We start from the raw sequence: 60,948 nt of genomic DNA on the forward strand, positions 1-60,948 counted from the left end.
GATTTAAAAATGGACAAGAATCAAAACTTGGCATATGCTCCATACATTATGGCTCTCATCAAATCCAAGACAAGATTTGAGGGCCCATGCGAGATTGTTCACACTCCATTCAGGCCTTTTAAGAATGAGATAGGGTTTCTCACCAGGCCACTCACTCCATTCCCAGATGATGAGGAAGACCCTGGCTATGAGGGTGGAGCAGCTCCTAATGTTGAGGGACAGCAGATGCCTCCTCCTCCACCTCCTCCTCAGCCTCAGCACTATTGGGAGCCTGCTCCAGGATACTTTGATCCTTATTTTCACAATATGCAGCAAGGGCTGGAGACTCATATTGATGCTCGCTTTGATGGCCTGATGTCACATGTGGATCACCGCCTCGATGACATGCAGTCTCGCTTTGACAGTAACTGGGATGCACTCAACTCTGAATTCTCTGAGTTTCGTGATCAAATTCACACTAATGTCACTGATCCCATTATGTCCAGGCTGAATAATATGCAACAGAGTTTTCAAGATAACATGGGTGCTCTCTCCAGTCAGTTTGACAATCTTTCTACAACTGACACCATGCATGATATAAGTCAGAGGCAGCAGCAGCTCCAGCAGGATTTTGGCCAGTTCTCCTCCCTGTTTGACACCTTCAGCACTCATTACTACAACATGCATCCTCCGCCGAGTGATCAGTGAGGCCTCTCCTTTGTGGCAATTGATGCCAAAGGGGGAGAGAAGTGATGAGAAGTTGTCTGGCGTCTCCTTCAGGGGGAGTTGGTGTTTCTATGTGGACATTAAGACCATGCATATGCATTTTACCTTTTCATGCCGCTTGCATTAGTTTATGTCTTATGCATTTGGAACTTGGTTTGATCTATTAACTCTATGTCGTATGTCTGTGGACCATTATCTGTAATATTCTGTGGGGTGAACTATGTTTTAGTTCAAATTACTCTGTGTGTGGTTAATCGAGATGTGATTATAATTGCTGCGCTCACTCTACGGATCATCTCTTGTATGCCTCGATAACCATGATTGTAGGAAAGTCTCCATCAAGCTCCAATATATTATGTGTGTTATATCTTCAACTACAAATAATCCTGCACACACTTAGGGGGAGCCTTTCTTGCATACTGAGTCTTTATTGGGATTTATCTATCTCTTGGACAGAACTTCAAATCAAGATAAGTCCTATGAAACTCATCTCCAAGATCTATCTTATACCTTAAGTATGAGAGAGATTTGGAGAAACTAAACTTCTCTTTAATATACTATGTGGTGTTGTCATCAATTACCAAAAAGGGGGAGATTGTGAATCATCTAGGCCCCTTTGGTAATGTTTTGGTAATTAATGACAACTACTTGTGGACTAACGATTCTTGGAGAAATAAGAATGCAGGGTTGGACCACATAGAACATGAAATGTTGAAGAGTCATACGCATTGGTTGTGGATCAGATGAAGGCAAAGGTATAATATAGGTTTTACTTTTGCCGGTCTTGAGGAGTTTAGAGAAGATACTTTGACCGGATTAGTAGGCTAGATAGCCGTACTATTAAGAGGGGTCAATGACTTAGATCTGTGTAAAACTTAGTGCCTCATAGAGCATCAAGTAGTTGCATTTGCATGAGGACTAACAGCGCTTCTCATTTCATGAGTTAAGAGTTCATTCAAAAGCATGGTTGAAATCTGAGAAGTCTTGGTCGCGCGGACTGTCCGGCCCTTGGGGGCGGACCGTCCGCGATCCTCCAGAGGGTCCGAAGTCTGACCGTTTGTGTTGACTCTGTGTTCTATTGCACTGCGGACCGTCCGGGCCTTAGGGCCGGACCGTCCGCAGTCCTGACCAGAGGAAGGTGGCTTCGGGTCAGTCCCTGAATTATAGGCGGACGGTCCGCCTGTGAGGCGCGGACGGTCCGCATGTGTCTAACTCGGTTTTGGACAGGGACTGTGTGTTTTTATAGATTTGTACTACGGACGGTCCGGGGGACCAGTCCGGACAGTACTGTCTCAGGTCGCGGACGGTCCGGGATTTATAGCCGGACGGTCCGCGTGTGTTAACTCCGTTTGATCCGAGGCTCGGGTGTTTGAAATTGCCAGGTCGCGGACGGTCCGGCCTTGAAGGGCGGACTGTCTGAACCCACCTTTTGAGTCAGCTCTGACATGTTTCAACGGTCATTATAGCCGTTATGATGTACGGCGGACCGTCCGGCCCTAGGGCGCGGACGGTCCGCGTGTGCGCAGAACTGCCCCCTTTTGCACATAACGGTTGGTTTTAGATGGGGGACTATAAATAGAAGGGTAGCTCGTGTGAGAGACCTCTCTTGGCTATTCCTTGCACACATTGAGCTCATTTGTGATCCTCCAACTCACTCTCTCACACTCTTTGCTTGAGATTGCATTCTAGTGAGAGATTAAGGGTTCCTAGTGCATTTGCATCATTTGGTGATTCTTGAGGCACTAGGTGGTACACCGAGCAAGCGTCGTTGGCTTGTTACTCTTGGAGGTTGCCGCCTCCTAGACGGCTCGGGTGATTGTCTCCGTCGAGCTCTCCAAGAAGATTGTGGAGAAGCCGCGGTGTTGATTGTGAGGGGTTCGCGCCTACCTCGCCGGAGCGGCAAAGGTGACATTAGTGGAATCGAGGTATTGAGTGATTTCTTGTCCACTTGGCTCAAAGATCAAGTCGTGTCTTGATAGAGGAGCAAGTGAGAGCTTGAAGTCCACCTCAACGTGGATTAGGGGTGATCGGCAAATCACCGATACCACGGGATAAATTTCGATGTCTATTCCTTCTAGCATTACTTATTGTCTTGCAATTGATTAGTGTTTTGCTTATTGTTCTTCAAGTATTCAATCTCCGTAGTTGTCTTTCATACATTGTTTACTTATTGACACTAGTAAATTTATTCCTCTTGTTGTATTGATTAAATTTACTTAGTATTATTGTTTTTAGTTAAAACCGTCTATTCACCCCCCTCTAGCCGGTGTCCTAGATCCTACAACCATTCGCCTTACATTCCAGAATATGTAGGCAACCACCCTGCAACTTCTGTTGTTTCGGCAAGCCAACCCCAAGCATCTTGGCAACAGCCTCCACCGCCACCACCAACGCAACGAGGCCAGCAGCCAGAAGGGAGTCAGCACACTCACCTCCAACGGGACTTCAGAGAAGAGTCCGAAGCTCGCACAGTCAATAGCACTGTGCCAGAGTCGAAGCATATTTACTGACAAATATCCTACCCCGACAGCAGCTTTTCGCATTCAATATTATTTTCTTTTTAATAAGGAACAATTATGGGAGGTTTAAGTGCTTTTTATCATTTTCAATCTCTTGTAACAGTTTCGTTTTTTACCATAATGAAAATATATCTTCTCCATAGGCTTAAGTTGCCGAAGCATAAGAATTTATGGTGGCAAGGAGGACCTTCGAATTATCAAAAATTTGTTCTAAGGAATGCAGTGTAATTTCTTCAAAGTAGCAAAAAGTCGTTCCTAAGGGAGCACAATGTAAGTTTTCTGCTCAAAAGTCGTTCCGAAGGGAATGCAGAGCTTACAGCGAAAAATAAACGTTGATCCGCTGAAAGTAAAGGCGAAGAAGCTCCTAAGGGAGGCTTACAGCGAAAAATAAACGCTGATTCCGCTGAAAGTAAAAGCGAAGAAGCTCCTAAGGGAGACTTACAGCGAAAAATAAACGCTGATTCCGCTGAAGTAAAAGGCGAAGAAGCTCCTAATGGAGGCTTGCAGTGGAAAAATGTCGATCTTCGGCAAATATCATTTTGCATAACATCACATCATTATATCATTTGCACAGCATAACATCATACATCATATTGCATCAACAACGCAAAAAGGGGGTCTCAGTATTGATATTCGAAGATTGTTTCGAGGAAATAGTGACAGAGCACAAAAATAGCTATCAAGGAATTATACCTTCGTCAAATTCTGAAATGAAAAGATCTATTGATTATTGATTTTACGAGGATTGGTTACTGATTTTATGAGAACACGGATATTATTTACGAAGCATGAAAAGAAGGGAAGGTGTTTTTTCGCCGAAGGCTCAAAAACGGTATGTATATGAAGTTCCATGCATCGTAAAAAATAGAACCATAGATAGCCAATATATTATATTCAAAGTTACAAAATATTACACATGTTTCTCAACAAAGCATTATATTCTAAATGTTTTTACAACAGCATTTAATCTTCCCTTAGAACTACTTCTGTAGCTTTGTTTAGTAGCTGATCAACAACTTTATCCATGATGGCTTTAGCCATTTTTCTAATTTCATCGTCCCCCTTCACGTGGGGTCCGCAGATGGCTCGGTAGGTTCTGAGGGAGGAGAAGATACGGCCATATTACTATTACAAACCATAAACAAGTCCGAAATAAAAAATTACAACAAAGAGCCGAAAACCACTAGTCAATACCTAATTGCTCTTCGGGATCCGTACTTTTTTCAGTGGCCTCTGCTACTTTCCTAGCGTCATGAATGCCTTTCTCGCTTTTTCGTATAATTTCCTGGGCCATTTCTCGACCACCATTGTCCCAGATGTCGGTGAAAAATTTTCCACCAACCAGGCTCGCTTCGGGCAAAGGGTCTTTTACATCTTCAGAGGATAAGGCGGCTTCGGATTGTGCTAAGAATTTTACATGGTCACAGCCTTTCCTCTCCAAAATGGTAGCAATCCCCCTGGCACCCGAAAAGGCGCATATGTCTCCTCGACTATTTAAAATTTCTTCAAAAGCCTCAGCTTCGTGGCTGATCCATCCAATTGGGCCTTCAGGGTCACCCCTTATGAAGTTCTCCTCACTTGAGAATGCGCCAACGCTGGCGAAGCTGGTTTTTATTGTCTTAACACATTCCATAGATTTTTCATAGCATCTTTTCTTAGATGCACGAAGCTCTTCAACATTTTTCTCCAAATGGTTTGCCCATTGTTCACTGATTTCTCGTTTTGTTTCTTCAAGTGTGCGCTCCTCTTTAGTTCTGGCTAGCTGTTTTCGAAGATCTTCAATTTCACGCTTCTGAGCCTCGGCTTGAGTTTTAAAAGCGTCTTCGTCTTCTTTTATTCTATTTATCAATGAATATAATATTTTATCTTTTTCGAGACCTTCGTTCCTTAGTTCAATTACTTCGGAACGAAGGTTGCTCAGGGCCATAACACACCCTTCGTCTTCAGCATCTTTTTGAGCCCTGAGGGCATTGCTAAGTATAAGGCCCTGCAAAAAGTTTGGTTTCAATAAGTTTAAACAAATGAAAAATTTTGATTTCAAGAAATAATACAAAGACCTCATTTTTGCCCCTTTAAGCTATTGTACGCCAAGCTGTTAGCTAGCTCGTCTTTTGATAACACCGAGAGCCCATTTTCTAATGTTGGGAATCTGAAGCTCTTGCTCATCTCCCGACAGACAGAAATCTCCTTGCTGTCAGGGAGACAATACAAGAAGTCTTCTTCTCCGCTACCGTTGAATATCAATGCCCCCTTTGGATATTTCAATTTTTGGGCATAAAACTGGGCCTCTTGCTTTTCTTTTTCAGTCAACTTTTTCCCCGAAGCATGTCGAAAAATATAATCGAAGGCTTCGAAAGATGCTTCGGGGGCGGCAGTACCAGTTTCTTCAGCCAAAATTTGTTCTGCTATTTCTGTTTCTTCGGCTTCCAAGGATTTCACCTCGGTGGGCTCTGAAGACCCAGCTTCAGTCTCAGATTGGTGCTTTGAAGCTTCGGCACCAAAGGCTTTAGTATGCACTTCGGAAGTTTCAACAATTTTCTTCGGAGTCGTGCTTGAAGACTTTATTGTCTCCAAAACATCCAGCACATTAACCATCCTTTTTCTTTTGGGGGTCATTGCTGGACCCTTTTGGCTCTTTGGTGCTTCAATTTTTGTTGAAGGACTTAAAATTTCATATGTCCTTGTTTTTGTAGCCTTTGGTTCTTCTATCTTCTTCATTTCCGACATTATGATTGGATCTTCAACATTCGGCAGGGGAGTTGGCTCTTTAGCTTCGGTGGCCGAAGAGGTCTCACCGACAAACTCAGGCACTGTGGCCGGTTCAATATAGTGTGGCCGGTGTGTGAGAACCTTTATCCTTTTCCTCTTCGGCGCCGGCTCGCTAGGAGCGGCTGAAGCAACTTCCTTCGCAGAAGATGTACTCTTTCTTTTTTGACCCCGCGTTGGATAACGGTAGTCGGGGTACACAAACCCAATTGCATCAAATACTCGGTTGAGTCTTTTCTTCTTTCAGCCTCCGAAGGCCGCTGACAGTGCAGTGTCTTCGGCCTTCGAGTATGGTCCAAGCAGTTCATCGCTTATGGCCTCAATACTTTTCAACCAGTCATCATCTGGCTCAACGAACTTATCTTCGTATTTGAATGTGTATTTTAGCCTGACTAGCCCACCTTCGTCAGGTTCCCTGACGGTTTCCTTCGGCATTTCCCATTTATCTGCAAGTGGCCATACTCTGAAGGCAATGTGTTCTTGCACCAAATCCCTTGTCCCAATAAAAGAGCAAACTGCACCGAAGGCTCTCTGGCATTCTTCGGCTGTTTCATCCATTTCCACCTTCGGCCTCCGGAGGCCGAAGCGTTGCCAGATAGGGCGCATAATGATATCTTTAATATCTTCCCGTGTTTTCAAGTCATTCTTCACATAAAACCATTCTGTCATCCAGTCGCCGGGCCACCTCTTTCGAAAGGTTGGCACGGGACAGTTTGACCCAGACCGGGCGCCGAAGCTGTAGCAGCCAAAATTGTTGTGATACTGCTCTTTACCCTAGGGTTTTGTCTCATACAATAGTTCATGTATGTTGCAGAAACTTTTTGCATTTGGTTCTAAACCTTGGCTCTTCACGACCCAGACGAAGATGCCCATCCTTATGATTGCTTCGGGGGTAATTTGATGAAGGCAGATTTCAAATACCTTCAGTATTTCCACGACAAAACTGCTCAAAGGAAACCGCAATCCAGCCTTTAAGAAGCTTCGAAATATCACGACTTCATTCTCCTCGGGAGTCGGACAAGTTTTCTCTCCTTCGTCAGCCCTCACAATAGACAAGTTCCGAAAATATCTACCCCTCATATTGGCAAGATGGCTTTGTTTAATACTTGATTTCCCAAAAACCGCATGGCTTGGTCGCCAAGGTCGATCTTCGGAATCTTCACCACCACTATCCACATCATAGTTGTCACTGTCGCCAGTGTCTTTAGATAAACCCTCTAAAATCTCCCTGGTAATCTTCTTTGTATTTGTCTTTGCCATTGATTGAAGAAAGCCGAGATGCATCTCCTCAGAAAGGCTCAGCTTTGATTCAGCAACAGCTTTCTTATCTTCAGACATCTTCGAAAACACTGAGAAAGTGCCCTCGAAGCCGAAGCTTAAAAATTTAAAAAGCCAAGCAAGTGTTGTTGCGCACATGCTAAAAGTCGAGTGAGCAAGAGCAGATGGCAAGAAAGCGTGCCAAATAAACTCGTGGTGAGCTCTTATTTATACACCTAGTGCGTTGAAAACTGGACGGTCCCGCTTGTCAATGACTGTTGCTATTCTAGCAAAGGGAAGGTGTTTTTTCGGACCTTCGGCTTAAGGCCTTCGTCCATGTCGCAATAAGAATTTATCATTCTAGCAAATTAATATTGCAAGGGGCTACTGTTGGGGGCCTTCGGCTTCCGAAGGTCCTCAAAAACATGATTTGACAATGTTTTCCAAGTGAAGCATGTGAGCGGGTGTCTTCGGAATCGGATTATGAGTATACAAGAGCACAGTCAGGACGAAGCCTGAACGAGACGAAAGATGATTATGACGAAGGTCTAGATGATCACGAAGCTGTGCGAAGGAAAGCTTCGGCATGATAGCAGAAAAGGGGAACTGACTTAAAGATGAAAAGGCAAATTAGACCTCGAAGAATTACTATAGAGTTATTAGCAAATGTAAAGGGCATGGATGTAATTGTACATGGGCTGTGTCCCTTGCCTATAAATAGATGAACAGTATTTCCCGTACTGTTCACGCTGACTTGACATTCGCTTTGTGCATCACGCTTGTATCTTTACTTTCCTTCGAACCGAAGGTATATTTATAATTTGTTATTCTGAATATGGTAATGCAAATAAAAATAAGTTGATAATAATGTTTATATTATTCTTCGTATTTTGTATATGAATTCTTTCTTATCACTTATGGACGAAGGTTTTTTCCTTCACAACCTTCGCCCGAAATTCATTATATCCGAAGGGACATAATGTCTTGAAGGACGAAGGACTATAATATTTAACACTTTTTATGTTGCCTTGTTCTTAACTCTTAGCATTTGAGAACAAGTCCCCAACACCGTTTGCGAGGAATCTCCACAACTTGAAGTCTCTCGCCTTTACAAAAGATGATCACAAATGAACACGGAAGTAAGGATGGGATGAGCAACACACACAAGTCCACAACAATACGCACACACACGGCCAAGACTTGAGCTAAAATGAATATCACAAAGTTCTCACTAGAACGGAGCTCAAATCACTAAGAATGTCAAACGAGTGCGCAAAGACGAAGTGTGAATGATCAAGAATGCTCAAAGTATGCTCGGTGTGCTCCTTCATGCGCCTAGGGGTCCTTTTTATAGCCCCAAGGCAGCTAGGAGCCGTTGAGAGCAATCCAGGAAGGCAAATCTTGCCTTCTGTCGACTGGTGCACCGGACAGTTCGGTGCACCACCAGACACTGTCCGGTGCAGATCTCTTTCCTATTCTGGCGCAGCCGACCGTTGACGATTTGGAGCCATTGGCGCACCGGACACTGTCCGGTGCACCCAAACTGAGCAGAGTCTTGGCTGCTTGAGCCAAGTCTTTTCCATTTGTCTTTTCTCTCATTCTAGCACTTAGACAAATATGTTAGTACACAAAAACCAATGTACTAAGTCTAGAATCATACCTTTGTATTGATTTGCACTTTGTCCACCATTTGGCATAGTTTTAACACATAAACATTTGTGTTGGACACTTAATCACCAAAATAATTAGAAATGGCCCAAGGGCACATTTCCCTTTAAGTTAGCTGCCTAGTTAACTTCCTACGACCTCCTCTAGGAAGTTAGGTTTCAGCTGTTGACCAGTCAAACGAAAATCTAACTTCTTACGGCCTCCTCTAGGAAGTTAGGTTTCAGCTATTGACCAGTCAAACGGAAATCTAACTTCCTACGGCTGGCTCTAGGAAGTTAGCTGGGCAGCTAACTTCCTACGGCCTCCTCTGGGAAGTTAGGTTTTAGCTGTTGACCGGTCAAACGAAAATCTAACTTCCTACGGCCGGCTGTAGGAAGTTACTTAACTTTCTAGAGGCAAAGTACAAACTCTAGGAAGTTACGTAACTTCCTACGGCTTTACTCTAGGAAGTTAAGTTTTTTAACCTCCCTCAACCTTATCTCTTCTCTCACCTTTCTCAACATCTCTCTGTCTCACGCCCAACCGGTCGCCTCTCCCGCCCCCTTCTCTCCCACCCCGGCCGGCTCCGCCCCCGGCCGCGCCCGACCCCACCGCGCCCGCCTCTCCCTCCCCCGACCGCGCCCGCCCCCGGCACCCCCTGCCCCCAACGAGCTCGCCCCGGCCGCCACCACCGCGCCCGGCGTTCGTGCGCACGGTCGCCCCCGCTCGCCCCACCCCGATCGCTGCTGCGGACGTCCCTGCCGCGCCCCGCCCCGGACCCGCCCGTCGACGCCCGCTGCGCAGCCACCGACCTCGCCGTGGACGTCCCCGACCCAAGCCACCGACCCGCACCCGCTGCGACCGTCAGGTACCGTGTTTATATTTTTTTATTTTTTATTCAATGTGCTAACTTCCAAGAGTTTACTCAAATAATGTCGTAGGTAGTTAGGTTAATTAACTTGATTGGCTAACCGCTACATATAGTTTAACTATGCTAAACTCTTGTATGTTATGGCTAAAATTAAGTTTATGTTTGATTAATAATATGGTGGGTGAGGACCTTCGATGAGAATTAATCTTGTATGTTATGGCTAAAATTAATCTTGTATGTTATGGCTAAAATTAAGTTCATGTTTGATTAATAATATGGTGGCTAACCGCTGCATATAGTTAGGTTAATTAAGCTTATCGTGAAAATTTATAAATCACGTGTTATTTTATTTTAGCATCAAATATGGTGGGTGAGGACTGTCGATGGATGTATGAAGGTTGGCTTATGAATCATCCCTCGATGGAGTGGATAAGAAAGACAGAGAATTTTATTGATCGTGCTTTTGCTTTGTCAAGAGGCACGGATGTGCGATGTCCATGTAATATGTGTCGGGTTTGTAGATGCCAAGACAAGAGAACTCTATCGGGGCACCTTTGCAAATATGGCTACATGCCTAACTATGAAGTCTGGGTGTATCACGGCGAGGAGTTTCCCCGTGAAAATGTGTTTGAAGCCCACAACAATGATGGTGTGGAATATGATAGAATGGAAGAGATGCTTCAAGATTTAAGGGAAGATCCTGATTTTGTGTTTCCACCACATAGTAAGGAGCTACCTCCAGATGTTAAAAAGTTCTTCGACCTCCTTAAGACTGCAGAAGAACCATTGCATGAACACACAAAAGTTTCAATCCTCACTTTCGTGACTCGACTTATGGCTATTAAGTCTAAGTTCGTGTTCTCGAACAACTGTTACAACGAGCTCTTGATCTTAATCAGCGAAGTGTTTCCACCAAATCACAAGATGCCGAAAGACGTGTATCAATGCAGGAAACTGCTCTCTGGTCTAGGTATGGACTATCAAAAAATTGATGTTTGTCCAGATAATTGTATGCTTTTCTGGAAGGATCATGAGAATGATAAGAAGTGTTAGTGTGGCAAGTCGAGATATGTAGAGGTAAAAAATGATGATGGTGAAATGGTCACATCAACGATAGCTCAAAAGCAACTTCGTTACATGCCTCTTGCGCCTCGTCTTAAGCGTTTGTTTGTTTCGAGAAACACAGCTAGGCACATGAGATGGCACAAAGAACATGAACGAGACGACACTCATGTGATGACACACCCATCTGACAGTGTTGGGGGCCTTCGGCTTCCGAAGGTCCTCAAAAACGTGATGTGACAATGTTTTCTAAGTATGCGATCAGGTATCTTCGGAATCAGGAATCAAGTTGCGGGTACACGAAAGCATGGTCAAGACGAAGCTTCACTAGGACGGCGATCACGATGAAGGATAAGATGATCACGAAGCTATATGCAGAAGAGCTTCGGCATCATGGCGGGAAGGGGAAACCGACTTAAAGATGAAAAACCAAACTAGACCTTGAAGAATTACTGTAGAGTTATTGATAAATGTAAAGGGCATTAATGTAATTTTGCATGGGCTGCGACCTGTGCCTATAAATAGGTGAACAGTATTCCCGTACTGTTCATGCTGACTTGGCATTCGCTTTTGCCTCACACCTGTATTCTCATTCCTTCAAGCCGAAGGTACATTTGTAATTTATCATTGTTTACATAAGTAATATAAGTGGAAATAGATTAATAATAATGTTTACAGAAATTATGTTACTTTATATATTTTATATGAATGTTCTCCATCCTTTATCACGATCATGAAGGTATGTCCTTCATGACCTTCGTCCTAGATTCGTTATATCCGAAGGGAAATAATGATTTGAAGGACGAAGGGCTTCAATATTTAACATTTTATGTTGCCTTGTTCTTGATTCATAGCATTTGAGAACAAGTCCCCAACATTGGCGCCCACCTCCGGTGAACTCACTTCCATTTTTTGAGTCTTGAATACTTTCGGCAAGCATCACCTTCGTCATGCCGCCGAAAAAAGCTTCAGTGACAGGGGCTGGTACTTTACAGCCGCTGGACCCCAATCAGGACGTCCTTTCTCTTAGAGAGGCTCGAAGCCAGAAGAGGAAGGCTGTTAGTCCAACACCTCCGGAAGATGACTTAGATCAGGAGATCTAAAACCTGGAAATCCTTCAGCAATAGGTGCAGCGCAAGAAGGAGAAGATGGCTCGTCTAGCTGACCTTCAGAGACAGATAGACGAAGCTTCTGAAGAGGTTCGCCATCTTGTGCAAGATGATCAGAGCCGCAGGCCTCCACGCAGAGAGCTCCATCAGGAAGGCTTCCACAATGAGGACGACTGGTATGAAGATTTTCATCATGGAAACTTTGCTTTCGATGATGCTTCTCCTCTCTCAACAGAATTGCAGGTTACACCATGGCCCCAGTCTTACAAGCCACCCCAGCTCCCCATGTATGACGGTCACACAGACCCGAAGCAATTCTTGATGAGCTATGAGGCAACCATATCTTCGTATGGTGGCAATACTGCAATCATGGCAAAATCTTTTGTCATGGCCGTCAAGAGCGTTGCTCAGACCTGGTACTCTTCCCTTCGGCCAGGGACAATCACTTCTTGGCAGAAGTTGAAGGATATGCTGATAACTAGCTTCCAAGGGTTTCAGACGAAGCCAGTCACTGCTCAAACTTTGTTTCAGTGTACCCAGGACCACGAAGAATACCTCCAGGCGTACGTCCGAAGGTTTCTGCGTCTGAGGGCACAAGCGCCAACAGTGCCCAATGAAATTGTCATTGAGGCCATGATTAAGGGGCTTCGGCCGGGACCTTCAGCACAGTACTTTGCAAGGAAGCCACCACAAACGTTGGAGAAGCTGCTCCAGAAGATGGACGAATACATTCGAGCTGACAATGACTTCCGCCAAAGAAGGGAGGAAGCATTCAGGTTCTCTGAAATGACCAGGGGCTTCGGAGGAAGATTTCACCCGAGGCACGTTAGGTCAATTCATAACTCTACTCAAACTGATGATCGAGGGAGTCAGCAGCAAAGGCCACAATACTCTGCACAAGCTTCAGGCCAGCAGCAAAGTTCTTTTCGGCCGCCAGCGCCAAGGGGCAGAGGTGCCAGGGGCTTCGGGGGAAGGTTTGGAGATCAACCAAGAAAAATTTATTGCCTATTCTGTGGTGAAGACAAGGGCCATACCACCAGGATGTGTCATGTTACCATTCAGAAGCAGAAGGAGATAGCAGAAGCAGCTGCGCAACAAAGTCAGCCGAAGCAGGTCATGCATACTGCTTCGTATCATTCGCCTTATATCCCAGAATATGTAGGCAACCACCCCGCAGCTTCTGTTGCTTCGGCAAGCCAACCCCAAGCATCTTGGCAGCACCCTCTACCACCACCGCCGACGCAGCGAGGACAGCAGCCAGAAGGGAGTTAGAACAATCACCTTCAGAGAGACTTCATAGAGGAGTTCGAAGCTCGCACAGTCAATAGCACTGTGCCAGAGTCAAAGCACATTTATTGATAAATATCCTACCTCAACAGCAATTTTTTCGCATTTTTACATTCAGTATTACCTTTTTGTTAATAAGGAACAATTATGAGAAGTTTAAGTGTTTTTATCGTTTTTCAATTTCTTGTAGCACTTTCGTCTTTTACCATAATAAAAATATGTCTTTTCCATAGGCTTGAGTTGCCGAAGCATACGAGTTTATGGTGGCATGAAGGACCTTTGTATTATCAAAAAATTGTTTTAACAGACACAGTGCAAATTGTTCAAAACAGTGAAAAGTCGTTCCTAAGGGAGCGCAGCGTAAGTTTTCTGAACTTACAGCGAAAAATAAACGCTGATTCCGCTGAAAGTAAAAGGCGAAGAAGCTTCTAAGGGAGGCTTACAGCGAAAAATAAATGCTGATTCCGCTGAAAGTAAAAGGCGAAGAAGCTCCTAAGGGAGGCTTACAGCGAAAAATAAACGCTGATTCCGCTGAAAGTAAAAGATGAAGAAGCTCCTAAGCGAGGCTTACAGCGAAAAGTCAGCGCTGATATAAAAAGTATGTGTGCTTTATTACAGGGACATGTATCTGCAGCACAAATATCATTTTGCATAACATAACATCATCACATCATTTTTTGCATAACATAAGCATCATACAACATACTGCATGTGGAACAAGAAGGGAATACAGTGTTGATCTTCGGAGAATATTTTGAAAAAGAGAAAATCGTGCTAAGGCACAAGATAAATCGAGACGAAGTGTAGCTTCATTGGAGAGGCAACACAAAACTTTTTTATAGCTTCGGAGATTTTCTTCACGAAGCTTGGATAATCTTCATCAGAGAAGTATGCAAAACTTTGTGATATAGAAAAGATTTTCTTCACGAAACATGAAAAGAAGGGAAGGTGTTTTTTCGCCGAAGGCTCAAAAATTGGTATGTATGTACAATTTCATGCATCGTAAAGAATTAAATTATAAATAGATTATATATTACATTCAAAGATACAATATATTACACATGTTATGTTCCAAATATTTCTACAATAGTGTTTAATCCTCCTTGAGAACTATCTCTGCAGCTTCGTTCAGTAACTGCTCGACAACCTTGTCCATAATGGCTTCGGCCATTTTTCTAATTTCATCGTCCCCCTTCGGGTGGGGGCTCGGAGATGCCTCAGCAGGTTCTGAGGGAAGAGAAGATACGACTATATTACTATTACAAACTGCGAACAAAGTCTGGAATTAAAAATTACAACACAGTAAAAACCACTAATTAATACCTATTTGCCCTTCGGGCTCTGTACTTTTCTCGGCAGCTTCTGTCACCTTCCTGGCATCGTGGATGCCTTTTTCACTCTTTTGAATAATTTCTTGCGCCATTTCTCGGCCGTCGTTGTCCCAGATATCAGTGAAGAATTTTCCGCCAACCATGCTTGCTTCGGCGGAGGGGTCTTTGATGTCTTCGGAGGGCAAGGCAGCTTCGGACTGCGCTAAGGATTTCACATGTTCGCAGCCTTTCCTCTCCAAAACAGTAGCAATTCCTCTAGCACCCGAAAAAGCGCATATGTCACCACGGCTATTTAGGATTTCTTCGAAGGCCTCTGCTTCGTGACTGATCCATTCCATCGGACCTTCGGGATTGCCCCTTCAGAAATTCTCTTCGCTAGAGAATGCGCCAACGTTGGCGAAGCTGGATTTTATCTTCTTAATGCATTCTATGGACTTAACATAGCATCTTCTCTGGGATGCACGAAGCTCTTTAACATTTATTTCTAAATGATTGGCCCATTGATCACTAAGCTCTCGTTTTGTCTCTTCAAGTATATGTTCCTCTTTAGCTCTAGCTAGCTGCTTCTGAAGATCCTTTATCTCGCGTTTTTGGGCTTCAGCCTGGGCCTTTGAGGCAGCTTCGTCCTCTTTTATCTTGTCTACCAGTGTAAGCAGAATTTTATCCTTTTCCATAGCTTCGTTTCTCAGCTTAATGACCTCTGATCGTAGGTTGTTGAAAGCAATATCATAGCTCTCGTCTTCAGCATTCTTTTGCGCTCTTAACGCGTTGCTTAGTATTAAACCCTATATGTAGAAAGAGTTGGCATAAGAATAAAAGAATAATTTACAAATTATAAAATTTCCAAGCACGCAGTTCTCATACCTTCAGGCTATTGTATGCAAGGCTATCCGCAAGATCCTCCTTCGTCATAGCGCATAATCCAGCTTCAAGCTTCGGAAACCCCATACTCCTAGCCATCTCCCGACAGACGGATAATTCTTTGTTGTCAGGAAGACAGTATAGGAAGTCATCTTCGTCTGTTCCATTGAACACTAGTGCCCCCTTCGGGTATTTCAATTCTCTAGCATAGTGACTAGCTTCATAAATTTCTTCTTCAGATAGTTTTTTCCCCGAAGCATGACGCACAATGTAATCTTGTATATCGGAAGGTGCTTCGGGGGCAGCAGTATCAATTTCTTCAACCGAAATTGGCTCTGACATTTTTATTTTTTCGGTTTCCAATGTTGCCTTTGTAACCTTTGTTTCTTCGGTTTCCAAAGGTTGTTCTTTGGAGGGCTCTGAAGGCCCAGCTTCAGTTTCAAATTGCTGCTTCGAAGCTTCAACACCAATGGCTTCAATAGACACCTCAGAAGTTTCAACAGTTTTCTTTGGAGTTATGCTCGAAGATTTAATTGTTTCTAAAACATCTAATACATTAACCATTCTTTTTCTTTTTGGGGTCACGGTTGGACCTTTCTGGCTCTTTCCCGCCTCAATCTTTACTGAAGGACTTAAAACCTCTGATGTTTTTACTTTTTCAGTCCCTGGTTCTTCCATCTTCTCTTTTGCTGGCACTTCGGCCAGCCCTTTGATTTCTGGCAGCAGAGTCTTTGGTTCTTCCAATTTTCCTGTTGTTGGCACTTCGATCAACTCTTTGACTTCTGACAACAGGGTTGGTTCTTTGGCTTCGGTGACCGAAGAGGTCTCACCGGTGAACTCAGGCACTGTGGCCAGTTCAATGTAACGTGGCCAGTGTGTAAGAACCTTAACCCTTTTCCTCTTCGGCACTGGCTCACTAGGAGCGGCTGAAGCAGGTTCTTTCGCAGAAGAGGTGTTCTTCCTTTTTTGACCCCGCACTGGATAATGGTAGTCGGGGTACACGAACCCAATTGCATCAAAAACTCGGTTCAGTCTTTTCTTTTTTCGTCCTCCGAAGGCTGCTGACATTGCAGTGTCTTCGGCCTTTGAATATACTCCAAGCAGTTCATCACTTACAGTTTCAATGCTTTTTAGCCAGTCATCATCTAGCTCAACGAATTTATCTCCAAACTTAAAGGTGTACTTCAGCCTGACTAGTTCACCTTCGTCAGCCTCTTTAATGGTTTCATGTGGCATTTCCCACTTTTCCACAAGCGGCCATATTCTGAAGGCAATATGTTCCTGGACCAAGTCCCTTGTACCAATAAAAGAGCAAACAACTCCGAAGGCTCTCTGGCATTCTTCGGCTGCTTCAGTCATTTCCACCTTCGGCCTCCGCAGGCCGAAGCGTTGCCAGATGGGACGCATAATGATCTTCTTTATATCTTCTCGTGATATCAAGTCATTCTTCACGTAAAACCATTCTGTCATCCAGTTGCCAGGCCACCTCTTTCGAAAGGTCGGCACTGGGCAGCTTGACCTAGACCGGGAGCCGAAGCTGTAGCACCCAAAATTGTTGTGATACTGTTCCTTACCCCAGGGTTTTGTCTCGTATAACAATTCGTGTATGTTGTAGAAACTTTTCGCATCAGGTTCCAGGCCTTGACTTCTAACGGCCCACACGAAGATATTCATCCTTATGGTTGCTTCGGGGGTAAGTGGTGAAGGTAGATTTCAAATATCTTCAGCACCTCTACAACAAAGCTGCTTAGGGGAAATCGTAGTCCAGCTTTCAAGAAGCTTCGGAATACTACGACTTCATTCTCCTCGGGAGTTGGACAAGTCTTCTCTCCTTCGTCGGCCCTCACAATGGACAAGTCCCGAAAATATCTTCCCCTCATGTTGACAAGATGATTTTCTTTAATACTTGATTTACCGAAAACCGCATGGCTTGGTCGCCAGGGTCGATCTTCGGAGTCTTCGCCTCCACTATCTACATCATAGCTGTCACTATCGCCAGTATCTTCAGATAAACCCTCCAAGATTTCTTTAGTAATCTTCTCTGTATTAGTCTTCGACATTGATTGAAGAAAACCCAGATGCATCTCCTCAGAAAGACTTAGCTTCGAATCACCAACAACTTTTTTACCTTCAGACATCTTTGCAAACGCTGAAAAGTGCTCTCTGAACCGAAGCTTTAAAATCTAAAAGGCCAAGCAAGTGTTGTTGCGCGTAGGCTAAAGGTTGGGTGAGTAAAAACGGTTGGCAAGAGAGCGTACCAAATGACTCGGGATGAACTCTTATTTATACGCCCAGAGCGTTGAAAACTGGAGGGTCCCGCTTGTCAAAGGCTGGTTGCTATTCTAGCAAAGGGAAGGTGTTTTTCGGACCTTCAGCTTAAGGCCTTCGTCCATATCGCAATATGAATTCATCAGTACAGCAAATTAATATTGCGAGGGGCTACTGTTGGGGGCCTTCGGCTTCCGAAGGTCCTCAAAAACGTGATGTGACAATGTTTTCTAAGCATGCGATCAGGTATCTTCGGAATCAGGAATCAAGTTGCGGGTACACGAAAGCATGGTCAAGACGAAGTTTGACTAGGACGGCGATCACGACGAAGGATAAGATGATCACGAAGCTATATGCAGAAGAGCTTCGGCATCATGGCGGGAAGGGGAAACCGACTTAAAGATGAAAAACCAAACTAGACCTTGAAGAATTACTGTAGAGTTATTGATAAATGTAAAGGGTATTAATGTAATTTTGCATGGGCTGCGACCTGTGCCTATAAATAGGTGAACAGTATTCCCGTACTGTCCACGCTGACTTGGCATTCGCTTTTGCCTCACACCTGTATTCTCATTCCTTCAAGCCGAAGGTACATTTGTAATTTATCATTGTTTACATAAGTAATATAAGTGGAAATAGATTAATAATAATGTTTACAGAAATTATGTTACTTTATATACTTTATATGAATGTTCTCCATCCTTTATCATGATCATGAAGGTATGTCCTTCATGACCTTTGTCCTAGATTCGTTATATCCGAAGGGAAATAATGATTTGAAGGACGAAGGGCTTCAATATTTAACATTTTATGTTGCCTTGTTCTTGATTCATAGCATTTGAGAACAAGTCCCCAACAGACAGTGATGCGTGGAAGGCTCTAGATGACTTTGATCCAGAATTTGCTAGTGAAGCGAGAAATATTCGAATTAGGTTGGCGACAGATGGGTTTACACCTTTCAATACAAATGCGGCATCATATTCTTGTTGGCCTATATTTGTCATTTCATACAACCTTCCACCTCATCTGTGCATGAAATATGATTACATGTTTCTTTCCCTAATTATTCCTGGACCAGACCATCCTATGAAAGGGCTGATGTGATGATGCAACCCTTGATCGATGATCTCAAAAAGTTATGGGAAGGTGTTGAAGCATACGATTGCTACAAAAAGGAGAGATTCACACTCTGAGTTGCGTATTTGTGGTCCATTCATGATTTCATGGCATACAGTTTATTTGCTGGATGGAGCTGCCATGGAATTCTAACATGTCCAATATGTGGCAAGGATACAGATTGTTTCCGCCTTGAGTTTGGGGGGAAGATCTATTACTTTGATTGCCATAGATGCTTCTTACCCCAAACTCACTCGTATAGGTTCGAGGTTAACACCTTTAAGAAGGGAACTATCGTGACAAAGGGACTGTGGGGGATAGATATCCCCCGGGTCCACTAAAGGAGTAAAAGACCTCACGAAAGGCCCAAGGGCCCAACAAATCGTAAGGTCATTCTTTCGTGGGCCTGGGGAGAAACAACCAACAAAGCAGAGCGACGTGAAACCGGATTGGTGCAAACCCGGACGGCCCACAACGTCGAGCGAGTGAATCGCAACAGAGACCCGACTTTCCCGCGCTGAAGCCCCCATGCAACGGAGCCATGCGAGGATAAGTCGGCGAGGGTTACGTAGGGATAAACTCAAGAGGTTCACTACCTTTTAGCTACTTGTTGTTATCATATCCACGTGTACTGCCCCACGGTCGAGTATATAAGGCCTAGGGGCACCCCTTCAGAACGATCGACCCTATCTTACTTAGCCACCCATATCAACTCTCTGTGTCTTCGATCCGGAGAGCCCTCTTGTAACCACGCTCACCAAGCATACTCACCAGGACGTAGGGTGTTACGCATCTCTAAGCGGCCCGAACCTGTAAATCTTGTCCACTGTCCCTCGTGCGATCGGCACGAACCATTTTGCTACAGTTGTCGACACTGTCCTACTCCTAGAAACACCTTGAGGGGCAACCCCGGGTGTGCGGTCGGACCCAAAACACCGACAACTGGCGCGCCAGGTAGGGGGTGTGTCGACGATCCAAGCTAGCTCAATGGTCGTCACCTTCTACAGCAAGATCACCATGTGTCCCGGATCCGTATTCTGCTTCGGGACAATCTCATCTGTAGCGGATGAAGAGGGAATTCTACATCGTATCGCGGATCCGCCGGAAAGGAAGTCTCCTCCAACGAACTCCGAAAATGTCGGAGAGGCGCAACCTCCAGCTCTTCGGAAGAAGATCGTCTCCGGAAAGTCGGGGGCCGAGGGCTCGCTGACCCGGAAGACTCCGTTGTCTACTTCCCCGACAAAAGAATGGACACGGATCGCGAGGAAGAAGGAGACCAGGGAAAAGCAAGTCGTTCTTTCCATTCCTCCGGCCTCAAAGGAGAACGGAAAGAAATTCGCCAAGACAGCAACACCATTCTACCCCGACGTCCTCTTCATCGGGAGAGTGGAGTCGCCCACCGTCTCCGACGACGAACCGACCGCGCCCGGAGAGGAACCGCCTCAACGAGAATCCCGCCGACGGAGGAATCGGCGCAGGAACGTTCGACGACATCACGCGGCCGGAGAACGGGATCCGGAGCAGCCTGTCTCGCGAGACGAGGTCTCGGACATAGGAGAAACTCCGGAAGAACGCGTCTTCAGAGAACGAAGGAACTCCCGACAACGTGATCGCCGACGGGCTCAGGAACAAGCTGAGCAAGACGCAAGACAACGCCGGGAGAATCCGCTCTTCGGGCGCAACCTGAATCCTGACTTCGCCCGAGCTATGAACACGCCAAGCGAAGTCAGAGGAGTACTAGCTCGGATAGCTGATGGACTTCCTCGGACTCCCGACGCCGAGGGATACCGACGCCTGTTCACCCAGGCAGCCAACCATCTTCTACCGCTCGCTCACCCGCCGAACGATCTACGACACGCCATCAACAGTCGCCGAGACACGCGAAGCTCCATCAATGCTTCGCGCGAACGGCGGCATGAGAACGAGATTCGCCGTCGGGAGGAGTACGACCGGGATCATGGCATCCCGACTCAGAGCTAGGCTACCAGGACTGAGTCGGCAACGGCCTCAACTGGCGGTACCACTCGGGGACGGTCGAGGAACCACAATCACAACTCCCCTCCCCGGGACAGACATCGTCCCCGACGACAGGAGGACACGTGCGGAGTGTCCGCTCTTACTCCGCGCCTTAGGGCCATCCAATGGCCTCCCAACTTCAAGGTATCCAATGTTGACAAATATGAACCTAAGCAGGATCCAGGGGGTTGGCTAGCCGTCTACACCACCGCTGCTCGAGCTGCCGGGGCATCTGAGGACGTTATGACCGCATATTTGCCCATCGTCCTTGGGCAAGATGCGCTGCAGTGGCTACGACATCTACCCCGACACTGCATCGACGACTGGGGAGACTTCAGTCGACGTTTCACAGCCAACTTCCAGTCCCTCTCCGACAAGCCAGCGCAACCGTGGGACCTCAAATCCATCAAGCGCCGGGGGGATGAGACTCTCCGGTCGTACCTCAAAAGGTTCCAGACCATGAGAAATCGCATCCCCGAGGTCACGGAGGCGGCCGTGATCGAGGACTTCTACAGAGGATCCAACGACTCGGCTTTTGTCCGAGCCATACTACAGAAAGCGCCGACTACTTCCGAGGAGCTGTTCCGGGAAGCCGACCTCTACATCACCGCCGACGAGCGAGCTCAGGACCTCATCGGAGGAGCAAAGCCTGCACCGGCAGCACCACGACGCGACGCGAACCAGCCACCCGACAAACGCTGGGAGAAGAGGCCTCGCGAAGAAGTACACGCCGCTGGACCACCTGCCTCTCGCGCCCGAGGAGGACCTCGCGGAGGCGAGCGCACGTTGGACGACATCCTCGACGCCCAGTGCCCATACCACAAGGACATGCGCCACACTCTTCGCAACTGCCGGGACTTCAAGCACTCCGTTGGGCATGGCCGACCCTTCCAACCTCTACCTCCTCCTCCGCCGAGGGGAGGACCGGATGAACCATGACAACCTCATCAGCCGGAGGAGGGAGGAGGAGGAGCTTTCCCACGCGTCGACAGGGAGGTCAACGTCATCTTCGGCGGACATGGGTCGCAGGAGAACAAGAGACAACAAAAGCTCAACGACCGCCAGATACTGGTGGCGACCATCGGTCCTCCCGCCCCATACCGGTGGTCAGAACACCCGATCACCTTCACTCGGGAGGATCAATGGCTCAACTTCGACCATCCGGGCAAATATCCGCTCCTCGTCGATCCAGTGATCCGAGAGAGCCGGGTGAAGAAGGTGCTAGTGGACGGGGGTAGCAGCATCAACGTCACCTTCCCCCGGACACTCCAAGGCTTGGGGGCTCACCTCAAAGAGCTCCACAAGTCGGACACTCCTTTCTTCGGCATCGTGCCGACGGAGGGGGAATACCCGCTGGGCCACATCTACATGCCGGTCACCTTCGGAACTCTAGAGAACTACAGAACCGAGTTCCTGAGGTTTGAAGTGGTCACATCTATGCAGGAGCATATAAAGAATGAAGAAGAACCAGACGATAAGAACTCGGCAGAGCGCATTGCCAGGCAGTCGGCTCACTATACACTCATTGGGGAGATATTGTACAGAAGGGGCGCATCAGGCATCCTCATGAAATGCGTTCTCCCGTCCACTGGGAAGCAACTTCTGGAGGAGGTCCATGCAGGGCAATGTGGAATACATGCAGCATCCAGAACACTAGTCGGGAAGGTTTTCAGGTCAGGATTCTATTGGCCGACAACGAAGAACGATGCAGCCGAGTTAGTTCAGAGGTGCGAAGCTTGCCAATACTTGTCAAAGCAACAGCGCATGCCAGCACAGCAACTACAGACCATACCAGTAACCTGGCCTTTCGCATGTTGGGGACTGGATATGATTGGACCTTTCAAGAAAGCTCAAGGGGGATATACTCATGTATTGGTGGCGATTGACAAATTCACTAAATGGATAGAGTTCAAGCCCATTGCTTCTTTAACCTCTGCTAAGGCCGTGGAATTCATACAAGACATAATATTCAGGTTCGGGATACCGAACAGCATCATCACTGACTTAGGATCCAACTTCACCAGTTCAGAATTCTTCGACTTCTGCGAGCAAAAGAGCATTCAGATCAAGTACGCATCTGTAGCACATCCAAGAGCCAACGGGCAGGTTGAGCGAGCCAACGGAATGATATTGGAGGCACTCAGGAAAAAGGTCTTCGATAAGAATTTAAATTTGCAGGAAAGTGGATAAGAGAATTGCCTTATGTTGTTTGGAGCCTAAGAACCCAACCTAGCCGAGCCCTGCATGGAAACACTCCTTTCTTCATGGTCTATGGGTCGGAGGCAGTGCTACCTGCTGATCTCAAGTTTGGGGCGCCAAGGTTGATCTTCGAAAGCATAGCAGAAGCTGAGGCCACCAGGCTGGAGGACATTGATGTACTTGAGGAAGAACGGCTGAATGCGGTAATCCAATCAGCACGGTACCAGCAGACTCTAAGGCGCTATCACGACAAGGCTGTGAGGCAACGGTTCTTTTCAGTAGGAGACCTCGTCCTCCGCCGAATTCTAACGGGGGAGGGACGGCACAAGTTATCACCCTTGTGGGAAGGACCCTTCATAGTAGCAGAAGTCACTCGACCCGGATCGTATCGCCTCACTCAGATGGATGGCATAGAAGTTGGGAACTCCTGGAACATAGAGCACCTCAGAAAGTTTTATCCCTAGTTGTATTTCAAAACTGCTGGGCGACAATGTATTCTGTAAAGTGGAAATATGTCATCAATAAAGAGAGATTTCAAAGATACTCAACTCGTTTACGATTGACTTGCATTCCTACTTAACTCGGGGTGACCACTATGCCCTACAAACGGAGCAATCGACTTAAGTCGGCAACGACTTAAGGCGGTGCAACATGCTCACGCTTACTTAACTCGGGGTGACCACTATGCCCTACAAACGGAGTAATCGACTTAAGTCGGCAACGACTTAAGGCGGTGCAACATGCTCACGCTTACTTAATTCGGGGTGACCACTATGCCCTACAAACGGAGCAATCGACTTAAGTCGGCAACGACTTAAGGCAGTGCAACATGCTCACGCTTACTTAACTCGGGGTAACCACTATGCCCTACAAACGGAGCAATCGACTTAAGTCGGCAACGACTTAAGGCGGTGCAACATGCTCACGCTTACTTAACTCGGGGTGACCACTATGCCCTATTAACGGAGCAATCGACTTAAGTCGGCAACGACTTAAGGCGGTGCAACATGCTCACGCTTACTTAACTCGGGGTGACCACTATGCCCTACAAACGGAGCAATCGACTTAAGTCGGCAACAACTTAAGGCGGTGCAACATGCTCACGCTTACTTAACTCGGGGTGACCACTATGCCCTACAAACGGAGCAATCGGCTTAAGTCGGCAACGACTTAAGGCGGTGCAACATGCTCACGCTTACCTAACTCGGGGTGACCACTATACCCTACTAACGGAGCAATCGGCTAAAGTCAGTGGCGACTTAAGCCGGTGCAACATACTCGCGCCTATGTAATTCAGGGGGTGACTTCCATATCCCGCAAACAAATTTCATAATCATCATGCGTCATTTCATTACTGCAAATTTATGAACCAATAAATTCTGATACAATAAGAGAGTAATTATGTCATTCGAATGATAAACTGATGTCCTCTAACAAATACTCGATCATGCTAACCGCGCGCTCAGAGCACGCAGAATGTTTCTCTATTTCACAAAGTCTTTCTCAGGAGCGACCGACGAAGAAGGGCGACTCGAGGAATCAGGGGCAGCATTCACGTCAGCCTTTATGTCTTTAGGAACAACCACGCGGGGTCTCCTCATTAAGATTCGTCCCGCCCGAATAGCCTTGTCCATGGCTTTATAGCGCTGGGCTTTGAGAGTAGCAGCAGTTTCTTCGGCAACTTTAGCAGCCAGCCGAGCAGCCTCTAACTCCTGGGCAATGGATTTCTTGGAAGCTCGGAGTTCTTTGATGGTGGCATCCTTTGCTGATATCAATTGCTTAAGGCGGGTCACTTCGTCCGCAGATTCTTGCAGTTTACAACGTTGATTGTCCAGTTCCTCCATTGTAAAACGGTGACTCCTCTCCAAGATTGACAACGAGTTGCTAGAATCACGATACAATCTGTCAAGATTGTCACGAGAAGCAGCAAGGATACGCTTTTCTTCCTGCAAACAAAAATCAACTCCTTCAGAAACCAAGCAAGTAATAGGAACATAGCAAGGCAAGGCACAGTTTTGTAAGTTACCTTTTCAGAGTCAAGCCGAGCATGAAGAGAAGAACTCAGGGCATTGGCGTCATCCAAGGCAGCGGAAACCTGATTTAGTTCAGTTTGGCTCTGAGAGTACTTCTCCTCGAAGTCAGCGCACCGTTGAACCATTTCAGCCTGATCTCGGGAATGTTTTTCCTCAAGAATTGCAATCTACCGAGTCATTCCTAGCAAGAGGTAATCAAGCAAAACGAGGTCAGAAGGTAAAACAGTCCACAAAGGCGAAGAGAAGAAAAAGGGCACTAACCAGCGTTAGTTGCCTCCAACTCGGATACACGACGATGAAGTGACACTGGATTCCAACACGCAAGAGACGAAGCCGCTTCTGGGACGGAAGCACCTTGCAATCTCAACTGGCTGGCCATCCCATCCACCAAAGCCTGATGAGAAGAACAGATGAACATAATGACGAAAGTTCATGTAATGTAAAGATCAAGCTAAAATACAACACAGTACCTGGAGGTTGGAAAAGAACGAAGGGATCCCCAAATCAGGAGAAATCAGCTGATAACCAGGCGCCAGGCCACCACCCGAAGCAGCTTGCAACGGACCAGTAGGAATCAGCTCAGTGCCTTCAACAGAGCCAAACGCCCGATCAGCGGGGACGCTGCCCTCTAAAGCGACTCCCTGGTCCAAAGTTTGGGCTACCACCATGCAGCCAGAGTGTGGAGGTGATCCCGCGTGAACGTCCATGGAAGTGCAGGAAGGAGACCCTGCTTGGGCACCCTCGGGGGCTGGGTCATAGTTGGCACTGCCCACTTGAGCCGGATCATCCCCGGCAGCACCCTCGGGGGCTGGGCAGTGGCTTACACTCTTCACCCGAGCTAAGTCATCCCCGGCGACATCCTCGGGGGCTGGGCATGTGTCAGCACCATCCTTGAGGTCCAGGCTCTCTGCAGTAACCACCTCTAAGGTTGACGGGCCTTCAGCCACTTCCATGGGACCAGGACAATCCAAGTCAGCATCCCGACCCTCAAGATCGCGCTCTAAGGTCGACGAGGCACGGGATGACCTCAACCCAGCATCAGGCACGACAGCGCAAGCCTCCGTCGCATCATCATCCACTGGCTCTGATAACAAGTCCTCTGGGACCATATCCTCAAGAGTTTGATCAAAGTTGGCCAGGGATAGCTCTTGCAGACCAATGAGGGCAGACAAAGCAGGAGAAGGAACTCCACTACTTTCACCGCTGGCGATGAACTGCCGACTGTTTTTCCGAGTTAAAGGAGCCTCATTTTCTTCCTCCTCATCTTCCACAGTGACAACACAAGCAACACCCCCATTGGGGTCAGCAACAGATGGAGCACCCACATTGGGATCAGTAGCAGTTTGGGTACACCCATTGGGGTCAGCGTCAGTAAGTCCAGTCGCAGGCACTTCTTCAGTAGCATGAACTGAGGTACCAGCGTCTTCATCAAAACTGGATACTCGCCGGAGGCGTCTTCTTTTCTTCTTTTGCTCATCAGCAGAAGGCTCAGGCTGATTGGTTCGGCTAGGGCGCCTCGGGCGAGTACTGACAGGTTTCTGGACATCCAAAGTTGTATCAACCTGTGGAAGGGGCACCACTGCCAACGTACCAGCAGGAGCAGCGTCGGAGGAATCCTCAGCTAGCAGATCAAGCATGGCATTTATATCGGCATCACTAGGGTTCAGGGGCACCTCAAAATGGACCTGTCGTTCGTCATCAGGAATCTTCCCAAGCGAAGCAACCAAAGTACTGACTTCTTCAGCAGAGGGTCGCACTCTAAGGCCCAAATTGCCATCAGTCACAGGTGGATTTGACACAAAAAGGGTGAAGGCTTTGGGAGGAGGCAGGTTCCAGGCTGAGTATGCCACTGGAGCACCAACATTTGACACCTTACCCCTAAGGATCATTTCAAGTCGGCTTACCAAGTCTACAGAAGGAATTCTCCTGTTGGTAACCCGAGTTGAGTCGGCTAGCCCTCGATACAGATATGCTGGATAGGCCCTGTCTTTCAGTGGCTGAATGTTCTTGAAAACAAAGTCGGCAACCACAGCTTCAGCAGTTAGACCTCTCTCTTTCAGCAGTCCAACTTCAGTTAGCAACACACCTGCCTCAGCCACTTCCTGATCTGTGGGAGACTCGGTCCAGCTCGGAGTGCGAACGTCTGGCTGTCTTCCCGACCGGGAGGGGAGAGAATTTCCATAATTATCAACTATGAACCACTCTAGACGCCACCCCTTAATACTGTCCTTGAGGGGAATCTCAAGATACTCAGTTTTCCGCCCGCGACACATCTCCAAACTGGCACCTCCGACCAACTGATGTTGTCCCCCGGCCATCCCAGGGCGACAATGATACAAATACTTCCATAAACCGAAATGCGGCAGCACACCAAGAAAGGCTTCACATAGGTGAACGAAAATGGAGATTTGCAGAATGGAATTAGGGTTCAAATGGGTCAAGTTAATGTGGTAGAAATCAAGGAGGCCACGGAAAAAGGGAGAGATGGGAAGGCCGAGGCCGCGGAGAAGAAAAGGAGCGTAAACTACAGACTCGTGGGTATCCTCTGTCGGGACAGTAGTCCCGTGGCAAATCTGCCAAGAACAGAGTTCCCGCGGAGGAAGAACCCCGATGGATACGAGGTGGAGAAGTTCAGCTTCGGAAATGATGGACATATGGTTACCTGCGAAAGGCAACTGGCTGTTGGGGTCGATCGGAGGGATCACCGCAGCACACGAGCTCGCAGTCTTCCTCTTGGGCGCCATCTCGATTTCACTAGCGAGCAGAGTAGGAGGCGAATGACAGAGAGGATTCGGAAGCGGGAATGCAAGAACTAGGGCACGGAAAGCAAAGGCGGCTAAAAGCGCAGCTCTTATGGGATATTCTCGAGCCAGATACCGTTTCAAAAAGTGCCCAGTCATCACCCGGCGGTTATTTCCAAAACCCCAGCACGCCACGTGGTCATCCGGCAGTTATTTCCAAAAAGCCGATGTGCCACCTCATCACTCGGTTATCATCCTCAAAATAACTCATGCGGCCTGCTATCACTCGGCGTTGACTCTAAAACGCTGATTTCATATTCCGTCGCTCGACATTACCTCTAAAATGCCGACGTCACCATCCAGTCACTCGGCGTTGACTCTAAAACGCTGATTTCATATTCAGTCGCTCGGCACTACTTCTAAAATGCCGACGTCGACCTTCAATCACTCGGCGTTGCCTCTAAAACGCTGATCTCGTGTTCAATCGCTCGGTATTACTTCTAAAATGCCGACGGCGACCTTCAATCACTCGGCGTTGCCTCTAAAACGCTGATATAGCGTTCAGTCGCTCGGCATTACTTCTAAAATGTCGACGTCGACCTTCAATCGCTCGGCACTACTTCTAAAATGCCAACGTCGACCTTCAATCACTCGGTGTTGCCTCTAAAACGCTGATCTTGTGTTCAATCGCTAGGCATTACTTCTAAAATGCCGACGTCGACCTTCAATCACTCGGCATTGCCTCTAAGACGCTGATATAGCGTTCAGTCGCTCGGCATTACTTCTAAAACGTCGACGCAGACTACAAGATTACTCGGCAGCTACTTCTGGAAGCGTCAGTGTGATGCACAAGTTATTCATACCCCTTAATACTGTCCTTGAGGGGAATCTCAAGATACTCAGTTTTCCGCCCGCGACGCATCTCCAAACTGGCACCTCCGACCAACTGATGTTGTCCCCCGGCCATCCCAGGGCGACAATGATACAAATACTTCCATAAACCGAAATGCGGCAGCACACCAAGAAAGGCTTCACATAGGTGAACGAAAATGGAGATTTGCAGAATGGAATTAGGGTTCAAATGGGTCAAGTTAATGTGGTAGAAATCAAGGAGGCCACGGAAAAAGGGAGAGATGGGAAGGTCGAGGCCGCAGAGAAGAAAAGGAGCGTAAACTACAGACTCGTGGGTATCCTCTGTCGGGACAGTAGTCCCGTGGCAAATCCGCCAAGAACAGAGTTCCCGCGGAGGAAGAACCCCGATGGATACGAGGTGGAGAAGTTCAGCTTCGGAAATGATGGACATATGGTTACCTGCGAAAGGCAACTGGCTGTTGGGGTCGATCGGAGGGATCACCGCAGCAGACGAGCTCGCAGTCTTCCTCTTGGGTGCCATCTCGATTTCACCAGCGAGCAGAGTAGGAGGCGAATGGCAGAGAGGATTCGGAAGCGGGAATGCAAGAACTAGGGCACGGAAAGCAAAGGCGGCTAAAAGCGCAGCTCTTATGGGATATTCTCGAGCCAGATACCGTTTCAAAAAGTGCCCAGTCATCACCCGGCGGTTATTTCCAAAACCCCAGCACGCCACGTGGTCATCCGGCAGTTATTTCCAAAAAGCCGATGCGCCACCTCATCACTCGGTTATCATCCTCAAAATAACTCATGCGGCCTACTATCACTCGACGTTGACTCTAAAACGCTGATTTCATATTCCGTCGCTCGGCATTACCTCTAAAATGCCGACGTCACCATCCAGTCACTCGGCGTTGACTCTAAAACGCTGATTTCATATTCAGTCGCTCGGCACTACTTCTAAAATGCCGACGTCGACCTTCAATCACTCGGCGTTGCCTCTAAAACGCTGATCTCGTGTTCAATCGCTCGGTATTACTTCTAAAATGCCGACGGCGACCTTCAATCACTCGGCGTTGCCTCTAAAACGCTGATATAGCGTTCAGTCGCTCGGCATTACTTCTAAAATGTCGACGTCGACCTTCAATCGCTCGGCACTACTTCTAAAATGCCAACGTCGACCTTCAATCACTCGGCGTTGCCTCTAAAACGCTGATCTCGTGTTCAATCGCTAGGCATTACTTCTAAAATGCCGACGTCGACCTTCAATCACTCGGCATTGCCTCTAAGACGCTGATATAGCGTTCAGTCGCTCGGCATTACTTTTAAAACGTCGACGCAGACTACAAGATTACTCGGCAGCTACTTCTGGAAGCGTCAGTGTGATGCCCAAGTTATTCATCTACTGTCTCGAAATAACCAGTTTTATAATCAAGCAAAGCGAGTCATCAAGAAGAAGCCAACGTCATTCTTTCATTAAGGGAAGACAATGAGCTTACAAATCAACTCTTCGCGAGTTGATGCTTCCCTACTATTACTACATTACATTACTACTACTACTATACTACGCTATACTACTCTACATTACTACTACATTATTCTAACTACACTATACTAATATCTAAAGACCAGTGGCGTTTAGCCACTGGCCTTGCTGCTGCTGCCACCGCCGCCGCCTCTGGTGCTGCCCTTGCTGTTGCCGCCTCTGGTGCTGCCCTTGCTCTCGTCGCCGCCGCCGCTGCCCCCGCCGCTGCCGCTGCCGTCGCCGTCGCCACCGTCGTCGTCGTCGTCGTCGTCCTCGTCCTCATCCTCGCCGCCGTCCGAGTCCTCCTCATCCGAGGAGTACTCCGACTCATCCGAGCCCTCGAGCCCGGAGCGCTCGACGGCCCGGATGTACGTCCAGACTTCCGCGGCAATCCCCTGGGAGTCGTCTGAATCATCAGACGACGCCGGGGGAGAGACGGGAGCCGGAGACCCCTCGGACTCGAAGGAGAACTCCTCCTCCGAGTATTCTGAGTCGCCGAAGTCCTCTGACGGAGGAGTCGGCTCGCGCTTGCGTTTGTTACTCTTGCCCATGGCGGAAGCAGACGGGAGAGAAGAGAAGGGTGCAGTAAAGAACAGCGAAGAGATGTGAAAAAACTAGAGGGGCAACGGCGTTATTTATAGAAGGGAAAGGCAACCGCTCACCTCCAACCGTGGTCACTGAACAGTCGCAAAGCATTCAATAAGCACTTCCACCCGTCTGGAGACACGTCAGGCGGCTGACGCCGTTTCATGCAACACTACACCCATTGGGACTCCAGTCAACAGCGCAAAGGATATGATTACACTCGTCGTCCCATCACATTACTACTCAGAAGCAGCCGCCTAAAACACTCAGCGTACCAAGTCGTCCCTTGCCCACACCCATTGGGGGGGACGCCCAGGAATTATCAGTATATTTTTCAAAACGGTCACATCTGTGCAGGGCACGCAGTGAATACCTCAAGACAAAAATGAGATATAAGTAAGGATCAGAGGAAAGCCAAATATAGCCAGCAAAGTACAAGATATGGCCGACAGAAGCGACGTAAAGACTAGACAGAGAACGTCCATCAAACGTCCAATCAATCGCAGAAGCAAATAAATTGCACACCTAGCAAGATATGGATGGATTGCAAACTCGGCTGCTAAAGACAAAATATATGCTGACCTCTGCAGCAAAATATTGATGACATAATGCTGACCTCCAAAGCATAATGCAAATAGCTTCATGCCAATTTTTTACAAACGAAAGGGATAATTTTCAGCAAAGAGGCACGAAAGGAAGACCTTCGAATGGATTATCCTTAAAAAAATCCATTTGAAGGTTGGGGGCTACACCCATTGGGTGCACCTCCGGTGCACCCCATGGATTATCATTCCAAGCCGAGATAGTGCCAACTTCTAAGGCGTGGGACACGATTAAAAGACCAACCCTCAACCAAGATGCAGGAGCACAAATGGAGATAATTTCTGGGGAAGACCTTCGAGTAGATTATTTTCTAAAATCTACTCAAAGCTCGGGGGCTACACCCATTGGGTGCACCTCCGGTGCACCCAATGAAGTTCAAAATCCTACAAATTGAAATGCCGACCTCTAAGGCACAAGCATGAAACTAAACTTCGGTCAAATGAGTGATCGGAGCAAGAGAAGACAGCAGGAAGTCATTTTTCTTCAAAAACACCCGCAAGTTGGACCTGGTATCTTTGGGCTGATTACCTCTAAATTAACCCAAAGATCGGGGGCTTGTGGGGGATAGATATCCCCCGGGTCCACTAAAGGAGTAAAAGACCTCACGAAAGGCCCAAGGGCCCAACAAATCGTAAGGTCATTCTTTCGTGGGCCTGGGGAGAAACAACCAACAAAGCAGAGCGACGTGAAACCAGATTGGTGCAAACCCGGACGGCCCACAACGTCGAGCGAGTGAATCGCAACAGAGACCCGACTTTCCCGCGCTGAAGCCCCCATGCAACGGAGCCATGCGAGGATAAGTCGGCGAGGGTTACGTAGGGATAAACTCAAGAGGTTCACTACCTTTTAGCTACTTGTTGTTATCATATCCACGTGTACTGCCCCACGGTCGAGTATATAAGGCCTAGGGGGCACCCCTTCAGAACGATCGACCCTATCTTACTTAGCCACCCATATCAACTCTCTGTGTCTTTGATCCGGAGAGCCCTCTTGTAACCACGCTCACCAAGCATACTCACCAGGACGTAGGGTGTTACGCATCTCTAAGCGGCCCGAACCTGTAAATCTTGTCCACTGTCCCTCGTGCGATCGTCACGAACCATTTTGCTACAGTTGTCGACACCGTCCTACTCCTAGAAACACCTTGAGGGGCAACCCCGGGTGTGCGGTCGGACCCAAAACACCGACAGGGACCGCCCAGGCGTCTGAGCAGACTTGAGATTGAGGCTATGCTCAATAATTTGAAAGAGAAAGAAAGTGGTGATGGATACATCGGGTTTGGAACTGAGCATAACTGGACCCATAAATGTGGTTTATGGGAACTCCCATATGTTAACACATTGATTCTGATGCATAACATTGACGTTATGCATCAGGAACGTAATGTTGGTGAAAGCAATATAAGTACTTGCATGAATCTGGGCGACAAAACAAAAGACAATATAAAGGCTAGAAAAGACTTAGCAAAACTTTGTAACCGACCAACCCAGGAACTCGACGAAAATGGAAAAAGCCACATGCTCAATTTTGTCTAAAACCTAAACAAAAGAAAGAAGTATTGGAATGGTTGAAAAATTTGAAATTCCCAGATGGTTATGCGGCATGGTTTGGGTGGATAGTAGTTTCACTGGCACAGGTCGTCGAAGGCAAGTAAAGAAAGTGGGCAACATATGTCGTATGAAATGGCCCGGATTGGTGATATAGGATGGTAAGGAGGTCCCTGTCACAAGATGGGATCAATATGCCCTTGCAATAAATGCGCAACATGGGAATGCACAAGCTGCAGTTTGGCACGACTTCTGGGTATGTTAAATTTTTGTTAAGTTGTAATCTCGATAGGAATGCGACAAGTTGTAATTTTTTGTTAAGCTATCACATTATTGATTTTGACTATGCTTCTTTTTTAGAAACATTACAAGTTGCCTGAAGGAGATACTCATACGAAACACGCACACTCCGTGTTCCATAGGAATGCGACAAGTGTTGTTGGGGATATGATGTACTATGCTCGAATCCAGGTGATTAGTCAAGCCATGTTTGGTAGTGAAGGGCGACGTCCAGAGAGTAAGAACGAGGTGACACGGTACATACTCGATATGACTAAGCAACAATATCTTGAGGTAATTGATGTTTTTGCTTATGTTGAAAATTTTTCCATTGCTTCTAGATATTACAGTTACTTATAAATGGATTGTCTTCATGCAGCATTCGATTCCATGGATAGCTGCCAATGATGCTGCTTGGCGTGCGTTATGTCGTTACTGGGCTTCGGCTGAATTCAAGGCAAAGTCTGTGCGACACAGTTCCAATCGTGGAACCGAGTCGTATCACGGGTATGGAGGTGATGATCACTTTCGTTTGGCAAAACGAATGGTAAGTGCAATTTAAGCCATTTTCGTTGATTGTAGTTGACTTGCTGTAATTTCTGGTTATAGTGTTTGTCAAATGTACATACAGGAAGCTAGCACTAGTGTAGTGCCCAGTGATGTTCAAATATACCTTAGGGGCATAGAGGACCAGATCTTGCAAATCCAGATGTGTTGTGCAGCCAAAAGGCAACAGATTGTGTGGTGAGTGTTTGAAAATGTTTGGTAGGTTCTGTTTATATGGATTTTTGTATGCAAGATTGCATTGTTCTTTTGTATGAGGCTGCATATGGCGAGGCGATGTCTAGTCAGCACGGACCAAACTATGACTGGAGGACCTCACCTATTGATCCTTAGGCTGTGTATGCAAGTGGTGGAAAAGCTCATGGAAGGTGAGGACTCTACATATCTTATATTGTTTAATTGGTTGAGTGCAATACATGTATTCTTAATCCTGCCGTGATGTTACTTGTTTTGTAGGTACACAATGTTTGCTAACGTCATCGACTTGATCCAGGTGAGGGTTCAGCGTGGAGGTTCATCGAGGTCTGCTGCTCGTAGCTCCCGTAGCTCCACTCAAGATCCAGCAGAAGTGGAGCAACTGCGAGAAGAACTTAGGCGACATTAGGATTACTTGAAGCAACAAGCTGCGCAACATGAATATTATGCTACACAGATTCAGCAACAGCAAACACTCATACAAGTAAGTTCAAAAGATAATAGCTTTCACTTTAAGATATGTATTGATTTAAAACGCTGATGTGAATGAGTTCGACAAATTTGTAGCAACTAGCACAGGCCCATGGGATACACGTCCCGGTGCCCCCCCACCACCTCTCGTTCATTATCCTTGGTCTTCACCTCCACCTATACCTACATCTCCATCTACCGAACATCTGGTATGAATATTCATCATCATTTACTTGTTGTTAGTTATATTATGATGTAACTCAGCAAATGTCATTTGTACATGTATATTAGACCCCTCCAGCTACATTGCCGACGCATGAACAAGAGGACGGGTTAGACTTTGTCGAAACCCTCTTCAATAGTGGAGGTATCGACCATCACTCTTCACTGTAACCCGATGGTGATCGGCGACCGTGAGCTTCCATGTTATTGCGTTCTGATACTTGAGACTTTTATTATGACTATGTATGAGATATTGTCTCTTATTAGTACTGGATGATGAGATGTGTCTTATTATGACTATGGATGAGACTTTTGTGATGTAATTGATGAGACTATGGATGAGACTTTTGTGATGTAATTGATGAGACTATGGATTTAAATATTGTTATGTGATTGTGTGTGAGATTTTTATGCGAAAATATGTTGTGCTATATAGCTGTTGATATATTTGTTATGTTGTGGAATATGGTGTAAAATATAAACAACATTTGTAATGTTGGTCAAATTAACTTCCTAGAGGCTTATTAACTTCCTAGGGGCTACAGTAAGCCGTAGGAAGTTAGCCAACTAACTTCCTAGGGGCTACAACCAGCCGTAGGAATAGGGGCTACAATAAGTCATAGGAAGTTAGTCAGCTAACTATCTAGGGGCTACAGTAAGCCTAACTTCCTAGGGGCTACAGTAAGCCTAACTTCCTAGGGGTTACTCGTAGGAAGTTAGTCAGCTGACGGCGCTGACGGCGTGAAACTACTAACTTCCGAGAATCTACTAACTTCCGAGAGGCTTATTAAGCCGTAGGAAGTTAGCTAACTTCCTAGAGCCCTATAGGAAGTTAAGCTAACTTCCGTCAAAAAAATTTCGAGAGCCAAACTTCCGACGGGATGGCTAAACTTCCGAGAGTTTCGCTAACTTCGTAGAGTTTAGGCCTAACTTCCTAGGGTTTAGGCTCTAGGAAGTTTACTATTTTGGTGTAGTGCTAGTTAAAGTTTTTCTTCACTCATAGTGATCTTGGTAGTGCTTCACTATCAGGAACTTTGGTTCCGCAACTTGGACAGCTCAAAAACTTGTAGTACCTATAAGTTATCTTCCTTTGCTACAGACAAAGGTTATTAGGGATATGCGATCTGGGATGATGAAGGTGATGTAATCTAATCTGGAGCTGGGAAACACAGTGAAAAGTGGTAATAATATGAGCATTCGAAAGTGAGAATTAAAGTATTCCATTTTCCAAATTCTTCAGACCACATACACTAAAAGCTTTGCTACGGTTTTTTCCGCATAAAATGGTAGTGATAACAATCTTTGCTACTGCGCATTTTGGTGGATTAAGATGCAAGTAGAAGAGAAAAACAACAAAATACTTGACGAACAATACATGTCCCTTAGCTTTTAGAAGCGATAGACTCTGACATCTTGACTAAAAAATAAACTATAAAATGTTGGAAACTTCTACTCAGTGAAACATTACAACTTTTTGTGATACATGCTACACTTGACAACGGAAAAAAGAAGCAGACTGTGCAAATTTACTGTTAAAATAAATGCACCTCTAAAGTATGGCTTTCATCAATCTACTGAAAGGGACAAAAAAGAGGACCACAATGAACTTGTATACATGTAAACATGTAGAACTGTAATAAAGTAAATATAGATTAGTAGTGGGAGCATTTGTAAAATATTTAATTTACTTAACATTTGAATAGTTAATTGCTTAAGAGAAGGGCAAATAATGAAATTAACATTGTTGGATAAAAAATGTGCTTCATTTGCATAAGAGATACCCGAAGATAAAAATGTCAAAATAGATTTGAATCAAGAATAATCTAACGAAGAAAAATGGAAAGGGGACCTTACAGGTTAGCTATATCGTTGTTGAAGAAATGGTATAATATTTACTACAGCAGAGAAAGCCAAATAGATTGAGTTTTGGTTCTTTTTTACAAGACAATAAGAAATTCTGCAGCAATTCAATATAAAAACAAATTCAAGATTTGTGCAGATAGAAGGATAGCAGGAAATTTATATTAGTATTTGTGCTATCAATCTATAATCATAATAAAAACTGCTTTGCAATTCAAAAGAATGGAGAAAACGGATCTATCTTTGGACTTAGCATGTAATAGAATCTAAGAGAAGGTTATTGCAACCTCGGAGATACAGAAGTTTATTTTGTGGTGATGTGTAGAATGGGAGTGCTAATGTTGTATAGTGATATTCAGAACATGTTGATTTCCAAGCACAGGAAATTTTGCAGAGATAGAAACTTACGTGGTGACAAGGTTGGAAGTCTCCCCGAGCTCAGCGACAATCCTAAGTTGCTCCAGAATACACCAGTCGTTGACATGGACACCAATGGAGCACATTTTTATCTTTGGGTATCTCTTATTATACTCTCAGTCTCTGACTTCTCTAGCACAAGGCTCGCAATTCCTTTCCTGCAGGATGCGAATCTATTTTCCTCTGCTTGTTTTTGTTATTGACATGGTAGCAAAGTACTTTAGAAATCAAAACTGAACCTAAGGTTTGCCATCCTAATTTTTTATACTTCAGCTAAGGGACCATAGGTGATAGGTGGTGGGTGTGTCTGCATGCCTATGCATAGGCATCTTGTACGCACACATAGTAGCAACCATACAGACAACCCTCAATAATGATTTCACGCTGTCTGGTAGCAATAGCAAGGATTGAATGAAGGACACTGCACAAAACTTTGGTAACATGCCAATGAGGAATGAGGATGTAAAGTGGTCCGCATGCAGCTAGACATAAGATTGTCAGCCATACACACAGTTCCCGTGAACCTCAAATTTTAGTGAGACCTATGCAAATGTGGCTATGAGAATCATTGATCTACGCTCAGATTTATCAATACTCCTACCAATGATACTACTGAGTAACCGAGAGACAAAATATTTCGTTGACAATGGAAGCATGTCCACAAGGCCACAAATTTTCTGGAACCACATGCACCAAGGTTTGATATACATCAATAAGATACTACTCGTTTAATCTCTCATTGACGACCAGTCTTAAAAAGGTAAGGTAGACTAAACACTATTTTTGTTTCATACGCTAGCACTTTTATGGATCTATGCACATGCTCTCAGAGTTTGCTCTTTAAGTTCCTTAATTAACCTCATTCCTAGTTGGTCCAAGGTAGAACACTATTAGTGACGAGCACAGTAACCACCAGCTCCTTTGAACGGAGTAACCCTTAAAATATTTTGTCCGAGCAAAGGCAGTCGACTTACCTTGCTCCTCCAAACGGAGTTGCCTTGGATCCTTCTCTTTGCTGCAGATATAGTGGAAGGCCTAAAAACGAGAAAGGAGTGGTCAGGTGAGGAGGATCTAGGTGGCCGTCGCGGGAAGGAACAAGGACGACGTAGGACTTAGCCATTAGATTCCAATAGCCTCCACCGATTGACTTGTGTGTGACAAAAATCGACGGTGGATCCCGCTGAAGAAAGATTCGTTGTGGTGCGGCACGTGAAGACTCACCCGATGTGGCCGGGCGAAGGTCCCGCGTTGAGGAATAGGCGGAGGAACTCCGCTACGGTGAGGCTGGCGGCGTGGTGGATATGTGTTAGGTTATGGGGGGCGTTGTCGCGGTGGGGGAGGCAGCGGCGGGCGCGACAGCCGCGCGGTTGGGGCGGGCAACTCGAACGCGAGGGCAGAGCCGTGGTATAATAATCGACGAGATCCTTCCATTGCGGTGGTCGTCATCGTTGGGGAGGTCATGGAATGGGATGTGGACCCGATCTCCTTCCATTGCAGCGGCGATGGGGAGGAGGGCCCGCGGATCCGCGTGGGGGAGGACCGCTTTGATTGCGGCGGCGGTGGGGAGGAGGGTGGGGGATCCGCGGGCGTTGATTGGTGGCGACATGGTGTCAATCGAGGAATTGGTGGCGCTGATGGCGGGCGGGTTTGAGGCATGGTGAAGGGCGCGTGGGGGAGGACGATCGCGGGACAGAACCGTGATGCACTTTTGTGGACGCCTACAATAGGTTCATATAGAGTAGTAGAGATTTAGACTAGCATTCCCACGCCACAGAAGTTCTAGCAATCCATACCGGCTTTCTAGGGGCTTAGGAAATATATTGAGCATTTGTAACATATATCACATGTAAGAAATCCTCCAAAATCTTAGTACAATATGCCATTCTACAATATTTTTATAGGACTTTCAGGAACTCAATCCTTTGCTGCAAAGGACCACATATGTAAATTTTCTATAGGACTTCGCTCTCATGACTTCAGCAATGTTTTATACTTTCTAGCTCGTTAGTCGGTTTCTGATGGCCATCCAAAGTGATGCTTGCATAGGCAGTCGAACCAAAGGTGGTGTGAACAAGTATGAAGAGAAGCGAATATGGACAAGTACACAACGAAGGAGTGCAAAACTAACATTGCTACAAAAACGTTAAAAATACGAGTTTTTCTTTTCACTCGCAAATCCTATATCTCGAAGAAACTTTAACTTGTCAAGCACGGTGCCGGTGTTGGTTTCAGACCCAAGAATTGAAAGATTATAGGCCCCATCCCACCTCACTTCTCTTCCCTTTTATAAGGGAGATGGGACAATTTTTTTATTTCTCCTGGTGAAGTATGTATCTATAAATAAGTATTTATGGCTACAAATATTCCTTAAACATTATTTTACAAGTATTTTTACTATTTTAGTTAGATTCTAAACTTATCAATGGAAATACCTAACATACAACGCAACACATACATTGAATTATGCGATGATCCTGAATTATGATGATCTGTCAAAAAATTGTTAGAAAACAGGGGAAAAAAGAGAAAGAAAAAAGATAGTATGAACTTTTTTTGGTAGCCCATCTAAAAGCCCACTAATTCAGCACAAACCCAAATTCCACTGGACCCGCACGTTTCTTTACCCTAACCTTTTCACTGCTCCAGCGAAGGCACACACCCGCCGCCGTTTCTTGATTCTCCCATCTACATCTTCCTCGCAGCGCCGGCGCGGCGGCGCTCCATCTTCCGCTCCCTCCCTTACTTGCGCTTGGCACGCAGGCGACGGCGGCGGCGCCCAGTCTCGTACTCTCAGCGGCGGCGTCAGTGGCTTCCCCTCCCGCCTCTCGCCAGTCGCCTCGCGCCCTCGCCTCCGGTCCTGCGCACGCCGGCCTGTTACCCTGCGTGCGTGCCTCTCTCTCTCCTCCCGCCTCCGGTGGATCGTCAACGGCGCCCGGCCTGAGGGCGGGAACCAGCAGCCGCTGCCCCACCAAGGCGGTCGCGCCGATTTGGGAGCGTTTATGCCCCAAAGCGAAGCGTTACCCGTACTCCTAACGATTCAGCGCGCGGAAGCGTGCGCTTAGTGCCGCTTTCCGGAACCCTGTTCATCGTAATAATAATTGAAATTAAGTTGCCACTGTAATGATACTCTTTGTACAAGTAAGAGTACTCCATTGTAATGATACACGCCTTTGAGTTGCATCCTTTTTTTTCTGTCTGCTGAGCATGACTCTGGAGTTAAATGACTGATATCCTTGTTGGGATTTGCTGCATGAAGAATTATTAGGATCATATCAGAAATAATATTGCCATTGTTTAAGCTTTCCTGCCATTGCTGAGTGTTTTTATGTATATACCAGCAACTGAAAACTCAACATGCAGATCTGTTCGTTTAAACTGTCTGCTATTAAACTAATCTCGTTACCTATTTTGTTTTCCAGCAGGACATTGTTGAATTCTCTGAAGTGTGTGCTCTTGTAAAGGCTTGCTAAAATGGCAAATTTAAACATAACCAACATCTTGGAGAAGGTAACCCCTAAACTAATGTACATGAAATTGGGTTCAACTATGCATCGTTTTGACTTTTAAAGCACTTTGTTAAATGCCTGCACAGATGACAGGGAAAGATAAAGACTACAGATATATGGCAACATCAGATCTGCTTAGTGAATTGAATAAAGAAAGCTTCAAAGCTGATCAAGACCTTGAGCCAAAGTTAACGATTACTGTTCTTCAACAACTTGAGGATGCTTCGGGAGATGTTTCTGGTTTAGCTGTTAAATGGTATGCTTCAGTTCGTAGTTTAAAATTTTCTCCCTTAACCACAAATCCATAATATATCATCCCATACTATGACTTTGTTCCTGGCACTTCTTTTAATTTGTTTAGGTCTATGTTAAAAAACAATCCTGTATAAAACAACGAATGCACAGTTTTCAATGTTGTTGGTAACTGGGGTTGCAAATTATGCATTTCTAAGATCTCCTGAAAGCCGGAATTTGGGTGCATTTTGATGTGGATACTTACTGTTTTGAATTGCCGTTAGTGCCTCAGTGGTGTATTAAGATAACCTTATATTTTATAGTGACTTAGTGAGTAGACATGCATTTGCTGGGTATCATGTTGTCATGCCTCGGTTGAATTGTGTGAACATTTCAATGCATGAGAATTGTTGTTCTATTATGTTCTTCCCACAGTTTTTGTTTTCTGCACGTTGTGGAATTCACTAACTGTTGTAATGTTGTCTTTGTAGCTTGGCCCCACTCGTCAAGAAGGTTGGTGAGGACAGGGTTGTGGAGATGACCAATAAACTTTGTGATAAGTTGATAAATGGAAAGGACCAGCATCGGGATACCGCTAGTATAGCCCTCAAGACAATCATTGCTGAAGTTACTACACCGTCACTTGCTGAAAAGATCTTGCTTTCTCTTGCCCCGCAACTCATCAAGGGTGTCAATACTGTAAGCTTTCTACTCGAATGCCAAATATTCTACATTTTCAGGCCTGTATTTATTCAGACCACTCAAAATGTTCACTATGAGCTGGTTAGTCTTTGATTTCAAAGCTTTCTGGTTATGAATTGTAATATTCAACCTTTCCTATCTCAGCTTAATGTTTTGTGTGTATTGCAACAAAAACGAGCTGATGTGTAGACTGTTGTAGATAGCAACATAAGCATATAAACAATTAAACATGTAAACTATGGTGTTGAAGCTATTTAATTATCCAACAGCTAGCAGTTTCAACCACCGTTGTTAGCAGCACTTTTGGTGTGCCTTATCTTTTTTCTTTGTACAAAAAAGTCATGCCTCTTTAGAACCTTTGGGTATTTAGGATCAATGCTACAGAGCGATGGAGATATCGGTGAAGATGTTAGCCATAGAATCAAAGCAGGGTGGATGAACCGGCATCGGGCATCTCGCGTTCTATATGACAAGATGTTACTGCAGAAGTTAAAAGGCAAATTTTATAGGACGACGATTAGACTTGCTATGCTGTATGGTGTAGAATGTTGGCCTCCAAAAGGACGACATGTTCAATAGTCAAGTGTTACGGAATGCATATGTTGTGTCGGATTTGTGGCCATAGAAGAAGGGATCGAGCTCAGAATGATGATGTATGTGATAGGCTAAAGCCTGTCCAACATCGATTTAGATGGTTTGGTCATGTCCAAAAGAGACCTGCAGGGGCTCATGTGAGTAGTGGGATCCTAAAGCGCGATAGCAATGGGATGAGAAGAGGAAGACTGAAATTAACATGGGAAGAAGCAGTAAAAGGAGACTTCAAAGTATGAGATGTACATGTACCCAAAGATTTAGCGTTGAATAGGAGTGCCTGGAATGTGCCCGAACCCTTGACTGTGGGTTCTATTGGTTTTTTAACTCTAGACTACCTCAACTTGCTTGGGATAAAAGGCTTTGTTGTTGTTGCTGCTGCTGCTTTTGCTTCTCTCTTCAGTACCAACTTTAAAGCAAGTTATTTCTGGCTGATTATCAATACTAAACAGCCACAGAAGCTTTTCAATTCTCTAGATATTATAAACTACATTTTGTCCAGTGCAATGAAGGTAATGTAGTTTCTAAAAGTATAATCAAGTTGTCTCTTTGAAGACATTTATGATGCGACTGTTTAGCAACATATTCTTAGCTTGAAAAAAAATGAAAGTAGAATTTGCTCATAGCTTAGCTAATTAATGTGAGAAAGTTTGAATTTCATAGAATATTAGTAGGATTGAAATTCTGCAGTCTATGCGATTACTGGTGTAGTTTGCCACTTTCTTATTTTTTTGTTAGTACTTTTGGAATGACATTATTGCATGGCAGTTTCACCACCTATTGTGGCAAGTAAGAAAGTATTTGTCTATTTCTTGATTGTACAACATCTAAATGTTTTTGTTGTCGCATGGCTCATCATGTAATTAAATGTAACCCCTAATCTGTTGGCAGGCAAAAAGTGCTGAAATTAAATGCGAATGTCTTGATATATTGGCGGATGTGCTTCATAGATTTGGCAACTTGATCACAAAAGATCATGAGTACATGCTCAATGCACTTTTATCCCAATTGGGTTCTAACCCAGCAAGCGTCAGAAAGAAATCTATTTCTTGCATTGGTAAGTCAACATACATTCGATTTATTTGTATTAATTGTGCATTTTATAGTCTTCAAATGTTTTCTAGATCTTATGATCTCATAGACATATCTAGGTATTTAGAACCACAATTGCTTCTGTTTTGTAGCATCACTTGCTCCAAGTTTATCAGATGATTTGTTAGCAAAGGCAACTTTGCAAGTTGTCCAGTTGCTGAAAAATAGAGGTGCAAAATCTGAAATTACCCGAACAAATATCCAGATGATTGGTTCTCTAAGGTACTTCTTTATCTCAAAATTGTGGAGGCAAGCCACCATTAGTAATTGTAAGGAATATGTGATTTAGATTCTTCTAAACCAAATATTGCAGATGTTTGGAATTATATGTTTTTTGTGGATAACTTTGAATGTGATTTACATTAGTAGTAAATGTTTTATTTGCTTCTACCGTGGGTTGAGATTACAAACTTATAGAATAAAGTCTGATACCGAGGCTTGCTATAACACTATGCGTTTTGGCATGCAGTCGTTCTGTTGGGTACCGTTTTGGGCCACACCTTGCTGAAACTGTTCCTTTGCTTATAAGCTATTGTACAAGTGCATCTGAAAATGATGAAGAGCTCCGTGAATACAGCTTGCAGGTGTGAATCTGTTTTGATTTAATATTTTTTTTGTATCTGTGTTCTTTGAATTAGCTCTAAAATCTTTCTGCCATATAGGCTCTTGAGAGCTTTATGCTCAGGTGCCCAAGGGATATATCCCCATATTGTGAGGGCATCTTGAATCTTGCTTTGGAATATGTGAGCTATGATCCTAATTTCACTGATAGCATGGATGAGGATACTGATGAGGAAGCGAAGGAAGAGGATGATGACGAGTACGTCACTATTATGCTGACAGCGATTCCATACAGATTAATTAGCTCCAGTTTGTGTAATTAAAACTTTTAACATTTTGTTCCAGTGAGAGTGCAAATGAGTACACAGATGATGAGGATGCAAGCTGGAAAGTCCGTAGGGCATCAGCAAAGTGCCTATCTGCAATTATAGTGTCTCGTCCTGAAATGTTGTCGAAGATGTTTCTAGAGGTTTGTTGACAATAATAGTTCATATCTATGACATTTTTTCCCAATGTTTTTGAGACGTCATTTAGCCAATTACTAATAAATGCAACAAAAATGAGCATAATAATTTTCCTTCAATAATTTGTGAAGGAAATGCCTTCTGATTGTTTTGACTAATATGTTTCGTTTGTGCAGGCTTGTCCAAAGTTAATTGAACGATTTCGGGAAAGAGAGGAGAATGTAAAGGTAAATACATGATAAATTCATATGTGAAACTTATTATTTTCTAAATCTTATGAAGCTTCTATCCGATTCTAGATGGATATATTTAACACCTTCATTGAGCTGTTACGCCAAACTGGTAATGTTACGAAAGGACAAGGCGACATCGATGAGTCCAGGTGAGGTTCATCGAACTGCAGTTAGAAAAACTGGTGCCATTATTATAACGTGGTAATCTGGTCTCATACTGGGCACTAGATATGAATGTGTATCTTGTTTTTGCTGCTATGTTTAGCAGAAAATATCTGCATTTAGATTGCACGTTCTGTTTCCTGTCCCCATGCATCATTCTGTTTTGCTTTGCAGCCCTCGCTGGTTGCTGAAGCAAGAGGTCCCAAAAGTTGTCAAGTCTATCAACAGGCAGTTACGTGAAAAATCAATCAAGACAAAGGTCAGTCCTTCAGTTTTCCTGCAATTCATGGTTCTGGAATTGTAAGTCTGATTATATTCCTAACATTTTCCAGGTTGGGGCATTTTCAGTACTGAAGGAGCTTGTGGTTGTATTACCAGACTGTCTTGCTGATCATTTCGGGTCACTTGTTCCTGGGATTGAGAAGGCTTTGAATGTTAGCTGTGACTTTCACTCCCTATTTTTTTGGACAAAAACTTTCAGCCCTTAAAAAACTTCTTGTGAAACCATTTTTTTAACTTAGTCGATTTGACAGGACAAGTCTTCTACCTCCAACCTGAAGATTGAAGCCCTTGTATTAACAAGGCTTGTTATGGCTTCACATTCACCATCTGTGTTTCATCCATACATCAAGGTATTGTAGTCTATCAATGTTGAGTAGAATTTGGAGACTATCGGAGTGGCTACTGATTGTAAATCAAATTTCCAGGCTCTTTCTGCACCTATACTGTCTGCTATCAGAGATAGATATTATAAAGTCACTGCTGAGGCTTTGCGGGTGTGTGGAGAGCTAGTCCGTGTCCTTCGTCCAAATCTCGAGGTCATATTGTATTCCATGCCTTGCGGACATGAATTACCCTGTTACCTTTTTATTTATTTATTTTTGTTATTTTGTGGTGCAGACAACCTCAGTTGATTTTAAGCCATACATTGGTCCAATCTATAATGCAATACTGGGACGTTTGGCCAATCAAGATCAGGATCAGGTTTGGCAAAATTCTCTTTTCTCACTCCCTCTCTTGTGTGCTTGCAGTGCACTCTCATTTATCATGCAAATTTGTGTTCTCCCAGGAGGTAAAAGAATGCGCCATATCTTGCATGAGTTTGGTGGTCTCTACTTTTGGTGATGGTCTTGAAAGAGAATTACCAGCATGCCTTCCCATACTCGTTGACAGGATGGGTAATGAAATTACAAGACTTACAGCTGTCAAGGTAAGTTTTTGACTGCTTGCGTTTGATACCAATACTTAATTGGAGGTTTTAACATCGTGCATTGCTTGTTTATGGCATATTTAATATTAAAGAACAAATGCTGAAACACTTGATTAAGGATATCTAATATTGCATAATTTAGTCATACCAATTTCTGTCTGCTTATGCATGAGAATATGTTGTCTAATTTTTGTTTATTTCTTATTTTCTTCTGTGGTACCTAAACTGTTTCACTTGACAGGCATTTTCAGTTATTGCGAATTCACCTCTACGTATTGATCTCTCGTGTGTCCTGGATCATGTTGTTTCTGAGCTCACAGCTTTCCTTCGCAAGGTACTTGCATAGTTGCATGGATCTTTGTTGCCTTCATTTGATTTTTATTTTCTCTGAAAAGCATAGCAAAGAGCAAGATAATGCCTTCATTTTCTCTCTCTTATGTAACAGGCCAACAGAGCTCTTAGGCAGGCGACGTTGGGAACTCTAAATTCTTTGGTTGTCACATATGGTGGTCAGATTGGCTCTTCTTCGTATGAGACAATAATCGCGGAACTTTCAACCCTCATAAGGTTTTTCCTTGTAGTATTCTTCCTTCTGCATATGCCCTTGCCATGACTAGTGATGCTGATTTGTTTTTAATTTGTGGTAGTGACATGGATTTGCATATGACCGCTCTTGCATTGGAACTTTGTTGCACAATAATGGTTGACAGAAAATCTATTCAAAACGTTGGTTTAGCTGTTAGAGATAAAGTTTTGCCTCAGGCCCTTGTTTTGATCAGGAGTGCCCTGTTGCAAGGGCAGGCACTGCAGGTACCCCCACCCACCCACAAAAAAGAGAGGATCTGAGCACTTTATTTTTAGGTGACTACTAACATATGATGTTAATATTGTTACAGGCTCTTCAGAGGTTTTTTGCATCACTTGTTCAATCTGCAAATACTAGCTTTGATGCTTTGTTGGAGTCCCTTATTTCTGCTGCTAAGCCATCACATTCAGGTAGTCTTGCTAAGCAAGCACTGTCTTCTATTGCTAAGTGTGTTGCTGTTCTATGCTTAGCAGCTGGTGACCAGAAGTGTGCATCTACAATTGAAATGCTTAAAGGCATTTTGAAAGACGACAGCACTACTAACTCTGTAAGTCCTGCTCCTGAGAGGATATGTTTACTCATTTTCATCTGTGCCATGTCTCTACCCTTTGATGTAATCTTATCAGTGTTTTAAAAGTGGTTCATGGGCATAGGCTGTGGGACTTACACTAGGCAATTGTTATATGAGAAAGTACATGATCTTGATTCTGATATTGTTTGATTTTGAAATTTCCTGTGATGTAATTTTCCTGCGACGGATATTTCACGATCCATTTGTTTTTGGAAGGTCGTTTAAAAACTATGTAATTGAATTTATAGCTTGTTATTGGCATATGATCTGCTGTATGTTAATCATACACATTTCTATGGTTGCTATTGGGTAATCCATAAAACCTTTTGTTGCATGCATTAGCCCTTACAATTATAGTTAATTAATTAACACATGCTATTGATTCTATACCTATGTAGGCTTCACCAAACTTTAGTTGCTATCAGGATGATTGGTTTTTGTGTGTAAATAAGAATCTCATCTGCTAAGTGTGTATTATCTTCATCTCAGGCTAAACAACACATGGCCTTATTATGTCTGGGAGAAATTGGGAGGAGGAAGGACCTCAGCAATCATGTTCAAATTGAGAACATCGTCATTGAATCGTTTCAATCACCTTTTGAGGAGATTAAGTCCGCAGCATCCTATGCACTTGGAAACATTGCTGTTGGCAACCTCTCCAAGTATTTACCATTTATTTTGGATCAGATTGACAATCAACAGAAGAAGCAATATCTGTTGCTCCATTCACTTAAAGAGGTTTATTTCTATTTGAATTTTGATCTTAAAATGCATTCCCCATCTAACTGTTGCCTAACACATGCTCGTACTAAAAAACTGCCAGGTAATCGTGCGACAATCTGTTGATCATACTGGCCAGAGTGAGCTACAGGATTCAAACATTGAGAAGATATTGGCATTGCTCTTCAATCACTGTGAAAGTGAGGAGGAGGGAGTTCGGAATGTTGTTGCAGAGTGTTTAGGAAAAATTTCTCTAATTGAACCAAAAAAACTAGTCCCTGCTTTGGAGGTGTGACATGGCTAACCAGCAAATTTATTCTCCACATTGCAGCTATATTGCTTTGTCATCCTAATGAAATCTCTCTCTAGGTACGCACGTCTAGCCCAGCAGCAAATACAAGAGCTACGGTTGCTATTGCTATAAAATATTCAATTGTTGAACGACCTGAGAAAATAGATGAAATCATGTACTCCAAGATATCTACTTTCTTGATGTTGATTAAAGACAGCGATAGGGTAATGACACACTTGTTTACATAATTTATTATTTTTCATTATACTGAATGATAGTAACAAGATGTGGAACTCACAGCAGCATTCTTTTTTTTCTCCTTTTGTTTGCATTCATAGCATGTGAGAAGAGCAGCAGTTCTGGCTTTGAGCACAGCAGCGCACAACAAGCCAAATTTGATTAAAGGTCTTCTTCCAGAGATATTACCTCTTCTATACGACCAAACTGTTATTAAGGTATTGTCTCAGTTTTTTGAGCTCTCTTAACTGAGGGAGTTGCCTCATAATTATAATAAAACCGACATTACAGTTGCATTATATCTTATCCATCCAGGAAGTGACGATTTCCTTTCTTTGCAGCAAGAGTTAATCAGGACAGTTGATCTTGGGCCTTTCAAACATGTTGTAGATGATGGTCTTGAACTCAGGAAAGCTGCCTTTGAATGTGTGGATACTTTATTGGACAGTTGTCTTGATCAAGTGAATCCATCGTCCTTCATTGTACCTTTCCTCTTGTCTGGTTTAGGTGGTAAGTACGGTTTCTTCACTTGTGATCAAGTCAACCATTTGGTATAGTCCTGGAAAATTCATGACTTATCAAATGTGATACCATCTGTAGTCATTTAGAGTCTTGGATGCTCACCACAATAAAAGTCTATTTGCTTATCATTTATCTTATCAGCATGGTACTTAGGTGCTATCATATTTATCTTTTTTCCATTTAATTGTATAAAAACTTTGCGTGTATGCATTTCGGTTTTAATTAAATAATACAGTGTACTCTGTATTACTTTCCTGTCCTATTAGGCTGTTATCACTGGTGAGTGGTGACATGAGATATCGAGGCCTAGAAAATTGTTTGTTTCTTGTGATATTATTACAGTGCTGCCCCTCCTACTTATAATACAATCTGCGTGCTCTTGAAAACAGGGGAAGGAACTTTTAGTCAAGTCGTTGGTCAGGCCTTCTCTTGTTTGTTAGTTTCTTTAGCCTTTCTTTTGGTTTCCTCTTCGGCCTCCTTTGCCCAGGGTTGGAGGCTGTTTGTATCGAGCTTTCTTCTTCTTAAAAAAAAAAAAACTTGACCTGCGGGGGGTAAGACAGCCCCCGGGCATTTTAATAAGAAGAAGACCTTCTCACGCAGGTCAAGAAAACCCCCGAACCCCTGCCCCACCCATACACAGCGGCATCGAAGCCCATGTGAGAACGACCGCGACCGGGGCTGAGCCTTAGACCTGTGCTTTGGCGTGGGACAGACGAGGGGATTTTTTTAACCACAGCCTGAAATTCGCTCCCACGGGGAGTCGAACCCAGGACCTGAGGAGTGCTACTCAGACCACCTAACCAACTCAGCTAGAGGCCCTTTCGCGAGCTTTCTTCTTCTTAATGCAATGATACACAGCTTTCTTCTTATTCGAGGAAAAAAACATTACATGTCTGCTTTCCTTTTAAACATGTGACCTGCATCAGCATATTAAACATTTGTCATCAATATAACACCATTTCTTCAATGAACTTGTTTTCATACCCACCTTCCTTTATATCTGTATATGTACTGCATGACTGAAATTTGTTTCTCAACACAAGAGGGATTATTTACGATGCTTTCTGCAGACCATTACGACGTGAAAATGCCTTGCCATTTGATTCTATCAAAGCTAGCAGACAAGTGCCCTTCCGCCGTCCTTGCTGGTTTGTTCTAACAACCAAGAACCTTGTAAGTGACATTGCAAGCGGTTCCGATGTTGCTCTGATGTTGCAGCTCTACCATTTCAGTCCTGGACTCCATAGTTGAACCAATCGAGAAAACTATAAGCCACAAACCCAAGGGGGATGCAGTGAAGCAGGAGGTTGATCGGAACGAGGACATGATCCGCAGCGCTCTCAGGGCAATATCTTCTCTAAGCCGCATAAGGTAAAAAGCTTGATTCGTTTCCGCCATTCTATCTTTACCCTCGTCCTTTACCGTTCGATTGTTCGACAAAAAGGTTCCAACCCTTTACCATCTCTCGCCTTCATTTTTTCGCCCTATGAACTACGTTACATAATGTAATGCAGCGGCAGCGACTACAGCATACGGTTCAAGAATCTGATGAACAAGATAACGGCCACCCCCGCGCTCGCCGAGAAGTACAACTCGGTGCGCGGCGAATGAGACCTGGGTTCTTGTACATGGTAGAGGAATAGGTTAAACACCCAGAGTTGTCGCGCGCTCGTCAATCCTGTTGCCGCTTCCCCGCATGGTTGCTGAGGCAAAAGTCTGTACTCTGATGATGACGGTGGTTGATTTTTGACTGCTGGACATAGTTGTCTTGTACAAAATCTGGTGGTAAATTCAGTAGAATTGCCGCCGATACATTTACCTGGTGGTTCTCTTGTCGCAGTTCAGTTTCAGTTGACCTATGAAGCGCTGATGCAGATCAGACTATTCTGGCATCTGTTCTTTTTTCTTTTTTTCCTAATCCCCCCCCCCCCCCCCCCCCCCCCCCCCCCCCAAGAAAAGTCGAATGGTAACTCCAGACGCTGAAAACACCTAAAGCGCCTCCAGAATTTTCAAGCTCAACGGATGTTCCCAACCGGCAGCTGAATTAAATATCTCGCGGGCCTAGGCGTACGAACGACTGGCCCAGACGCGGTTGTCTCGACGCAACGGAATTGCGGTTTGCACCGTTGACCTGGACGAGTCTACAAGTGCAGCAAGGCTGCAGTGCCCCGGCATTTTGCTTCGGATGTGTGAGTAGGTTCTGCTCTGGACACCGGACCACCAGCATCGCAGCTGCAACCAGAGGCAGGGCGACATCTCAACAGGAGAAACCAAGGTGCCGTTGATTCACATAGGGCGCGTTTGGATCGTTTCCCAGGCCTGCCTGGCTCGCACCAAACCAGCCAGGTTACAGCTGGCCTGGTTGAGTTCGTCCAGCAGCCCAGTGTTTGGTTACTTGGTCAAGTCGATTATGGCTGCACAGAGTCTATGTTTGGTTGCTTGTATGAGATGCGGATTCAAATTGCAGATGCAAGCACATGGACGTTTGGTTGGCTGCATGCATGTTGTTAAAGTCACCTCTTGCATACATCGGTAAGGTTACCCCCACAGTCCAAGAGGGGATCAAACAGGTAATGTAACCATTATTACATCAATTTGGAAACTAAAATTGTAATGATTAAAGCTTGCACTAATATTACAACACCTCCTGCATATATTATTACATCTTTAATTGTAATAGCACTAGCTTTGTTCCTAAGAAGTACTAGAACTTCCTGTTGTTTGTCCTCATTGTCGTGACCATTGAAAGCTGTCATCGCTTCTTCTCTTGAATTGTATCTTTTGTAGCAAGCTCCTTTGAAACCATTTACTTGAGCATGGCAAGCTTCCCAGGAAGAGTAGACACCAGTTTGACGGCCAACATGTACTACGTACCAAGCCATAGCTGTAAATTTTGTAATCATCATAGGCAATGGAAAACATCTCAGATCAAGGTATCAAAATTTGCCAATCATCATAGGCAATGGAAAACATCTCAGATCAAGGTATCAAAATTTGCCAATCATCATAGGCAATGGAAAACATCTCAGATCAAGGTATCAAAATTTGCCAATCATCATAGGCAATGGAAAACATCTCAGATCAAGGTATAAAAATTTGCCAATCAACATAGGCAATGGAAACCATCTCAGATCAAGCATGAAAATCACATACATTACAGGCAACAATCTGACTGATCGTAGGCAAAGGAAACAATCTGACTGATCACATATGCCTTCAACCTCTCAGTACTCCAACAACCCACAAAAGGATCACCCTCAGACCTAAAGACCCCCAGAAATTAGTGACCTTACAGACAAGCAAGTTGTATCACAGCAAAAGCAAAAACTCTCATGGTATATGTTTGGCTACCCAAAAGAATGATCAGTCAGTTAGCATAATTTGCATCTACAGGTAGTAGTTCTTGGCTAGCCATGTCCTTAGCCACAGGACACGATGGGAGTCAGTCATGTGGACAAAAGCATCCCCCTGTGCCTTGTTGTCCACCAGATGAGAGAAAGCACTAATTAAAGCTTCCTCACTAAAACCAGGCATATACATCACTGCAACATAGAGGTCAGGATTAATCACCTCCACTTTGGTCTCACGAATAGCAGCTGCCACATCCTTGACAGCATCTGTCATTTTAGACAACATCAGAGTGTCCTCATCACTGAGCACACTCCTCTTCCGCTTATTGCCTACACCACTACTACCTTCTTTCATATCCTTTGTTGCCTCACCCCACATTTTGGCACCTTCATCAACTGACTTACCACTCTTGTCCTCATCAAGTGAATCAGTCTTAACAGAGCTAGTAGCACCCTCACATGGAGATCCTAAAGCTTCATTTGAACCCATAGCATACTTCCCAGTTGCTAATCCTGTCCCAAATATAGTCATCATCTCCTTATAGTTCTCTATAGGCTTGTTTAAGAACTCAGCATCCTTAGGGTGGGCCTAAGTATAATGTTCAGGAGAAGTTAGGAATACAATGCAAGAGGAAAAAGGAATGGTTGTACACCTGAGTACAATGGTTTATTTATGAAAAAAATAAACACAGACCTTAATGTGTCCATTGTAGTGCTCATCCTCCAGACTTATCATGCATAAGTCTTCATCCCAATTGGCACCACTCAACTCTCTTAGTTTTGCCACCCTCATCCACCTCTGTCTCCATTTACGTAAGTGGTTGTACACCTGAGTACCGGTCACCTCACTGCCAATAAACTCTTGTAGAGCCTTGGCAACTTGGTTCAGGTGGACCTCCTTAAACCCTTTGTCTGTTCTAACACCACTTGAGATCAGCTGGCACATACGGCGGAGCACAAAGGCAGACATAACACTAGTCCACCTCATTGCACCCCTACCACGCTGATCAGTACCAGCATGCACTTCCACCACATCCTGCACCTCCCCAATTACTTGAACACTGTCCTCGGCCATCCCCTAATTAGGAAAAGTCCATTGCCTCAGATACAAAAAAACTTAGAAGCAGATCATCACAGATAGGAAAAGTCCATTGCCTCAGATACAAAAAAATGCAAGCAGATCATCACAGATAGGAAAAGTCCATTGCCTCAGATACAAAAAAACTTAGAAGCAGATCATCACAGATAGGAAAAGTCCATTGCCTCAGATACAAAATAACTTAGAAGCAGATCATCACAGATAGGAAAAGTCCATTGCCTCAGATACAAAAAAATGCAAGCAGATCATCACAGATAGGAAAAGTCCATTGCCTCAGATACAAAAAAATGCAAGCAGATCATCACAGAAAGGAAAAGTCCATTGCCTGCAGATACAAAAAAATACAAGCAGGTCATCACAGATAGGAAAAGTCCATTGCCTCAGATATAAAATACAAGGTCACATCAACTAAACATGGGAGGTGCCCCTATTGATCCACATCTGGTTGGCCAATTCATCCCTCTTATTACCCCAAGCTACATTGTCAACCACATCAGTACCATCAAGTTGTGAACTGTTATTAGAATTGGGTTCCCATGTAGATTCCTCAGGGAACACCTCATCTTGTCCATGATCAAGAATCCAATTATGAAGAATACAACATGCAAGCACTAATTGCACCTGGGTCTTGTAAGGATGGAATGGTTTGTTATCTAGAATACGGAATCGATTCTTTAAAGCCCCAAAAGCCCTCTCAACAGTCACTCTCAGGCTAGAATGCCTCAAGTTGAACAACTCTCTAGCATTGGTAGGATAATTCCTTCCACCATATTCTTTCAAGTGGTATCTAGTGGCTCTGTAAGGGGGGAGAAATCCTGGTCGGCAAGCATAACCGGCGTCCACTAGGTAAAATTTCCCTAAAAAAGTTGTATTATACATCAATTAGTTAATGCATTCAATGGGAAACTAATTATGTGGACCATCATGTTATATAAGTACCTGGAGGAACCCTTAACCCATCATCCCTTTCTAAAGCATCAGCCAGAATGAGGGCATCATGTGCAGAGCCCTCCCAGCCAGCAAGAACATATGTGAACTTCAGATCAAAGTCTACTGCAGCAAGTACATTTTGTGTAGGATAATGCTTCCTACCCCTAAATGCTGCAGAAATCTTTGTTGGAACCCTAGCATGAACATGGGTTCCATCTATTGCACCAATGCAGTCCTACATCATACCAACAACTGTCATCACCATTTGTATATTCCAAAATGTCACTTTAGTTGATTAGTTGTTATGTTTTTACCTTAAAATAAGGGTACCACCTTGGGCTGGTCCTGATTTTACTAGCTGTTTCAAGTGAGGGTGGCCTTATCATCTCCTGCCTTAGTTCACCAGTAGCATACAAAACCTCCCTAAAGTACCTACAAATTGTCTCCATGGACCTCCTAAATGTTTGGTGAATGACCCTAAACCTTTGGTTGTGGCCTACTACATGTAGAAACATTGCAACTTGCTCTTCTATAGAACTGTGTATGGTGTCCCTTAGCAAGCTTCTATCCCTAAACAGGTTACACAAGTTGAAAAATGGAGCTCTTCGCATGCGCAGCATGCTAATACATTCTACATCATTACAATTGTAAATTTTGTTCAGATTTGCTTGCCTTTCCTCATCCATAGCACTTAACGGGCCATATGTGATTTGAGGACGTGCAGCTTGTGCTACCCTAAACCTACTCATGAAGTATGCATAAATAACAGCAACAAAAGCAGCCGCTTGATTGACAAGCATTGTTCTCTGATCCACTGGTGCCATCTAATACATAGCAAGATTGGAAATTGCATGGCTCAGAACATGTGCTCACATAAAAAATGAAACATCAATGACTAAGACATGTGCTCAGAAAACAAATTGAAACATCAATGACTAGGACATGTGCTCAGATAACAAAATGAAACATCAGGAAGGGACATCAATCATATGCAAAGTTTCAACCCTAATCCACAGGGAATCACAAGATCTAGGGCGCCTTCGAGGTTACCTGCGCTTTTTTTTCAAGAACCCTAACCGAGATGACCACGAACCCTAACCAGATTCCAATAGATCGAGGGAAAGGGGAAACACAAAAAATGTTAGTAGCCACCACAGATCTTGCAAATCCAGAACACGAAGGAGGAAATAGCACAAAACATCACCTGCTCTCACCGGGAGAAAGAAAGGAGGAGAGGAAGAAGAAGGGACGACAGAGGGCTGCGACGCCACAGCGGGCTAGAAATACCAGAGATTGGCGCGAAAGGGAGGCGGTAACCCTAGTAGCTTCCCGCGCGAAGGCGGCTGCATGGCGGGAGACAGCTTTCGGAGCGCGCGCTCGCCCGCTCGCGTGCGCGGCCAGCCAGGCCGAGAAGAAACGGGAACTCCTGGCGTGCCGCTGGAGCCAGGCTGGGGAGGGGGTTTTGCACGAGCGGATGCAGCGTCTGGATGCAGTGCAGGCAACCAAACAGCCGGACATTGGATCTCATGGGCCAGGCTGGGCCAAAACCAGGCAACCAAACGCGCCCATATTTCTAACGTAATGGATAATAGATAACGTTAAAACATGTTTGTTTTAGTCTAACCGTAATCAGATACCACACTAAAATTTGATACCAGCCTATTCAAATTTGTTACCGCCAGTAATCGAGCGTAAACCATCATCATTTGCGTTATATTTTTTGAACCAAACAACACCCAAGTTATTATATATAATAATAGCACTAAATTTGAAATAGGGAAGACTGGGAACGGGAGGATTTGAAACAATGTATATACCGCAGTGCTAGAATATATATATGTGGAAATTAAATCACTACTGCCTCAATAGTCATCAATAATGTAAATCACCATGGACAGCCAGCCTCAAATCGAGGGAGGTAGGGACGGTTAATGCCGAATTCTCCAACCAGATTCCCTAGCGCACACACTGACGAGTCCTAGAACTAGAAGGGCCGGTAAAAAAAAAGGACACCCGGCTGCAGCTAGTTCTGCCAGCAAGCAGCTACTGCTAGTAGTAGTACTCCACTGGCTTGGCTAGCAGGGCAGGAGCGAGGAACGCCTGCGCCTGCGCCTAGGCCCTAGGCATAGCATCCGGCGCGGGCGACGAGGGGCCGTGGGAGAGGCGGAGCAGGAGGCGGCGGAAGTCGTCGACGGGGCAGGGGATGCGGAGCGCGCCAGGGTGCGCGTAGCCGTACTCCTGCGCGGCGCGGCGGAGCAGCGCGGCCAAGGGCGGCTCGCCGAGCAGCTCGGCGCGCACGGCGAAGCGCTCCGCGGGGCCGCCCTCCTCGCCCACGCACACGGGCACGTGGCCCTCCGGCACCGCCCCCGCCTTCTTCCCCTTCCTCCTCCTCCGGTGCTTGTGTTTGCTGCTGGGCCGCGCCGCCGGGCCTCCGTCCTCCCCCGCCACCGATACCGATACCGTGCGGGAGAGCCGCCTCAGGAGCCGCTTCATGGCTGACGACTGGCGTCCTATGGCAAGCTCCGAGCGTACGTGGAGGAGTAGGAGCTCGGGAGAAAGAAGGATGTTCCTGACTGCGGAGGCCGGGAGCTCGGGGCAGCACGAGGTGGCGTTTGGCTGGTGATGCGGGAGGGAGGGGAGTGGGACTGGGGCTGGGGAGCTCCGTACTCCAGGAAGACTTTTATAGAAGCAGAAAGAGAGAGAGAGAGGGCGTCGCGTCGTCGTACAAGATTTGTACCCGGCGGGTACACAGGGGAGCTTTTTGGGATTATGATCCTCCCGTCCGCTGGCTTCGCCCCGCTGGTACTCCGCAGCGCGTCGCTCCTCTGGTCTTCTCGAGCTCGCCAACTCGCCGGTAAGGTGAGATTTTCCTTTGAGCGCCCGCTAACAGCGCACACCCTCGGTAAAAGTCATTCTGTGACTGATCTACCCCTCCCTCCCTTCCTCCTCTTGCTCCTTTTTCACTCGTGCTGCTGCCCATTTTCCCCAGTCTGGCCGCCATGGACGAACGAAGGTTCGGTCAACGTGGACGTCTTTCCAACTCCCTGCTGCCATGGAGGAAGGCGCATCCCCCCCACCGTGTAGCGCCCTGGTACCCCTGCATTCCCTTCATTCACTGAGTCCTGCAGTAGTAGTTGGTTGCGCCATGGACGGAGAGGATCGTGAGTCAGAGGAATGGAGGTGCGCCGGCTTGGGGATTGACATACCAGGCAACCCCCCTGCTCATAGGCCCCTTCTTCCACCTCCGGATGCATCATTTGCAGATGTAAGGTTATGCCATTTTGTTTATGTATATTTCATTTTGTTTGCAGTGAGTGACTAGTATGTCGGTTTAGGGTTTACAAATTGATTGGGGCTCCATAGAAATTGAGGAAATATGGGAGGAAGAAGGAGCACAAGAGGTTGTGTCAGAGGCTGTCATGTATGACAAGTTGGGCTTAATGGATGAAGATAATCAGGAATCGAATGCGAGACAACAAGCTTTTAGTTGTAGACCATGTCCAGTTCGCAACAGAAATGATGATTCTGATGATGAAATAGGTGCATTACCCTGCAAGGATGCTATACCAGGAGAGCGAATATTAGTTTGTAACCGATCGAACCCTATTATGAAGGTTGGTAGTTTATATAAGGATATGAAAGAATTTAGATTGGCTATAAGGCAATACGCGATTAACAATGAGTTTGAGTTAGGAATTGAGTCAAGCGCTCCATTCAGATATCGTGGTTACTGTAAAGGTTGTGATTGCCCTTGGAGAATTAATGCGAGACCCGAAGTTGCTGGTTCCCCCACTATAGTTGTGAGTATTTTTTAGTACTTGTTTTTTTGATCATTGAACTTTCTTCGGACCATGTTGTGATGCTAAAACGGTGTAAATGATTTATTTTATGCAGGTTTCAGTCATTGTTGACCACCACACTTGCACTTCTAGTGGTCGAAGGAAGACCACAACACCAACCAGCTCATGGGTTGCCTCCTTAGCGCTTCCCATCCTTACCAACAAACCGCATATGGGAGCTAAAGAATTGCAGACCCTGTTACAAGAGCAGCACAATTGCAGTATTGCTTATGATACCGTCTGGAAAGGGAAAGAAAAGGCCCTAACAGAGTTATATGGCAGCTGGGAGGATAGCTTCAGACTATTGTTTAGTTGGAAGGAAGCTGTATTGGAGGTTATGCCAGATTCAGTGATCTTGTAGTTGAGGCTGGGAAACTTTATTTCAGTAGATTCTTTTGTGCTTTCGGCCCTTGTCTGCAAGGATTTCGTGAAGGTTGTAGGCCCTATTTGAGTATTGACTCAACTGCACTCAATGGTAGATGGAGTGGTCACTTACCCTCTGCTACTAGTGTTGACGAGCACAATTGGATGTTTCCAGTAGCATTTGGTTTCTTTGAGTCTGAGACGAAAGAGAGTTGGGTTTGGTTCATGAAACAGTTACATAAGGCAATTGGAGACCTTCCTCTACTAGCAATTTGTTCAGATGCTTGCAAAGGACTAACTGGAGCGGTGGAGGAAATATTCCCTAATGCTGAGAAGAGAGAATGCTTTCGCCATCTAATGCAAAATTATGTGAAGCATTTCTCTAGTTCCGAACACATGTATCCTGCTGCACGGGCTTACAGAAGCACTGTATTTGAGCACCATTTTGCTAATGTAAGGGATGTGATGGGAGTCAAGAACTGGCTAGATGAGTGGCATCCTTTATTGTGGTATAGATGTGGTTTCAACCCAGCGATAAGGTGTGATTACATAACAAATAACATTGCAGAGGTTTTCAACAACTGGGTGAAAGACTACAAAGATCTTCCTGTTTGTGAACTGGCTGACAAGATCAGAAGCATGGTTATGGACCTTTTTTTTAGAAGGAGGATCGGGGAAAAATTGGGTGGAAAGATACTACCTGCAATCCTAAATGTCTTAAAGGCCAAAACAAGAGGGTTGGGTCATTTGTCACTTCAAAAAGGTGATCATTACCATGCCGAGGTGAGGGACACCACCAACATTCAGTCTCGGTACACAGGGGCGGGGACAGAAACTCAGAAAGCCGGTGGGCCGGGCCCGAGTTGCCGGCCTCATGTACCATGACCGGGCCTTTTAATGAGCCACCCACCGCTGGGACTGCGCTGGTCCTTGCACCGTGCTTTGCTGCCGTGCCAGCTCCACCACCCAGCTTCGGGCGGTGCATGGGGCAGGCAGGCGGCGACCGTGCCGCGTCCACGTCCGTGGTCCGGACCCGTACGGCCGCGCGGGAACTGGGGCTCGCTGGGCTGGGGCCTGGGGGACTGGGGTGGCCGGCGGCGAACGCGAGAGCGAGGCTGCAGCTGCTGACGTCCCATGCGGCTACGAACCATGCATCCGGGAATCCGTACGTCCGCGTTGCACTGTCGAGCTGGGGTCTCGAATTCTGGATGGATCACCGTCGCGCCCGCATTCATTTCATCGCGTGGCAGGCTGCCCGCGGTCCCCACACCCGAAACCGAAAGACTCGCAGCACTGTTTGGTAGTAGGTAGTACTACAGCTGTACGGTAGTTAACGGCCACACACCTACCGTACAGTCCGGAATCACGGACGCCGTACCCCTCGCTTCTCTCTCGACGGTCGGTCCACGGCAGGCCGGCCGGTGACTCTCTCGCTGCCTCGACCGGCCGTACGTCTAGAACGAGAGCCCTTGTGCCGTGCCCGTGCATCTACTACCTGCACGGCTCCCGGCCCGGCCGCCGGTGTACCTCTCAGCGCGCGACGCGTGCATGGATGATGTCCCCAATTCTGTCTCCATCGCTTGTCGCGGTGTTTCTTGAGAGAATGACGAACGACTTTTTGCACTGCATTTGGTGCATGGTGACCTCTCTCTTCCTTGCTCCTTGCCAGCTGCCACCAGCACGCGACACGCACGAGATGGAGACTCTTGACCGAGACTTGTCAACGGTCAGTCGTCGCCGTCGGCACAACAGCGTGTATAATTAATCACTCCATTTTGATAAAAAATTATATATATCGCCAATTCGCCACGGGATTTTTCGTTGGCGGAGACAAACTGCTGGCAGGGCACGTCGCTTTAGTTCTGACTCGTGTCTGCACGCGCTGGCGCTGCTCCGCTCCGGTCTCCAGCCCTCATATGTGCCGGTATAAACTGTTATTTTAGGTGAGTTTAAAAAATGAGTTTGTTTTGGTGGATTATAATAGATTTTAATCGTGAACAGCTTGGGTTGGGTGGATTTATTTTGTATCGCAGGTCAAAATGGTTGATACACATGGGTATAGATGGGTTTACATAGGCATGGGCTTCCATGGGGTCTTACCCCATATGTATAGATCGTATTAGACTACCAAGTGTCCAAGTCTCAGCAAACTCACAGTCTTACAAACCCAACTCAAGTACTCGACCCTAACTCATGTGCTCCATCCTCGTGCCGCGCTCAGTGCCCCTCTCCCGCCCTGGCGGCCGTGCGCATCCCGCTCGTCTCTTCGTTCTCCATCCCCGCTCGACCACTCCTCTCCCGCCTGCTTGTCAGCACCAGCACATGCCGTGCTCCATCCCTTTAGACATCGAGCCCACTGCGCGACGACGATGGTAGCACAGCGCGACGACGGTAGCACAGTACCACGGTAGCCCCCTGCTCACATTTATATATATGCATTTCTTTAATTACCTTCATTTCTTTGTTGACTTACTGGAGCATGAAGGTATCTGCGTAGCTTTTATGCAATCTAGCATCTAACCAAACATGTGCCTTTAACTATAAATTATCTACTTAATTTGGCTGAAGTTCTACTATAAATTATTTACTTAACATTATTGACCCCAAACCAATCCATAACTCAACCCATCCGTAGACCGCATGACTGTATTCGAGTTGACTCCCAACTTAGTCCCAAGTCCCAACATACACAACTCAACCCTAACTCCCCAAGTCTTCACCTATGCACCGGCGGCCGCATCCTGCTTCCTGCCCCGGCGACCGGAGTCTCCCATCTCCC

The 60,948-nt window shown here is 45.5% G+C and overlaps 3 protein-coding genes across 4 annotated transcripts; 1 reads left to right on the plus strand and 2 right to left on the minus strand.

The window, feature by feature from the left end:
* Positions 1–39,489: 39,489 nt before the first annotated feature.
* Positions 39,490–50,480, plus strand: LOC100383873 (uncharacterized). 2 transcript variants are annotated; one of them, XM_008679429.4, is made up of 29 exons: positions 39,490–39,788; positions 40,325–40,412; positions 40,498–40,667; positions 41,137–41,344; positions 42,830–42,995; positions 43,123–43,252; positions 43,500–43,614; positions 43,693–43,850; positions 43,937–44,060; positions 44,232–44,282; positions 44,355–44,437; positions 44,625–44,709; positions 44,783–44,884; positions 44,984–45,082; positions 45,158–45,268; positions 45,351–45,434; positions 45,520–45,660; positions 45,902–45,994; positions 46,106–46,227; positions 46,308–46,470; positions 46,557–46,793; positions 47,307–47,555; positions 47,641–47,826; positions 47,907–48,053; positions 48,168–48,284; positions 48,408–48,576; positions 49,659–49,736; positions 49,821–49,959; positions 50,103–50,480. In XM_008679429.4, exons 2-29 carry the CDS (start codon positions 40,377–40,379, stop codon positions 50,197–50,199), a joined length of 3,660 nt encoding a protein of 1,219 aa, XP_008677651.1. In that variant the 5' UTR covers positions 39,490–39,788; positions 40,325–40,376; the 3' UTR covers positions 50,200–50,480. The 2 variants fall into 2 exon arrangements, with proteins under 2 accessions (XP_008677651.1, NP_001308603.1); NM_001321674.1 differs by having other exon boundaries at positions 39,579–39,788; positions 40,328–40,412; positions 50,103–50,456.
* Positions 50,481–51,098: 618 nt separating this feature from the next.
* LOC103656026 (uncharacterized) lies at positions 51,099–55,495 on the minus strand. The gene is made up of 6 exons (XM_008682676.3): positions 55,349–55,495; positions 55,172–55,244; positions 55,018–55,061; positions 52,633–53,016; positions 52,159–52,527; positions 51,099–51,472 (listed from the first exon to the last, which is right to left on the minus strand). The coding sequence occupies exons 1-6, from the start codon at positions 55,493–55,495 to the stop codon at positions 51,455–51,457; spliced, it is 1,035 nt and encodes a 344-aa protein (XP_008680898.1). The 3' UTR covers positions 51,099–51,454.
* A 284-nt stretch (positions 55,496–55,779) lies between these two features.
* Positions 55,780–56,709, minus strand: LOC103654889 (Auxin-responsive protein SAUR71). The gene has a single exon (XM_008681704.3). It carries the CDS (start codon positions 56,458–56,460, stop codon positions 56,080–56,082), a length of 381 nt encoding a protein of 126 aa, XP_008679926.1. The 5' UTR covers positions 56,461–56,709; the 3' UTR covers positions 55,780–56,079.
* Between the last annotated feature and the right edge of the window lie 4,239 nt (positions 56,710–60,948).

This window comes from Zea mays, chromosome 4 (assembly GCF_902167145.1).
Source record: "Zea mays cultivar B73 chromosome 4, Zm-B73-REFERENCE-NAM-5.0, whole genome shotgun sequence".
Classification (NCBI taxonomy): domain Eukaryota; kingdom Viridiplantae; phylum Streptophyta; class Magnoliopsida; order Poales; family Poaceae; genus Zea; species Zea mays.

Coding starts and splice junctions, on each gene's coding strand:
- LOC103654889 (XM_008681704.3), bottom strand. CDS start 56,460: ATGAAGCGGCTCCTGAGGCGGCTCTCCCGCACGGTATCGGTATCGGTG.
- LOC103656026 (XM_008682676.3), bottom strand. CDS start 55,495: ATGAGATCCAATGTCCGGCTGTTTGGTTGCCTGCACTGCATCCAGACG. Junction 55,245..55,348: donor CTGGCCGCGCACGCGAGCGG/GCGAGCGCGCGC, acceptor TGGTATTTCTAG/CCCGCTGTGGCGTCGCAGCC. Junction 55,062..55,171: donor CTTTCTCCCGGTGAGAGCAG/GTGATGTTTTGT, acceptor GAATCTGGTTAG/GGTTCGTGGTCATCTCGGTT.
- LOC100383873 (XM_008679429.4), top strand. CDS start 40,377: ATGGCAAATTTAAACATAACCAACATCTTGGAGAAG. Junction 43,253..43,499: donor CAGATGATTGGTTCTCTAAG/GTACTTCTTTAT, acceptor TTTGGCATGCAG/TCGTTCTGTTGGGTACCGTT. Junction 45,661..45,901: donor CAAGACTTACAGCTGTCAAG/GTAAGTTTTTGA, acceptor TTCACTTGACAG/GCATTTTCAGTTATTGCGAA.